This window comes from Triticum aestivum, chromosome 3D (assembly GCF_018294505.1).
Source record: "Triticum aestivum cultivar Chinese Spring chromosome 3D, IWGSC CS RefSeq v2.1, whole genome shotgun sequence".
Classification (NCBI taxonomy): domain Eukaryota; kingdom Viridiplantae; phylum Streptophyta; class Magnoliopsida; order Poales; family Poaceae; genus Triticum; species Triticum aestivum.
The window spans coordinates 412,063,850-412,135,938 of record NC_057802.1 but is presented as its reverse complement, the minus strand read 5'-3'; positions in this window follow the sequence as shown (position 1 = coordinate 412,135,938).

Here is a 72,089-nt window from a genome sequence, read left to right as displayed (position 1 = left end):
ACGTCTCCAACGTATCTATAATTTTTTATTGCTCCATGCTATATTATCTTCTGTTTTGGACATTATTGGGCTTTATTATACACTTTTATATTATTTTTGGGACTAACCTATTAACCGGAGGCCCAGCCCAGAATTGCTGTTTTTGCCTATTTCAGAGTTTCGCAGAAAAAGAATATCAAACGGAGTCCAAACGGAATGAAACCTTCGGGAACGTGATTTTCGGAACGAACGTGATCTAGAGGACTTGGACCCTACGTCAAGAAAGCTACCAAGAAGCCACGAGGTAGGCGGGCGCACCTACCCCCTGGGCGCGCCCTCCACCCTCGTGGGCCCCATGTTGCTCCACCGACGTACTCCTTCCTCCTATATATACCTACGTACCCCCAAACTACCAGATACGGAGCCAAAAACCTAATTCCACCGCCGCAACCTTCTGTACCCGTGAGATCCCATCTTGGGGCCTGTTCCGGAGCTCCACCGGAGGGGGCATCGATCATGGAGGGCTTCTACATCAACACCATAGCCTCTCCGATGAAGTGTGAGTAGTTTACCTCAGACCTTCGGGTCCATAGTTATTAGCTAGATGGCTTCCTCTCTCTTTTTGGATCTCAATACAATGTTCTCCCCCTCTCTTGTGGAGATCTATTCGATGTAATCTTCTTTTGCGGTGTGTTTGTTGAGACCGATGAATTGTGGGTTTATGATCAAGTTTATCTATGAACAATATTTGAATCTTCTCTGAATTCTTTTATGTATGATTGGTTATCTTTGCAAGTCTCTTCGAATTATCAGTTTGGTTTGGCCTACTAGATTGATCTTTCTTGCAATGGGAGAAGTGCTTAGCTTTGGGTTCAATCTTGCGGTGTCCTTTCCCAGTGACAGTAGGGGCAGCAAGGCACGTATTGTATTGTTGCCATCGAGGATAACAAGATGGGGTTTATATCATATTGCATGAGTTTATCCCTCTACATCATGTCATCTTGCTTAAAGCGTTACTCTGTTCTTATGAACTTAATACTCTAGATGCATGCTGGATAGCGGTTGATGTGTGGAGTAATAGTAGTAGATGCAGGCAGGAGTCGGTCTACTTGTTTCGGACGTGATGCCTATATACATGATCATGCCTAGATATTCTCATAACTATGCTCAATTCTGTCAATTGCTCAACAGTAATTTGTTCACCCACTGTAAATACTTATGCTCTCGAGAGAAGCCACTAGTGAAACCTATGGCCCCCGGGTCTATTTTCCATCATATTAATCTTCCAACACTTAGTTATTTTCGTTGCCTTTTATTTTACTTTGCATCTTTATCATAAAAATACCAAAAATATTATCTTATCATATCTATCAGATCTCACTCTCGTAAGTGACCGTGTAGGGATTGACAACCCCTTATCGCGTTGGTTGTGAGGATTTATTTGTTTGTGTAGGTGCGAGGGACTCGTGTGTAGCCTCCTACTGGATTGATACCTTGGTTCACAAAAACTAAGGGAAATACTTACGCTACTTTGTTGCATCACCCTTTTCTCTTCGAGGGAAAACCAACGCAGTGCTCAAGAGGTAGCAAGAAGGATTTCTGGCGCCGTTGCCGGGGAGGTCTACGCAAAAGTCAACATACTAAGTACCCATCACAAACCCTTATCTCCCGCACTACATTATTTGCCATTTGCCTCTCGTTTTCCTCTCCCCCACTTCACCCTTGCCGTTTTATTCACCCTCTCTTTTTTCGTTCGCCTCTTTTTCGCTTGCTTCTTGTTTGCTCGTGTGTTGGATTGCTTGTTTGTCACGATGGCTCTGCCTAAATTTGGTGATCTTCACCTTAAAAGGTTGGAAGAGATCGAAGGCAATGTCAGGAGTTTTATGGTCTTACAATTTGAGCATAATAATTTCTTTAGAAATAAGCTTAAGGAACAAAAAATCTTTATGAGTTATATGAATAAAGAGCTCGATGATATGTCTAAAGAATTTGATGGTTTGAGATCCCAAATTGCTCATCTTGAGAAGTTAATAGCTGAAATATCGGATAAGCAGGCTACCTTAGTTAATAAGATGGCCGCTAAGCCGGAAAACTTTGAAAATAAAGATGAAGATCTAAAAGTTATTGATGTGTCCCCTATTAAATCTTTGTTTTGCAATATGAATCTTGATAATAATGGGACTGAATATGATCCACCTTTACCTAGAAGGCATTCCAGAAATTCGGAGTTTTTAGATCTTGATGCTAAAATTGATAAAAGTGAGATTGAAGAGATCAAAACATTAGATATTAATGAACCCACTATTTTGGATTTCAAGGAATTTAATTATGATAGCTTCTCTTTGATAGATTGTATTTCCTTGTTGCAATCTGTGCTAAATTCTCCTCATGCTTATAGTCAAAATAAAGCCTTTACTAAACATATCGTTGATGCTTTGATGCAATCTTATGAAGAAAAACTTGAGTTGGAAGTTTATATCCCTAGAAAACTTTATGATGAGTGGGAACCTACTATTAAAATTAAAATTAAAGATCATGAATGCTATGCTTTGTGTGATTTGGGTGCTAGTGTTTCCACAATTTCAAAAACTTTGTGTGATTTGCTAGGTTTCCGTGATTTTGATGATTGCTCTTTAAACTTGCACCTTGCGGATTCCACTATTAAGAAACCTATGGGAAGAATTAATGATGTTCTTATTGTTGCAAATAGGAACTATGTGCCCATAGATTTTATCGTTCTTGACATAGATTGCAATCCTTCATGTCCTATTATTCTTGGTAGACCTTTCCTTAGAACGATTGGTGCAATCATTGATATGAAGGAAGGGAATATTAGATTCCAATTTCCATTAAAGAAAGGCATGGAACACTTCCCTAGGAAGAAAATAAAATTACCATATGAATCTATTATGAGAGCCACTTATGGATTGCCTACCAAAGATGGCAATACCTAGATCTATCCTTGCTTTTATGCCTAGGTAGGGGCGTTAAACTATAGCGCTTGTTGGGAGGCAACCCAATTTTATTTTTATTTTTTTGCTTTTTGCTTCTGTTTAGGAATAAATATTTGTTCTAGCCTCTGGTTAGATGTGTTTTTATGTTTTAATTAGTGTTTGTGCCAAGTTAAACCTATAGGATCTTCTTGGATGATAGTTATTTGATCTTGCAGAAAATTCCAGAAACTTTCTGTTCACGAAAATAATTGTTAAAAATCACCAGAACGTGATAAAATATTGATTCCAATTGCTGCTGATCAATAAACAAATTGTCTAGGTCTTCCTATTTTGGCTGATTTTTTGGAGTTCCAGAAGTTTGCGTTAGTTACAGATTACTACAGACTGTTCTGTTTTTGACAGATTCTGTTTTTCGTGTGTTGTTTGCTTATTTTGATGAATCTATGGCTAGTAAAATAGTTTATAAACCATAGAGAAGTTGGAATACAGTAGGTTTAACACCAATATAAATAAATAATGAGTTCATTACAGTACCTTGAAGTGGTCTTTTGTTTTCTTTCGCTAACGGAGCTCACGAGATTTTCTGCTGAGTTTTGTGTTGTGAAGTTTTCAAGTTTTGGGTGAAAGATTTGATGGATTATGGAACAAGGAGTGGCAAGAGCCTAAGCTTGGGGATGCCCATGGCACCCCAAGATAATCTAAGGACACCTAAAAGCCAAAGCTTGGGGATGCCCCGGAAGGCATCCCCTCTTTCGTCTACTTCCATCGGTAACTTTACTTGGAGCTATATTTTTATTCACCACATGATATGTGTTTTGCTTGGAGCGTCTTGTATGATTTGAGTCTTTGCTTTTTAGTTTACCACAATCATCTTTGCTGTACACACCTTTTGAGAGAGACACACATGATTCGGAAATTATTAGAATACTCTATGTGCTTCACTTATATCTTTTGAGTTATATAGTTTTTGCTCTAGTACTTCACTTATATCTTTTAGAGCACGGTGGTGGATTTGTTTTATAGAAACTATTCTCTCATGCTTCACTTAGATTATTTTGAGAGTCTTAAATAGCATGGTAATTTGCTTAAATAATCCTAATATGCTAGGTATTCAAGATTAGTAAAAACTTTCTTATGAGTGTGTTGAATACTAAGAGAAGTTTGATGCTTGATGATTGTTTTGAGACATGGAGGTAGTGATATTAAAGTTGTGCTAGTTGAGTAGTTGTGAATTTGAGAAATACTTGTGTTGAAGTTTGCAAGTCCCGTAGCATGCACGTATGGTAAACGTTATGTAACAAATTTGAAACATGAGGTGTTCTTTGATTGTCCTCCTTATGAGTGGCGGTCGGGGACGAGCGATGGTCTTTTCCTACCAATCTATCCCCCTAGGAGCATGCGCGTAGTGCTTGGTTTTTGATGACTTGTAGATTTTTGCAATAAGTATGTGAGTTCTTTATGACTAATGTTGAGTCCATGGATTATACGCACTCTCACCTTTCCATCATTGCTAGCCTCTTCGGTACCGTGCATTGCCCTTTCTCACATTGAGAGTTGGTGCAAACTTCGCCGGTGCATCCAAACCCCGTGATATGATACGCTCTTTCACACATAAACCTCCTTATATCTTCCTCAAAACAGCCACCATACCTACCTATTATGGCATTTCCATAGCCATTCCGAGATATATTGCCATGCAACTTTCCACCATTCCGTTTATCATGACACGTTCATCATTGTCATATTGCTTTGCATGATCATGTAGTTGACATAGTATTTGTGGCAAAGCCACCGTTCATAATTCTTTCATACATGTCACTCTTGGTTCATTGCATATCCCGGTACACCGCCGGAGGCATTCATATAGAGTCATACTTTGTTCTAGTATCGAGTTGTAATCATTGAGTTGTAAATAAATAGAAGTGTGATGATCATCATTTTCTAGAGCATTGTCCCAAGTGAGGAATAAAAAAAGAGAGAAAGGCCATAAAAAAAGAGAAGGCCCAAAAAATGAGAGAAAAAGAGAGAATGGGACAATGTTACTATCCTTTTACCACACTTGTGCTTCAAAGTAGCACCATGATCTTCATAATAGAGAGTCTCTTGTTTTGTCACTTTCATATACTAGTGGGAATTTTTCATTATAGAACTTGGCTTGTATATTCCAACAATGGGCCTCCTCAAGTGCCCTAGGTCTTCGTGAGCAAGCAAGTTGGATGCACACCCACTTAGTTTCTTTTGTTGAGCTTTCATATATTTATAGCTCTAGTGCATCCGTTGCATGGCAATCCCTACTCCTTGCATTAACATCAATCGATGGGCATCTCCATAGCTCATTGATTAGCCTCGTTGATGTGAGACTTTCTCCTTTTTTGTCTTCTCCACATAACCCCCATCATCATATTCTATTCCACCCATAGTGCTATATCCATGGCTCACGCTCATGTATTGCGTGAAGGTTGAAAAAGTTTGAGATTACTAAAGTATGAAACAATTGCTTGGCTTGTCATCGGGGTTGTGCATGATGAGAGCATTCTTGTGTGACGAAAATGGAGCATGACTAAACTATATGATTTTGTAGGGATGAACTTTCTTTGGCCATGTTATTTTGAGAGGACATAATTGCTTAGTTAGTATGCTTGAAGTATTATTATTTTTATGTCAATATTGAACTTTTATCTTGAATCTTTCGGATCTGAATATTCATACCACAATTAAGAAGAATTACATTGAAATTATGCCAAGTAGCATTCCACATCAAAAATTCTGTTTTTATCATTTACCTACTCGAGGACGAGCAGGAATTAAGCTTGGGGATGCTTGATACGTCTCCAACGTATCTATAATTTTTGATTGCTCCATGCTATATTATCTTCTGTTTTGGACATTATTGGGCTTTATTATACACTTCTATATTATTTTTGGGACTAACCTATTAACCGGAGGCCCAGCCCAGAATTGCTGTTTTTTGCCTATTTCAGAGTTTCGCAGAAAAAGAATATCAAACGGAGTCCAAACGGAATGAAACCTTCGGGAACGTGATTTTCGGAACGAACGTGATCCAGAGGACTTGGACCCTACGTCAAGAAAGCTACCAGGAAGCCACGAGGTAGGGGGCGCGCCTACCCCCCTTGGCGCGCCCTCCACCCTCGTGGGCCCCATGTTGCTCCACCGACGTACTCCTTCGTCCTATATATATACCTACGTACCCCCAAACTACCAGATACGGAGCCAAAAACCTAATTCCACCGCCGCAACCTTCTGTACCCGTGAGATCCCATCTTGGGGCCTGTTCCGGAGCTCCGCCGGAGGGGGCATCGATCACGGAGGGCTTCTACATCAACACCATAGCCTCTCCGATGAAGTGTGAGTAGTTTACCTCAGACCTTCGGGTCCATAGTTATTAGCTAGATGGCTTCCTCTCTCTTTTTGGATCTCAATACAATGTTCTCCCCCTCTCTTGTGGAGATCTATTCGATGTAATCTTCTTTTGCGGTGTGTTTGTTGAGACCGATGAATTGTGGGTTTATGATCAAGTTTATCTATGAACAATATTTGAATCTTCTCTGAATTCTTTTATGTATGATTGGTTATCTTTGCAAGTCTCTTCGAATTATCAGTTTGGTTTGGCCTACTAGATTGATCTTTCTTGCAATGGGAGAAGTGCTTAGCTTTGGGTTCAATCTTGCGGTGTCCTTTCCCAGTGACAGTAGGGGCAGCAAGGCACGTATTGTATTGTTGCCATCGAGGATAACAAGATGGGGTTTATATCATATTGCATGAGTTTATCCCTCTACATCATGTCATCTTGCTTAAAGCGTTACTCTGTTCTTATGAACTTAATACTCTAGATGCATGCTGGATAGCGGTCGATGTGTGGAGTAATAGATGCAGGCAGGAGTCGGTCTACTTGTTTCGGACGTGATGCCTATATACATGATCATGCCTAGATATTCTCATAACTATGCTCAATTCTGTCAATTGCTCAACAGTAATTTGTTCACCCACCGTAAATACTTATGTTCTCGAGAGAAGCCACTAGTGAAACCTATGGCCCCCGGGTCTATTTTCCATCATATTAATCTTCCAACACTTAGTTATTTTCGTTGCCTTTTATTTTACTTTGCATCTTTATCACAAAAATACCAAAAATATTATCTTATCATATCTATCAGATCTCACTCTCGTAAGTGACCGTGTTGGGATTGACAACCCCTTATCGCGTTGGTTGTGAGGATTTATTTGTTTGTGTAGGTGCGAGGGACTCGTGTGTAGCCTCCTACTGGATTGATACCTTGGTTATCAAAAACTGAGGGAAATACTTACGCTACTTTGCTGCATCACCCTTTCCTCTTCAAGGGAAATCCAACGCAGTGCTCAAGAGGTAGCAATACGGATTTCTAGCGCCGTTGCCGGGGAGTTCTACGCAAAAGTCAACATACCAAGTACCCATCACAAACCCTTATCTCCCGCATTACATTATTTGCCATTCGCCTCTCGTTTTCCTCTCCCCCACTTCACCCTTGCCGTTTTATTCGCCCTCTCTTTTTTCGTTCGCCTCTTTTTTGCTTGCTTCTTGTTTGCTCGTGTGTTGGATTGCTTGTTTGTCATGATGGCTCTGCCTAAATTTGGTGATCTTCACCTTAAAAGGTTGGAAGAGATCGATGGCAATGTCAGGAGTTTTATGGTCTTACAACTTGAGCATAATAATTTCTTTAGAAACGAGGTTAAGGAACAAAAAAGCTTTATGAGTTATATGAATAAAGAGCTCGATGATATGTCTAAAGAATTTGATGGTTTGAGATCCCAAATTGCTCATCTTGAGAAGTTAATAGCTGAAATATCGGATAAGTAGGCTACCTTAGTTAATAAGATGGCCGCTAAGCCGGAAAACTTTGAAAATAAAGATGAAGATCTAAAAGTTATTGATGTGTCCCCTATTAAATCTTTGTTTTGCAATAGGAATCTTGATAATAATGGGATTGAATATGATCCACCTTTACCTAGAAAGCGTTCCAAAAATTCGGAGTTTTTAGATCTTGATGCTAAAATTGATAAAAGTGGGATTGAAGAGATCAAAACATTAGATATTAACGAACCCACTATTTTGGATTTCAAGGAATTTGATTATGATAGCTGCTCTTTGATAGATTGTATTTCCTTTTTGCAATCCGTGCTAAATTCTTTTCATGCTTATAGTCAAAATAAAGCCTTTACTAAACATATCGTTGATGCTTTGATGCAATCTTATGAAGAAAAACTTGAGTTGGAAGTTTCTATCCCTATAAAACTTTATGATGAGTGGGTACCTACTATTAAAATTAAAATTAAAGATCATGAATGCTATGCTTTGTGTGATTTGGGTGCTAGTGTTTCCACAATTTCAAAAACTTTGTGTGATTTGCTAGGTTTCCGTGATTTTGATGATTGCTCTTTAAACTTGCACCTTGCGGATTCCACTATTAAGAAACCTATGGGAAGAATTAATGATGTTCTTATTGTTGCAAATAGGAACTATGTGCCCGTAGATTTTATCGTTCTTGACATAGATTGCAATCCATCATGTCCTATTATTCTTGGTAGACCTTTCCTTAGAACGATTGGTGCAATCATTGATATGAAGGAAGGGAATATTAGATTCCAATTTCCATTAAAGAAAGGCATGGAACACTTCCCTAGGAAGAAAATAAAATTACCATATGAATCTATTATGAGAGCCACTTATGGATTGCCTACCAAAGATGCCAACACCTAGATCTATCCTTGCTTTTATGCCTAGCTAGGGGCGTTAAACGATAGCGCTTGTTGGGAGGCAACCTAATTTTATTTTTATTTTTTTATTTTTGCTTCTGTTTAGGAATAAATATTTGTTCTATCCTCTGGTTAGATGAGTTTTTATGTTTTAATTACTGTTCGTGCCAAGTTAAACCTATAGGATCTTCTTGGATGATAGTTATTTGATCTTGCTGAAAATTCCAGAAACTTTCTGTTCACGAAAATAATTATAAAAAATCACCAGAACGTGATAAAATATTTATTCTAATTGCTTCTGATAAACAAACAAATTGTCTAGGTCTTCCTATTTTGGCTGATTTTTTGGAGTTCCAGAAGTTTGCGTTAGTTACAGATTACTACAGACTGTTCTGTTTTTGACAGATTCTGTTTTTCGTGTGTTGTTTGCTTATTTTGATGAATCTATGGCTAGTAAAATAGTTTATAAACCATAGAGAAGTTGGAATACAGTAGGTTTAACACCAATATTAATAAAGAATGAGTTCATTACAGTACCTTGAAGTGGTCTTTTGTTTTCTTTCGCTAACGGAGCTCACGAGATTTTCTGCTGAGTTTTGTGTTGTGAAGTTTTCAAGTTTTGGGTGAAAGATTTGATGGATTATGGAACAAGGAGTGGCAAGAGCCTAAGATTGGGGATGCCCATGGCACCCCAAGATAATCTAAGGACACCTAAAAGCCAAAGCTTGGGGATGCCCCGGAAGGCATCCCCCCTTTCGTCCACTTCCATCTGTAACTGTACTTGGAGCTATATTTTTATTCACCACATGACATGTGTTTCGCTTGGACCGTCTTGTATGATTTGAGTCTTTGCTTTTTAGTTTACCACAATCATCTTTGCTGTACACACCTTTTGAGAGAGACACACATGATTCGGAAATTATTAGAATACTCTATGTGCTTCACTTATATCTTTTGAGTTATATAGTTTTTGCTCTTGTACTTCACTTATATCTTTTAGAGCACGGTGGTGGATTTGTTTTATAGAAACTATTGATCTCTCATGCTTCACTTATATTATTTTGAGAGTCTTAAATAGCATGGTAATTTGCTTAAATAATCCTAATATGCTAGGTATTCAAGATTAGTAAAAACTTTCTTACGAGTGCGTTGAATACTAAGAGAAATTTGATGCTTGATGATTGTTTTGAGACATGGAGGTAGTGATATTAAAGTTGTGCTAGTTGAGTAGTTGTGAATTTGATAAATACTTGTGTTGAAGTTTTCAAGTCCCGTAGCATGCACGTATGGTAAATGTTATGTAACAAATTTGAAACATGAGGTGTTCTTTGATTGTCTTCCTTATGAGTGGCGGTCGGGGACGAGCGATGGTCTTTTCCTACCAATCTATCCCCCTAGGAGCATGTGCGTAGTGCTTGGTTTTTGATGACTTATAGATTTTTGCAATAAGTATGTGAGTTCTTTATGACTAATGTTGAGTCCATGGATTATACGCACTCTCACCTTTCCACCATTGCTAGCCTCTTCGGTACCGTGCATTGCCCTTTCTCACATTGAGAGTTGGTGCAAACTTCGCCGGTGCATCCAAACCCCGTTATATGATACACTCTTTCACACATAAACCTCCTTATATCTTCCTCAAAACAACCACCATACCTACCTATTATGGCATTTCCATAGCCATTCCGAGATATATTGCCATGCAACTTTCCACCATTCCGTTTATCATGACACGTTCATCATTGTCATATTGCTTTGCATGATCATGTAGTTGACATAGTATTTGTGGCAAAGCCACCGTTCATAATTCTTTCATACATGTCACTCTTGGTTCATTGCATATCCCGGTACACCGTCGGAGGCATTCATATAGAGTCATACTTTGTTCTAGTATCGAGTTGTAATCATTGAGTTGTAAATAAATTGAAGTGTGATGATCATCATTTTCTAGAGCATTGTCCCAAGTGAGGAATAAAAAAAAGAGAGAAAGGCCATAAAAAAGAGAAGGCCCAAAAAAAAGAAGAGAAAAAGAGAGAAGGGACAATGTTACTATCCTTTTACCACACTCGTGCTTCAAAGTAGCACCATGATCTTCATAATAGAGAGTCTCTTGTTTTGTCACTTTCATATACTAGTGGGAATTTTTCATTATAGAACTTGGCTTGTATATTCCAACAATGGGCCTCCTCTACTGCCCTAGGTCTTCGTGAGCAAGCAAGTTGGATGCACACCCACTTAGTTTCTTTTGTTGAGCTTTCATATATTTATAGCTCTAGTGCATCCGTTTCATGGCAATCCCTACTCCTTGCATTAACATCAATCGATGGGCATCTCCATAGCTCATTGATTAGCCTTGTTGATGTGAGACTTTCTCCTTTTTTGTCTTCTCCACATAACCCCCATCATCATATTCTATTCCACCCATAGTGCTATGTCCATGGCTCACGCTCATGTATTGCGTGAAGGTTGAAAAAGTTTGAGATTACTAAAGTATGAAACAATTGCTTGGCTTGTCATCGGGGTTGTGCATGATGAGAGCATTCTTGTGTGACGAAAATGGAGCATGAATAAACTATATGATTTTGCAGGGATGAACTTTGTTTGGCCATGTTATTCTGAGAGGACATAATTGCTTAGTTAGTATGCTTGAAGTATTATTATTTTGAAAAAAGTCCATTTTACTACCCTGAAAAAAGTGGGTGGTTCACATTACCCCCTGATCTATTTTTCGGTTCCTTTACCCCCCTAAACAATCTCATACCGGACAAAAAAAACACCCTAAGTGGTTTACCCAGACCGGATGGTGACGTGGACACGGCTAAAGGTGGTATTTGACCTGCAGGTGGGTTGTAACATCCCAAATTTTCAATTTGGAATGTTATACATTAGATCATCATTGCATAGCATATTTTATTGCATTTTGGCAAATCCTCGAAATCCTAAGCAACTCAAGGACCCTCGGAGAGAGTTGGGGATTTTCCCGGTTTTCATGTTTGATTTTTATCAAATAATGAAACGAGGATTTTTGGTTTTAGTTATTTTTCACTCCGAAAAATATTTCATATTAAAATATATGAGAGGAGAAAATATGACTCTCCAAAATAATTGAAATATTGGAGGAAAAATATTAAAATCAAATATTTGATTTTATCGGATTTTTATTTGCAATTTTATTTGCATTAGAAAAATTGCACGTTTTCAAAACTGCATTTTTAGGGCCAAGAAAATGTTCATCTCGTTCTAATTATTTTAATTAGACGGTGAAAATTTTATTCTGGCATTTTTAGATTTTTATTTATTTTTCTAGGATTTTTTTTGTTTTGGTGAAATTATTAAAAAAAAGAGATCCCGCGCCCGAGTGGGCCGAGGCCCAGCCGACATCACTATGGGACGCATTGGAGAAGTCTACCACAGGGAGCTTAAGGATACTATTTATCAGATTTGTGGACGCTGGGATGAGCAATGGGAGATGATCAGCACCAAGAAGGATGGATCAATTGCAGCTTTCATCCAGGAGCAAAACGAACACATTCGTCGCCAGGAGAACCAGATGTGCGCAGACATGATAGATCTGAAGAAGGCATTGACCAAGATCACGGAGTTGGAGGAAGAACTCAGGCTACACGCGAGGATTATATGGAGGAAATCGTCGCACTGGTGGAGAAGAATGACGACCTGATAAAGAAGATCGGAGTATTCATGGGAGACCCAGCACCAGGAGGAGAAGATGATGATTGCGCTTGCCCGGATAACTACATCATCATCTACGACACCAACTCGGACCCCAGTGAAGATGATTTTGTAGATGAAGCTAGAGCAAATATCATGGAGTCTTCGACCGAACAAAATTTCTAGTAGACCACCATAATCAGTAGTAGTATTCCCCCATGTATATATATTATAGTCCGAGCACTTTGTAACGATAGTTAGATCGATTGTATGCCTTGTTTGAATTGATTGAGTGATATTGATTGTGTTTGCCTCATGAGCATATGGGTAGTGTTTTCTCTCTAGACCTCATTCTATTCTAAATTCTCATCTTTTCTAAACCTATCAGATGCCTCCGAGACGCGACACCGGATTTGTTTTCCCACCGGAGATCACTCAGTTGATTTAGCAGCAGAATGCCCTGATGCAAGTGTTAGTACAGAACCAAGGCAACAACAACAACAACCACAACAACCCACCACCACCCCCTGTTGATCACTTAACCCGTTTCTTGAGACTGAACCCGCCGGTGTTTTCCAGCAGCACCGAGCCGATTGTTGCAGATGATTGGCTCCGCAAAGTTGGAAGGGAGTTGACCATTGCAGGATGCACAGATGCGGAGAGAGTGCGTTTTGCCGCACATCAGCTTGATGGACCCGCAGCATCATGGTGGGAGAATTACACAGCCACACACCCTATTGACACTGTCACATGGGACCAGTTTCAGCAAGCTTTCCGTACTGCCCATGTTTCAGCAGGAGCTATGGCTATGAAGAAGCGTGAGTTTCACAACCTACGCCAAGGAGGACGCACCATAGGCCAGTATGTGGAGGACTTTAGTAAGTTAGCACGTTATGCTCCAGATGACGTTGCTACAGATGCAGCCAAGCAGGAGAAGTTTCTGGAAGGACTGAATGATGAGCTGAGTATGCAGTTGATGGTAGCAACCTTCAACAACTACCAGGAGTTGGTAGATAGAGCTCTCATGATTGAAGGGAAGCAACAGCAGATTGAAAGCCGCAAGAGGAAGTATGGACAAGGGAATACAATTCTGGAGCTCATCAGAAGCCACGTTTTACCCCAAATTCGGGAGGACCTTTTCAGCATACCCATGGAGCAGGAGGTTCGCACAACCATAGTGGACCCAAGAATGGTAACTGGAATGGAGGAAGCAACGGCCAGAACCGTACCAACCCATCAACCCCAGCCAAGAGAGATCTGAGCCAAGTCACTTGTTTCAAGTGCCAGAAGACTGGGCATTATGCTAATGAATGTCCCGAAGCTAAAAATGGAAATGGCAATGGAAGCTCCGGGAAGAAGCCGAACCCTTTCAACAAAGGACATGTGAACCATGTTAGCGTGGAGGAGGTTGAAACTCAGCCAGATGCAGTAATAGGTAAGGTTTTGGTTAAGTCATTTACTGCACTCGTTCTTTTTGATACTGGTGCATCACATTCATACATATCAAGGGGATTTGTGGATAAGTATAAACTGCCAACCCAAGCCCTTAGGTCACCCATGTTAGTAACCTCGCCAGGAGCAGAGTATATGGCTAGTTTATGGTGTGATCGGTTACCATTAAGGATTGGTAACTACGTGTTTCCCTCGGACCTAATAGTACTGGAATCGCAAGGATTGGATGTGATATTAGGCATGGATTGGTTATCGAAGTCTGGAGGGAATATTGAGTGCGCCAGTAAGTCGATTTTTTTTACCACCCCAGAAGGAAGAAGGATTAAGTATGTATCCCGGCATGTGCCGAAGAGGACTCAAGTAAATTCCTTATCAGGAGTTGTATAGGAGGAAGTACCAGTGGTGAAGGATTACCCGGATGTATTTCCAGAAGAGTTGCCAGGCATGCCACCGGATAGAGACATTGAGTTTTTGATTGAACTTTTGCCAGGCACAGGGCCAATATCTAAGAGACCGTACAGAATGCCCGCAAAAGATTTGGAGGAGATTAAGAAGCAGATTAAGGAGTTACTGGATAAAGGCTATATTCGCCCAAGTTCTTCACCTTGGGGATCGCCAGTGCTTCTAGTGGAGAAGAAGGATGGATCGTTAAGGATGGTTGTTGATTATCGAGGACTGAATGAAGTGACCATCAAGAACAAGTACCCACTGCCGATGATCAATGATTTGTTTGACCGATTGCAAGGAGCTAAGGTATTTTCCAAGATCGATCTGCGATCGGGATACCATCAGTTGAAGATTCGAGAGCAGGATATACCTAAGACGGCTTTTACCACCAGGTATGGGCTATATGAGTATACCGTTATGTCATTTGGTCTGACTAACGCACCTGCTTATTTCATGAACCTGATGAACAAAGTGTTTATGGAGTTTCTGGATAAGTTCGTCGTAGTATTCATTGATGACATTTTGGTCTACTCAAAGAACGAAGAGGAGCATAAGGAGCATTTGCGTTTGGTACTTGAGAAGATCAGAGAACATCAGTTATACGCCAAGTTCAGCAAATGTGAGTTTTGGCTGAAGGAAGTTGGATTCCTCGGACACGTTATATCCGGAGAAGGAGTAGCAGTAGACCCCACCAAAGTTGACACAGTAACAAGCTGGGAATCACCCCCGTCAGTTGGAGAAATCCGGAGTTTTCTTGGACTCGCAGGATACTACCGGAGATTCATTGAGAATTTCTCGAAGATTGCAAAACCCATGACGGAGCTATTGAAGAAAGACACCAAGTTCAATTGGACGGAGGAATGTAAAGCTAGTTTCAGGAATTGAAGAAACGTTTGGTTACATCACCAGTGTTGATTTTGCCAGATCAGCGCAAGGATTATGAAGTTTACTGCGAAGCTTCACGTCGAGGACTTGGAGCAGTGCTGATGCAGGAAGGAAGAGTTGTTTCATATGCCTCACGACAGCTTAAGCCCCATGAGCTGAATTACGCTACGCATGATTTGGAGTTAGCAGCCGTAGTACATGCGCTAAAGACATGGAGACATTTTCTCATCGGAAACCACTGTGAGGTGTACACGGATCACAAGAGTTTGAAATACATCTTCACGTAGAAGGAGTTGAATCTTAGGCAAAGGAGATGGTTGGAGCTCATAAAGGATTATGATATGAGATTGCATTATCACCCCGGAAAGGCTAACGTAGTAGCAGACGCGTTGAGCCGCAAGAGCCATGTCAACACACTCATGACCGGAGAGTTACCGAAAGAATTAGCCGAGGATCTTCGCGAGCTATGTTTGGAGATAGTTCCGAGAGGCTATGTAGCAGCATTAGAAATTCAGTCTACTCTGATGGATAAGATCAGGGAAGCTCAGAAGACCGACAAGGAGATTGCCAAGATAAAGGAGAACATGAGCAAAGGAAAGGCCAAGGGATTTCGTGAGGACGAGCACGATACATTATGGTTTGAGGACCGCGTTTATGTGCCTAACGACCCCGAGATTAGGAAGTTGATTCTGCAAGAGGCCCATGATTCACCGTATTCGATTCACCCAGGAAATACCAAGATGTATTTGGATTTGAAGGATACTTTCTGGTGGACCGAAAGAAGAAAGATATTGCGGAGTATGTAGCAGTTTGTGATGTATGTCAGAGAGTGAAGGCAGAGCATCAGAAGCCAGCAGGACTATTACAGCCATTGCCGATACCCGAATGGAAGTGGGACAAGTTAGGAATGGATTTTATCACTGGATTGCCAAGGACTCGTTCAGGCTATGACTCAATATGGGTTGTAGTCGATCGTTTAACGAAAGTAGCTCATTTCATCCCAGTGAAGACCACTTACAACAGTGCTAAGTTGGCAAAGATATACATGACCAGGATCGTATGTCTGCATGGAGTTCCGAGGACCATTGTATTAGATAGAGGAACCCAGTTTACTTCAAAGTTTTGGAATCAGTTACATGAAACTTTGGGTACCAGGCTAGAGTTCAGTACAGCCTTTCACCCACAGACGACGGACAGACCGAGAGAGTCAATCAGATTTTGGAAGATATGCTGAGAGCTTGTGCGCTAGATTATGGATCTAGTTGGGATGACAATTTGCCGTATGCAGAGTTTTCTTACAACAACAGTTATCAATCCAGTTTGAAGATGGCCCCTTTCGAAGCTTTATACGGAAGGAGGTGTAGAACACCATTGTTATGGGACGAAGTTGGAGACTGCCAGTTGTTTGGACCAGATTTGATTAAAGAGTCTGAACAGAAAGTGAAGTTGATTCGCGATAGACTCAAGGTAGCCCAATCCAGGCAGAAGAGCTATGCGGATTCTAAACGCAAGGAGACAGTTTACGAAGTCGGAGACAGAGTTTACCTACGAGTATCACCACTTCGAGGAGTTAAGCGCTTTGGAGTTAAGGGAAAGTTAGCGCCACGTTTTGTAGGACCATACAAAGTTTTGGAGCGTATGGGAGAAGTTGCTTACAAGCTGGAATTGCCTGAAGGATTGTCAGGAGTTCATGATGTATTTCACATTTCCCAGTTGAAGAAGTGCCACGCAGAGATGGCTGAGATACCACTGAGAGATACGGTGCCTTTGGAAGCGATTCAGCTGGATAGTGACTTGACCTATGAGGAGAAACCAGTTAAGATTCTTGAGTATGCCAGCCGAGTCACCTGCAGCAAGGTTATCAAGTTTTGCAAAGTTCAGTGGAGTCACCATACCGAGGACGAAGCCACCTGGGAGCGAGAGGAAGATCTACGAAAGGACCACTCTCACCTATTTTCTAGCCAACCCGAATCTCGAGGGCGAGATTCCTCTTAAGGGGGTAGGTTTGTAACATCCCAAATTTTCAATTTGGAATGTTATACATTAGATCATCATTGCATAGCATATTTATTGCATTTTGGCAAATCCTCGAAATCCTAAGCAACTCAAGGACCCTCGGAGAGAGTTGGGGATTTTCCCGGTTTTCATATTTGATTTTTATCAAATAATGAAACGAGGATTTTTGGTTTTAATTATTTTTCACTCCGAAAAATATTTCATATTAAAATATATGAGAGGAGAAAATATGACTTCTCCAAAATAATTGAAATATTGGAGGAAAAATATTAAAATCAAATATTTGATTTTATCGGATTTTTATTTGCATTATTTGCATTAGAAAAATTGCACGTTTTCAAAACTGCATTTTTAGGGCCAAGAAATTGTTCATCTCGTTCTAATTATTTTAATTAGACGGTGAAAATTTTATTCTGGCATTTTTAGATTTTTATTTATTTTTCTAGGATTTTTTTGTTTCGGTGAAATTATTTATAAAAAAAAAGAGATCCCGCGCCCGACTGGGCCGAGGCCTAGCCGAGCCAGGCCAGCCCATGCCCGCGTCGTCGTCTCCCACCTGGAGTCCGCTAGGACGCCGCCGCCGGATGCGAGTCCGACCGGGACTCCTCCCCGAGGTCGCCCCCTCCCCCAAGCCACCTCCCCCACCTATATATACCGCCACCGCCGCCCCGTTCCCCGCCACCCCCGACTGGACCCGCCGCCGCCAAAACCCGCCCCGCCGGAGTCGCCGAACGCCGCCGCCGCGAGGAGCCGCCGCCCCGACGCCGAACATCGCCGCCGTCGCCTCCCGTCGACCCCGCCGCCCCACCCGCAGCCCCGCCGCCCCTCGCTGCCCTCTCCCGAAGCCCGCCGGAGCCCCGCCCGACCCCCCCGGAATCCCGCCGGACCGAGGTAGCCGCCGCGCCGGTTTTCGCCGGAAAACCAATTCGGTTTATTTTGAAACCCTAGGTTAATTTTTTATAGATCGGTTTATTTTATTTTGGTTTAGTTAGTTAGTGAACGTTCGCCGGTCCGTTCGTTTTAACGAACGTGTTCACCGTTTAGTTGCTGTTAACGAACGTCCGTTCGATTAATTGTTCGTCAGTTTTCTTTTTCGTCGGATTTTCCGCGATTTTTCCCGATCGCGATTTCCGATCTGTTTTTCGTTTTAGTTTAACTTTTCGCTCGTGTATCGGAATCAGGCGATTCAAGCGCCTAGAGTTTCGTCTCGAAATTCTCTTTCCGTTTAACCAACTCAAACAAGTTTTTGCTACTGTAAAATTTGACCTAGATCCAGATTAGTAAACGAAGCTTGTTTCTTTCGCCGTTTGACTTTCGTTGCTTCGTTTCATTTGATTCTTTTTGCAAACCGGAGTTCTTAAGTTGAACTTTCTGGTTAGATCTTTTATTTGAGTTTTACTTGTGCATTATTTGAGTGCTTACTGTATGCTTGTTTGTTTGCGATAGAGTACCCGAAGTGCGCCGCTTGCTACTTCGAATCTCTAGGTTTCACGGATCGTCAGCAAGGCAAGTAACACTTTGATCATACTTCTTTTACTACCCAGTTTTATTGCATTAGATCGACCCTCAAACATTGCATGATTAGGATCTAATTAAATTGTGGGTTCTGGGAAGTAGATGAGGTAGTACCTATTGCCCTGTTTATTATCAAACCCTTGGGAGTTACTTCTACGTTGCTTATATCGTTATGCTATGCTAGTAGACGTGGATTGGGTTTGAGTGTTACCATGACAGATGTGAGATTGTTAATTAATGGTTAAACTTAAGGTGGCAACTAAAACACACATCTGGGTGGATTGAGGTACCTGGGTATTTTAGGACTGCCTGTTTTTCTTTGGACCGCCACCCAGGCTCAAAGGGATCATGAGATTATTCATGCTAGAAACTTCCGTGTGCAGCCACAAACTATTATGGGCTCTAGCATAGTTGAGTAGGTCGTGTGAACTCTTACAGTGGTAGACTAGCAGATGTAGGGGATGTAGGTGGTACTGTCTACCCATTCGTAAAGTGCAAACACTTCTGAAAGACTGTGTCTCGGTCATCCGTTTCTCAAACACCATGTAGTGCGAGAAATCTAACAGAGGAGATTGAGTCTTGTGGGGAAAAGTGCACAAACCTCTGCAGAGTGCATAAACTAATCATGGTTAGCCGTGTCCCCGGTTATGGACACCTTGAGTATCTAGTATCTGGATTATCATGTGAATCTCATCATGTTACTTTAATTAATTTTGTTGGGTTTTGATGATGATACTTAATTGGGATTGAGAATGCTGTCAACCATTCTCAATGTTTAACAACCACCATGATAGTTAAATAAAATTTATTCCTTTGCAGTAGGGAAAAATTGGCTTTTCGCAAAACTGTAACCATAGAGCCTTCTACCAGCCATATATGCATGTAGTATAGCATTATTCTGTTCATTACTCTCTATGTGTTACATTGCCAGCATATTCCATGTGCTGACCCGTTTTCGGGCTGCAACGTTTCATGTTGCAGACTTTTCAGACGACGAGTAAGGTGCCTTAGGTCGTGGTCTTATACTCAGTGATGCCGTTGGAGTTGATGGACTCACTTATCTTCCAAGTCTTCCGCTGTTATCGTTCTAGATGGCCTTAAGCCATATTTGTCATACTTATTTCTCTCTTGAGATACTCGATGTAATAAGTGTGTGATTGCTACTCTGTTATAAATCCTCCAAGTACTGTGCGTGTCAGCATTACTGATCCAGGGATGACACTAGTGCACGGTAGATCAGACTGTTTGAGGTCTGGTCGCTACATGGGTCCCACTCATCAGTTTTTAAAAAAAAATCAAAGCAATAGAAGAAAAAAAGGGGCGCCCCCCTACTGCAGTAGCAGCCGGCCAGAGCGGCGGCAGCCGGTGCGCGCGGAGCCGGCAGGCGGCCGGACCGGCGCTGGGGCAGGCGGAGACAGCGCGCCGAGCGGGGGAGGCCGGGCGCGGCCAGGCGCAGCGACGCGGGCGCGGCCAGTGCAGAGCGGCGAGGAGCGGCACAGGGCGCGGACGGGGACGGCGGCGCAAGCTTGGGGAGGAGGCGGGGTGGCGCAGGCGCGTGGCCGGAGCGGCGACGGGGCGGATGGCGGCGGAGCCAACGCCGCGGAGGAGCGAGGCGAGGGCGAGCGGGGTCCGGCGACCGGGGCGTGCAACGCGCGGGGGCGGCCGGGGACGACGGCGCAAGCTCGGGGAGGAGGCGGGGCGGCGCAGGCGCGCGGCCGGAGCGGATGGCGACGGAGTCGACACCGCGGAGAAGTGAGGCGAGGTCGAGCGGGGTGCGGCGACCCGAGAGAGAGAGAGACCTGACAAGGGGGCCCCACCCAGGTCAAAACCGCCGTTGACTAGTGCCACATCAGCAACAGGTGGAGACAAACCAGCCAGGGGGGTGCTTTGTCCGGTTTTGGTTTGTTTGGGGGGTAGAAGAGGCCGAAAAATAGATCAGGGGGTTAAGTGGATGACCCATTTTATTCAGGATAGTAAAATGGACTTTTTTCTATTATTTTTTATGTCAATATTGAACTTTTATCTTGAATCTTTCGGATCTGAATATTCATACCACAATTAAGAAGAATTACATTGAAATTATGCCAAGTAGCATTCCACATAAAAAATTCTATTTTTATCATTTACCTACTCGAGGACGAGCAGGAATTAAGCTTGGGGATGCTTGATACGTCTCCAACGTATCTATAATTTTTGATTGCTCCATGCTATATTATCTTCTATTTTGGACATTATTGGGCTTTATTATACACTTTTATATTATTTGTGGGACTAACCTATTAACCGGAGGCCCAGCCCAGAATTGCTGTTTTTTTGCCAATTTCAGAGTTTCGCAGAAAAAGAATATCAAACGGAGTCCAAACGGAATGAAACCTTCGGGAACGTGATTTTCGGAACGAACGTGATCCAGAGGACTTGGACCCTACTTCAAGAAAGCTACCAGGAAGCCACGAGGTAAGGGGGCGCGCCCTCCACCCTCGTGGGCCCCATGTTGCTCCACCGACGTACTCCTTCCTCCTATATATACCTACGTACCCCCAAATTACCAGATACGGAGCTAAAAACCTAATTCCACCACCGCAACCTTCTATACCCGTGAGATCCCATCTTGGGGCCTGTTCCGGAGCTCCGACGGAGGGGGCATCGATCACGGAGGGCTTCTACATCAACACCATAGCCTCTCCGATGAAGTGTGAGTAGTTTACCTCAAACCTTCGGGTCCATAGTTATTAGCTAGATGGCTTCCTCTCTCTTTTTGGATCTCAATACAATGTTCTCCCCCTCTCTTGTGGAGATCTATTCTATGTAATCTTCTTTTGCGGTGTGTTTGTTGAGATCGATGAATTGTGGGTTTATGATCAAGTTTATCTATGAACAATATTTGAATCTTCTCTGAATTCTTTTATGTATGATTGGTTATCTTTGCAAGTCTCTTCGAATTATCAGTTTGGTTTGGCCTACTAGATTGATCTTTCTTGCAATGGGAGAAGTGCTTAGCTTTGGGTTCAATCTTGCGGTGTCCTTTCCCAGTGACAGTAGGGGCAGCAAGGCACGTATAGTATTGTTGCCATCGAGGATAACAAGATGGGGTTTATATCACATTGCATGAGTTTATCCCTCTACATCATGTCATCTTGCTTAAAGCGCTACTCTGTTCTTATGAACTTAATACTCTAGATGCATGCTGGATAGCGGTCGATGTGTGGAGTAATAGTAGTAGATGCAGGCAGGATTCAGTCTACTTGTTTCGGACGTGATGCCTATATACATGATCATGCCTAGATATTCTCATAACTATGCTCAATTCTGTCAATTGCTCAACAGTAATTTGTTCACCCACCGTAAATACTTATGCTCTCGAGAGAAGCCATTAGTGAAACCTATGGCCCCCGGGTCTATTTTCCATCATATTAATCTTCCAACACTTAGTTATTTTCGTTGCCTTTTATTTTACTTTGCATCTTTATCACAAAAATACCAAAAATATTATCTTATCATATCTATCAGATCTCACTCTCGTAAGTGACCGTGTAGGGATTGACAACCCCTTATCGCGTTGGTTGCGAGGATTTATTTGTTTGTGTAGGTGCGAGGGACTCGTGTGTAGCCTCCTACTGGATTGATACCTTGGTTCTAAAAAACTGAGGGAAATACTTACGCTACTTTGCTGCATCACCCTTTCCTCTTCAAGGGAAAACCAACGCAGTGCTCAAGAGGTAGCACTGATGCACACGAAGAGTAGTTGAATGTACTAACATTGTTGACAAATGTAATACGTAACGAAAAAAAGGATGGCATGATATAATTCACATATAAGATGACTGGCTAAGCAGGATGGCATTGCAAAATTCACATATATGATGCCTGGCTAAACAAGATGGCATTGCATAATTCACATAAACGATGAATAAACTAAACAGATGGCATTCACACAAAGCATGTCTAAACTAAGCAGTTGACATATTTGATGTATAAAGTAAGTAATGCAAGGCACCATATGCATGATATAACCAACATCAGCATGCCAAATTAGAGTGAAGACCTCATGGGGTAAATAGGAGTGGTCTTCTGCTTCTGAATCCCCCTCAGAACAGTTATCTTCCTCTTGATTACGATCCGAAATGGGTGGAGGGGGGGCTGCCTTTGCACCCACCATGGAGCGACGTCTGCATGAAATTTTATTGCCACGCAAGGCTCCTCTCTTTTGCTCTACATGTTCAGTTCCATTGTGTACAATAACTGACATGCATAGGAATAAAACATAGTGAGATTATGTAAGGAGTGCATGCACAAATCCAGAGTGATGGTAGCAAACTGTGGATAGATCCAAAACCAATGATAGCAGGCAGATAATATCTTTAGTTAAAAAATACAGATAATGGCTCTTTTAATGTTTGTTTGCACCCAACATGAAACTCATAGTAGACACCCGAGATTAACCAGATAGTAGATAGATAGTACTGATTGCTGCCCCAATATGTACCCCACAACCATTTAAAAACTCAAGTTTCAGCATAAGTTTGGACCTGACTCGGAGTCTAATAGGTGAACACGACGATAAAGTAGCATGTCATCATATTAAGCGATGCATAACGTAAGCAGACACGGAAGAGTGCGACCTCTCTTGCGGACCCGTGTAGTCCTCAAGGTCATCTGCTCAGTTGATGATGGTAATGTAGTTGTCGTGGCTGCCAGCGGCGGGGAAGAAGATCTGAGGCGGCAAAAGACAGTCTGGAGAGCGGATCCCTGCTGTGGTGATCCCTTCCGTCGTTGGAGCAGCTGAGCTGGGGTGGAACACAGCACTGCAGAAGCAGGACAAACCACACAAGGCTTTCTTTGACACATATCTGTAATAGAAGTAATTGTGTAAGGGCTTGTTTGAATTTGAGGATTCTAACAATGCAGGGATAGGAAATAAACAGGAATAGGATAGGAATGCACGTGCAAAACAGAGAATTTAAAAACACAGGATTTCTGCCAATCTGGGTGTTTGGTTCACAAGAATTGGAAGATCACAGGATGCAAAGAAGCATGGTGAGATTAAGTCAAACCACAAGAAAATGTACGGTTATAATGCTATTATGCTACTATCTCTTAGTCTTGTGCTTCATGAATAGGAATTTGAAAAGGAGGACAAGTGGAAATTAAAATTCCTACGGTTTTTCTTTCAAGGAGACACTAAAGGAACAAATCCTACAGTTTTCCTTTGCTCCATTCCTTTGCACCAAATTCATGAAAAGTAGTACCATACAAAACTTTCCAATTCCTATGTTTTTCATTCACTTTTTCGTTGAAGCACTGGCGATTCCAGTAGGCAGGCTTGAGCAAGGAAAAGCCTACACTAAAAAAAATGTTTTTTTGTGCTACTTCTATTACTTTGGACCCAGGCCACTGCTACTAGCTCAACTCCCAGGGCCGTCGACAAATGCACAGCTCAAACCCGCAGAGATAAATAATGATGGCGTTCAAGAGAGTCCATCACGGATAGCTAAGTTGCCTGGTACCTCACTGCTTGTCATATAGTAGGATAAAATAATCATATTTCCCGTTACTCCGTGTGCTCAGTGGACAATATATATAACATGTAGAGTAAAAAAGATATGCAACAAGTGTACAACCTCTTTGGTGAAGCCATGTCGATCTCAGCGTGATTGGGTTGGCCGGTGAGGATGCTCCGGCTGACTTGGCTGTCAGAGGAGGGGAAGAAGATCTTAGACGTCTGGAGATGGAGCCTAAGGTACTGCTCCACTGTGATGGAGGGTTTCGTCGTTGGAGCAGCTCCGGTGAGTTGTACGACGCCGAGGCTAAAGCAGGACAAGAGAGACAACGTTAACTTGAGTGGAATTCTAATAGCCTCTCCAATAGATGACGTAAAATACATAAACACAAAGTGCTAGATGTATACATCAGCCGTTCATCTCTGAACTTAACTGTCGAAACTGAATTTAACTGTCAAAACAGAACTTAACTGTCGAAACTGAATTTTGCTACCGAAACTGAATTTTACTGTCGGAACTGAACGCACTAGTGGTGAGGCTACACGTTAGTCGACTGACTTTTTCATCTCTGGTCAGTCGATTTTGCAGCCGTTGGATACGAAATCAAGGGCCTGCAGTTCATCTTCAACCTCCACCACCCTGAGCCGCCAGCCACCACCGGCCAAATAGCCGTCCCCGCCGCCCCGCCCGCCCCGAAAACACTCCCCACCGCCGGTCCACCGCCGCCCCGGCCATCCCTGTAGGCCCCCCCCCCCGTGCCGAGCTTTTTCTCCGGCGATCCCCACGCCACCGCCCCACCACCGCCGGCGACCACCGCCCCACCCTGAACCCTAAGATAGATAGTGGGGTACCTCTCCGGCGAGCCCCCCTCCCCGCTGCGGCTGGTTCTTCCTTAACTTCGGTGAGCGCCCCCACCACCTGAAAATCGACTGACCCAAAAGTCGATTCAGTCGACTGAAGTGTAGCTAAATCGGAGCAGCATCGCAAGCAAGAGCAAGAGCGAGAAAGAGCAAGAGCAAGAGCAGACCAGGCAGGGGACCGAGAGCAAGAGCAGAGTAGCAGCGCGAGCGAGAGCTAAAGCAGCAGCAGCTCCTACTGATGTGGACGTCGCCGCCGAGGGAGCGACGCCGTGGAGGAAGTGGCCGGCGATGCCGTCGTGGATGGAGCCGCGCCGTGTCGGCTCGGGACCAAGCACCGGCAGCACCGTGAGATCGAATCAAGAAGAAAATGCGGCGATTAGTGTACAACCTCTTTGGTGGCACCGATTAGGCCGCAGCTTCATCCGAGGAAACGGTGATGATGATGCTCTTCCGGTGGTGCAGGTGAAGACGGCGGTGTGGGAATGTGATGTCTACTACACAACCTTCTTCTTGTAGACGTTGTTGGGCCTCCAAGTGCAGAGGTTTGTAGGACAGCAACAAATTTCCCTCAAGTGATGACCTAAGGTTTATCAATCCGTGGGAGGCGTAGGATGAAGATGGTCTCTCTCAAGCAACCCTGCAACCAAATAACGAAGAGTCTCTTGTGTCCCCAACACACCCGATACAATGGTAAATTGTATAGGTGCACTAGTTCGGCGAAGAGATGGTGATACAAGTGCAATATGGATGGTAGGTATGAGTATTGGTAATCTGAAAATATAAAAACAGCAAGGTAACAAGTGGTAAAAGTGAGCACAAACGGTATTGCAATGCATTGAAACAAGGCCTAGGGTTCATACTTTCACTAGTGCAACTTCTCTCAACAATAATAACATAATTGGATCATATAACTATCCCTCAACATGCAACAAAGAGTCACTCCAAAGACACTAATAGAGGAGAACAAACAAAGAGATTATTGTAGGGTACAACCACCTCAAAGTTATTCTTTCGGATCGATCTATTCAAGAGTTCGTAGTAAAATAACATGAAGCTATTCTTTCCGTTCGATCTATCATAGAGTTCGTACTAGAATAACACCTTAAGATACAAATCAACCAAAACCCTAATGTCACCTAGATACTCCAATGTCACCTCAAGTATCTGTGGGCATGATTATACGATATGCATCACACAATCTCAGATTCATCTATTCAACCAACACAAAGTACTTCAAAGAGTGCCCCAAAGTTTCTACCGGAGAGTCAAGATGAAGACGTGTGCCAACCCCTATGCATAGGTTCATGGGCGGAACACGCAAGTTGATCACCAAAACATACATCAAGTGGATCACGTGATATCCCATTGTCACCACAGATAAGCACGGCAAGACATACATCAAGTGTTCTCAAATCCTTAAAGACTCAATCCGATAAGATAACTTCAAAGGGAAAACTCAATCCATTATAAGAGAGTAGAGGGGGAGAAACATCATAAGATCCAACTATAATAGCAAAGCTCGCGATACATCAAGATCGTATCACCACAAGAACACGAGAGAGAGAGATCAAACACATAGCTACTGGTACATACCCTCAGCCCCGAGGGTGAACTACTCCCTCCTCGTCATGGAGAGCGCCAGGATGATGAAGATGGCCACCGATGAGGGATCCCCCCTCCGGCAGGGTGCCGGAACAAGGTCCCGATTGGTTTTTGGTGGCTACAGAGGCTTGCGGCGGCCGAACTCCCGATCTATTCTATTCCCCGAAGGTTTTAGGGTATATGGATATATATAGGTGAAAGAAGTCGGTCAGGGGAGCCACGAGGGGCCCACGAGGGTGGAGGGCGCGCCCCCTGCCTCGTGCTCTCCTCGTTGCTTCCCTTATGTGCACTCCAAGTCCCCTGGATTGCTTCCGTTCCAAAAACAACTCTCCCGAAGGTTACATTCCGTTTGGACTCCGTTTGATATTCTTTTTCTGCGAAACTCTGAAATAGGCAAAAAAACAGCAGTTTGGGCTGGGCCTCCTGTTAGTAGGCTAGTCCCAAAAATAATATAAAAGTGTATAACAAAGCCCATTAATCACCCAAATTAGAATATAACATAGCATGAAGCAATAAAAATTATAGATACGTTGGAGACGTATCAAGCATCCCCAAGCTTAATTCCTGCTCGTCCTCGAGTAGGTAAATGATAAAAACGGAATTTTTGATGCGGAATGCTACTAGGCATAAATTTATGTAACCCTCTTAATTGTGGTATGAATATTCAGATCCGAAAGATTCAAGATAAAAGTTTAATATTGGCATAAAAGTAATAATACTTCAAGCATATTAACTAAGCAATTATGTCTTCTCAAAATAACATGGCCAAAGAAAGTTCATCCCTACAAAATCATATAGTTTAGTCATGCTCCATTTTCGTCACACAAAAATGCTCTCATCATGCACAACCCCGTTGACAAGCCAAGCAATTGTTTCATAATTTAGTAATCTCAAACTTTTTCAACCTTCACGCAATACATGAGCGTGATCCATGGATATAGCACTATGGGTGGAATAGAATATAATGATGGGGGTTATGTGGAGAAGACAAAAAAGGAGAAAGTCTCACATCAACGCGGCTAATCAACGGGCTATGGAGATGCCCATCGATTGATGTTAATGCAAGGAGTAGGGATTGCCATGCAACGGATGCACTAGAGCTATAAATGCATGAAAGCTCAACAAAAGAAACTAAGTGGGTGTGCATCCAACTTGCTTGCTCACGAAGACCTAGGGCAATTTGAGGAAGCCCATCATTGGAATATACAAGCCAAGTTCTATAATGTAAAATTCCCACTAGTATACGAAAGTGACAACATAAGAGACTCTCTATCATGAAGATCATGGTGCTACTTTAAAGCACAAGTGTGGTAAAAGGATAGTAGCATTGTCCCTTTTTTTTCTCTTTTTTTGGGCCTCCTTTTTTTATTTGGCCTTTCTCTTTTTTTATATTGGGACAATGCTTTATGAATGATGATCATCACACTTCTATTTATTTACAACTCAATGATTACAGCTGGATACTAGAACAAAGTATGACTCTATATGAATACCTCCGGTGGTATACCGGGATGGGTAACGACTCATGAGTGACATGTATGAAAAATTATGAATGGTGGCTTTGCCACAAATACGATGTCAACTACATGATCATGCAAAGCAATATGACAATGATGAACGTGTCATGATAAACGAAACGGTGGAAAGTTGCATGGCAATATATCTCGGAATGGCTATGGAAATGCCATAATAGGTAGGTATGGTGGCTGTTTTGAGGAAGATATAAGGAGGTTTATGTGTGACATAGCGTATCATATCACGGGGTTTGGATGCACCGGCGAAGTTTGCACCAACTCTCAATGTGAGAAAGGGCAATGCACGGTACCGAAGAGGCTAGCAATGGTGGAAAGGTGAGAGTGCGTATAATCCATGGACTCAACATTAGTCATAAAGAACTCACATACTTATTGCAAAAATCTACAAGTCATCAAAAAACAAGCACTACGCGCATGCTCCTAGGGGGATAGATTGGTAGGAAAAGACCATCGCTCGTCCCCGACCGCCACTCATAAGGAAGACAATCAAAGAACACCTCATGTTTCAAATTTGTTACATAACGTTTACCATACGTGCATGCTACGGGACTTGCAAATTTCAACACAAGTATTTCTAAATTTCACAACTACTCAACTAGAACAACTTTAATATCACTACCTCCATATCTCAAAACAATCATCAAGCATCAAACTTCTCTTAGTATTCAACACACTCATAAGAAAGTTTTTTACTAGTCTTGAATACCTAACATATTAGGATTAATTTCCCAATTTAAGAAAATTACCATGCTGTTTACGACTCTCAAAATAATATAAGTGAAGCATGAGAGTTCATCTATTTCTTCAAAATAAAACTACCGTCGTGCTCTAAAAGATATAAGTGAAGCACTAGAGCAAACAACAAACTACTCCGAAAGATATAAGTGAAGATCAATGAGTAGTTGTATAATTATGTAACTATGTGAAGACTCTCCAACATTCAAGAATTTTAGATCTTGGTATTTTATTCAAACAGCAAGCAAAACAAACGAAAAATAAAATGACGCTCCAAGCAAAACACATATCATGTGGTGAATAAAAATATAGCTCCAAGTAAATTTACCGATGGATGAGGATGAAAGAGGGGATGCCTTCTGGGGCATCCCCAAGCTTTGGATTTTTGGTGTCCTTGGATTTACCTTGGGGTGCCTTGGGAATCCCCAAGCTTAGGCTCTTGCCACTCCTTATTCCATAGTCCATCGAATCTTTACCCAAAACTTGAAAACTTCACAACACAAAACTTAACAGAAAATCTCGTGAGCTCCGTTAGCGAAAGAAAACAAAACTCCACTTCATGGTACTGTAATGAACTCATTCTTTATTTATATTGGTGTTAAACTTAATGTATTCCAACTTCTCTATGGTTTATAAACTCTTTTACTAGCCATAGATTAATCAAAATAAGCAAACAACACACTAAAAACAGAATCTGTCAAAAACAGAACAGTCTGTAGTAATCTGTAACTAACGCAAACTTCTGGAACTCTAAAAATTCTTACGAAATATGAAGACCTAAATAATTTGTTTATTGATCTTCTTCAATTGGAATCAGTATCATATCACGTTCTGGTAATTTTTAACAATTGTTTTCGTGAACAGAAAGTTTCTGGAATTTTCAGCAAGATCAAATAACCATTATCCAAGAAGATCCTATAGGTTTAACTTGGCACAAACACTAATTAAAACATAAAACCACATCTAAACAGAGGCTAGATAGATTATTTATTACTAAACATAACAAAAAAGCAAGAGACTAAAATAAAATTGGGTTGCCTCCCAACAAGCGCTATCGTTTAACGCCCCTAGCCAGGCATGATGATTTCAATGATGCTCACATAAAAGATAAGAATTGAAATATAAAGAGAGCATCATGAAGCATATGACTAGCACATTTAAGTCTAACCCACTTACTATGCATAGGGATTTTTTGAGCAAACAACTTATGGGAACAATAATCAACTAGCATAGGAAGGTAAAACAAGCAAATCTTCAAGATTTTCAACACATAGAGAGTAAACTTGATATTATTGCAATATGTAGAAGCATATGATCCTCTCTCATAATAATTTTCAGTAGCATCATGAATGAATTCAACCATATAACCATCACATAAAGCATTCTTTTCATGATCTACTTGCATAGAAATTTTACTACTCTCCACATAAGCAAACTTGTTCTCATGAATAGTAGTGGGAGCAAACTCAACAAAACAACTATCATGTGAAGCATAATCCAATTGAAAATTAAAATTATGATGACAAGTTTCATGGTTATCTTTATTCTTTATAGCATACGTGTCATCACAATAATCATCATAAATAGGAGGCATGCTTTCATCATAATAAATTTGCTCATCAAAACTTGGGGACTAAACATATCATCTTTATCAAACATAGCATCCCCAAGCTTGTGGGTTTGCATATCATTAGCATCATGGGTATTCAAAGAATTCATACTAACAATATTGCAATCATGCTCATCATTCACATATTTTATGCCAAGCATTGTATGTAATTCTTCTTCTAGTACTTGAGCACAATTTTCCTTCCCATCATTTCCACGAAAGACATTAAAAAGATGAAGCATATGAGGCACCCTTAATTCCATATTTTTGTAGTTTTCTTTTATAGACTAAACTAGTGATAAAACAAGAAATAAAAAGATTCGATTGCAAGATCTAAAGATATACCTTCGAGCACTAACCTCCCCGGCAACGGCGCCAGAAAAGAGCTTGATGTCTACTACACAACCTTCTTCTTGTAGACATTGTTGGGCCTCCAAGTGCAGAGGTTTGTAGGACAGCAACAAATTTCCCTCAAGTGGATGACCTATGGTTTATCAATCCGTGGGAGGCGTAGGATGAAGATGGTCTCTCTCAAGCAACCCTGCAACCAAATAACACATAGTCTCTTGTGTCCCCAACACACCCAATACAATGGTAAATTGTATAGGTGCACTAGTTCGGCGAAGAGATGGTGATACAAGTGCAATATGGATGGTAGGTATGAGTATTGGTAATCTGAAAATATAAAAATAGCAAGGTAACAAGTGGTAAAAGTGAGCACAAACGGTATTGCAATGCGTTGAAACAAGGCCTAGGGTTCATACTTTCACTAGTGCAAGTTCTCTCAACAATAATAACATAATTGGATCATATAACTATCCCTCAATATGAAACAAAGAGTCACTCCAAAGACACTAATAGAGGAGAACAAACGAAGAGATTATTGTAGGGTACGAAACCACCTCAAAGTTATTCTTTCGGATCGATCTATTCAAGAGTTCGTAGTAAAATAACATGAAGCTATTCTTTCCGTTCGATCTATCATAGAGTTCGTACTAGAATAACACCTTAAGATACAAATCAACCAAAACCCTAATGTCACCTAGATATTCCAATGTCACCTCAAGTATCCGTGGGCATGATTATACGATATGCATCACACAACCTCAGATTCATCTATTCAACCAACACAAAGTACTTCAAAGAGTGCCCCAAAGTTTCTACCGGAGAGTCAAGACGAAAACGTGTGCCAACCCCTATGCATAGGTTCATGGGCGGAACCCACAAGTTGATCACCAAAACATACATCAAGTGGATCACATGATATCCCATTGTCACCACAGATAAGCACGTCAAGACATACATCAAGTGTTCTCAAATCCTTAAAGACTCAATCCGATAAGATAACTTCAAAGGGAAAACTCAATCCATTACAAGAGAGTAGAGGGGGAGAAACATCATAAGATCCAACTATAATAGCAAAGCTCGCGATACATCAAGATCGTATCACCACAAGAACACGAGAGAGAGAGAGAGATCAAACACATAGCTACTGGTACATACCCTCAGCCCCGAGGGTGAACTACTCCCTCCTCGTCATGGAGAGCGCCGGGATGATGAAGATGGCCACCGATGAGGGATCCCCCCTCCGGCAGGGTGCCGGAACAAGGTCCCGATTGGTTTTTGGTGGCTACAGAGGCTTGCGGCGGCCGAACTCCCGATCTATTCTGTTCCCCGAAGGTTTTAGGGTATATGGATATATATAGGTGAAAGAAGTCGGTCAGGGGAGCCACGAGGGGCCCACGAGGGTGGAGGGCGTGCACAGGGGGGTAGGCGCGCCCCCTACCTCGTGATCTTCTCATTGATCCCCTGACGTGCACTCCAAGTCCCCTGGATTGCTTCCGTTCCAAATATAACTCTCCCGAAGGTTTCATTCTGTTTGGACTCCGTTTGATATTCTTTTTCTGCGAAACTCTGAAATAGGCAAAAAAACAGCAGTTTGGGCTGGGCCTCCGGTTAATAGGCTAGTCACAAAAATAATATAAAAGTGTATAACAAAGCCCATTAATCATCCAAAACAGAATATAATATAGCATGAAGCAATCAAAAATTATAGATACGTTGGAGACGTATCAGAATGGAGGTGGCGTGAAAGACGAGGGGAACAACGGGGCAGCTCCTTGGAGGTGGAGGACGGGGTGGCTGAACCGGCGGGACGACCAGATCGACGACGGATCCTCATCTGGTACGGTGGATGAGGGACGTCGAGGTGTTGCTGTGGACGAGTCGTCGGGGAAGAGGCTCTGGCTAGGTGGCGGACGGAGGAGGGTGTGGGGCTTCACGGGTTTTCCCGGCCTCGGTGTACGAATAGGTGGGCCGATGGGATGGGAGTGGGGAACCATGGCTTAGGGACGCGCTTGTCCGAAATGTGGGGTAAGTTACGAAAGTACCCCCCACCGATTTGAGGCGGTTCTTTCGGTTCAGGGGTATCACGGGCATTTCGCGTGTCGGGATTTCACTGGAGGTGGGAGTTTTCGCGTGCGTTGTAATTTTGGAATAGCAAGGCGCGGGTTGAGATGGAGGGAGTTGTCGGAGCACAACGAGACAAAGATTTATCTTAAATATTTCGGGCTAACAAGGCGCAGGTTGAAGAGGCGGGAGTTTCGCAGCACCATAGACAGAGACGCTAGTTTGAAATTTCGGCATAACAAGGCGCGGCTTGAAATTTCGGGAGAACAAGCATAACGTGTACCCAAAAGAAAAAAAGTACAATTTAGACTAGTATGATATACTACGTACAATGTGTTTAACACGCACAACACACACAGACACCATTTAGACTAGTAAGGTACACGTGCATTGCACGCATGAGATTTGGCAACCAAATTATGAATAAATACCACATTATAGCATGTAAGCTTTGAGTCATATATGCATGATGTAGATGTTCGTTTAATTCTTATAGTTCATTTCATTCAAAATCATCTAGTTTTTATAAGAAAGCTAATCTATTTTAAGATTCATGGAATTGTGCATTGTAAGGCATAAAGTAAAAACAAATCATGTAGAAAAACATTTGGGCAATTCTGATACGGAAGATTCTAGAACAAAGAAGAAGTCCTTGTGTTTTGAGGTTTGTGCATTATGCTTAAGTTCAACCATAGAGTCTTCTAGATTGTACATGTGGCAAAATCTGGTGGAATCTAGATGATATCCAACGGCCAGTAGTGCTCAAATTTGCCAGCTCTGCACCATCGGATTGGCCTCATCCAACGACCATCTTTCAAAGTTAAAGTTATCCGCACACTATATAAAAAATATAAATATAATATATATAGGGGTATAGATATAGATATGTGATGCGAAAGCCACCCATCATCTCCAATTAGAATAGTGTGTCCATGCACGGATGCAATGTGGCCAAACGATGTCTGCCATCGGTATCTCAAATTCAAACCAGTCTGACCTTGTTCAATGTGTATACATTACAACATGCTCATTTCCAAACCACACCGCGCAGATCTCCGTTATATTCATGCATGCATGGGTTTCAAACATCATGATCTCTTATTCAAATATTTGAATTCAACTTTACATTGATTATGACCTCACCTAGTCTTTTACACCCACACATTGGTCTTCTCTTTATAATTGTACCACTAACTTTCTCTCGTGCATGCATGCACACACACTACCAGTCGGCATTATCCATCGCACACATGCAATCTTTTTCTTCAGGTCGGTCTCCCATGAAGGCACACACACACACACATCCCCCTCTCCATCATATCGGGCATTCTTTATCTCTCACGTGCATGCGCAACGATCGATGTTCTATGTGTGTGTGTATATAGCTAGGTCTTTCATAGTTTTCCACATAAACCGATCAATCTATATATCTAGTGAGGTCTCACCCTCTTTCCCACGTCAACATCGATCAATCTATACCTCTCTATATAGGATTACATATATAGCTAATACACCCACATTAATTATATATCCAACGCCCCCTCTCATCATCCATGCCTTCCGCTTCATCTCTCAGACGCGCGCACAATGGCGAAGACAGGGGCAGCAAGGGCCCTGCCCCCCCTAACATCACTATATATCGAGGCTAATATGAATGTGATCATTAGACAATTGCTGGTAAAAATGGTTTAAGTTGATGAATTGGCCCTCCTCGTAAAGGATTAGCAATGCTTGGCCCCCTAGCTCATGGGACATTTTTCATGGCTCCGCCACTGCGCGCAACAGCGCACGTTCTCGCCCCCTCTCTCTAAATATCGATCTCGCAGTTGTGCACTCCTTCATAGTCTCCCTCCACTCGGCCCCTCGCACCATCTTCTAGCCCCCCACCGGATTTTGCCACATGTACAATCTAGCAGACTCCATGGTTGAACTTAAGCATAATGCACAAATCTCAAAACAACAGTGGTTCTCCTTTGTTCTAGAATCTTCCGTATCATAACTGCCCAAACTTTTTTTCTAGTTGAATTGCCATTATTTGTTTTTACTTTATGCTTTACAACGCACAATTCCATGAATCATAAAATAGATTAAGGGCTTCTTTGATTCAAAGGATTCTCGAAGGAATTTTGGAGGATTCTAATCCTTAGGAATTTTTCCTATCTTGGTTGTTTGATTCGTAGGATTGTAAACCATAGGAATTTTTCCATATGATTCATTTGCACTAGATTTCATAGGAAACATCCCATCCACTCAAACCTCTTTGAAAGAATTCTGCGTTTTTTCTATGCACAATCAAACACTCGTACCATCCTGTAGGATTCAAGACGACATTCCACTCTAATCCCATGTTCTTCCTATTCCCGCGTTTTGGAAATCCTACGAATCAAAGAGGCCCTAGGTTTTTTATAAAAACTAATTGATTTTGAATGAGATGAACTATAAGAATTAAACGAAGGTCTACATCAGGCATATATGACTCAGAGCTTACATGCTACAGTGTGGTATTTATTCATAATTTGGTTGCAAAATCTGACGCGTGCAATGCACGTGTACCTTACTAGTACTTCGAGTATGTGCAAAACACAATGGCACGCTACACAGTGTCTCTCTTACAGTTCATGAAGCCACGTGGCACATGTGGAGGCGTTGTCGCGACATCCTTGTGTGGATTGATCACAGTGACGTGCTGCTGGTTCCAGAAGAATGTACTCGTCCTCCCTGAGCCGCACTGGCGGTACATGCACGAAGCGAAGATGTGCACGCACGCCACGCACGCACTCATTCCCTCGCACGCACACGCGGGTACACGGGCGGACGCAATTTTGTACCAAGATCCACCCCATGTGATAATTTGACGCGTGTAAAGTCCTTCACTTCATTGATGGTCAATTAATACAGCGCATGCAAATTGAGTGGACGTGAGGGCGGAAGAAAGACATTACTACTCCACTGCGCGCATGCGAGTAGTTAAATCATGGGTTGCTAGTAGTACTTCCATTGGTCTCCTTCGTATTTTGTGCCAATTTTTGACAGTAACATAATATTTACGCATCTGAGCAGTGTAGTCTACTTGAAATTTATGTTCCACTAAACTCATCGGGGGCCGTTTCGGGCCTCGAAACCAAAAACCATCAATTAATCTTTACCTTGTTCCCATCACATTCGAAAGTACTAGTGCTACAATTAAGTGCAAGCCTGCTCACACCTACCAGTACGTACCAAACCTGAACGTGTTCCCACTATGCAGGTTTTAGTACTAGTGCTAGTACTTAGGTTATAAAAAGGGGAACTACCTAACCGAAAATTACTCTACCTTCCTCCTCATAAGTCCTCCTTCTTCGTCCGTCCTTGCCATGGCCGGTGTGCAGAGCTCTAGGTCGAGAACTACTCGTAACAAGGGAGGGGCAACCAAGGCTGCGGAAAAAAAGAGGGCTCGCCGCCACGCAGAGACCTCGAAAGATCTCTCACGGGCAGGCGATGGCTCCCAGGAGCGCCCTAGACGCGGAGGCGAACATGCCGAGCTGGCGGCGCTGGAGTCGTTATCCCTCGACGGCATGCCCGATCAGCTCAATAAGCACCTCAATAAGCAGAAGGAGTTCATCCACGGCTTGGTGGAGCTGCTGAAGGAGAGCCTCGACGACATGCCCGCTGAGCTCAATGAGCAGGGGGAGTTGACCGCCGGCTTGGTGATGCTGCTGAAGAAGAGCATTGCCTCGGAGAAGAAGGCGACCGGCGAAATCCTGCAACTTCAGGAGGACAAGGCGAAGCTCTGCCACGAGCTCGACCTGCTGAAGGAGGAGAACGCCGGCTGGAAGAAGCTGCATGAGAATAGTAGTTCCTCGATGAAGATGTTGCAGGCCCTCGTCATGGAACAGAAGGAGGAGTTGGCGAAGCTCCGCATCGAGCACCCGGCTGCTGTGAAGGTACGTAATGCGGCCGTGGAACAGATGATGAAGGCTCGCGTCGAGAAATCCCGCGTCATGGACACAATGATGAAGATGGCGGAGGAGACGCGCAAGGAGATGGAGGTCGTGGAGGCGATGAAGAAGCAGTTACGACTCCGCGGCCAGCAACCCTTCATGTAGTGAGAGCAGCGCCCCAGACTTGTGTGTGCGTCTTCCTTCTTTTTTGGGGGTGATAATCCTCCTTCTTCTTTTGCTCCTGTGTTTCTTATTTTGCTTCGGGTGTTTCGCCGCACGTGTCACCTTCTCTGCGAGGCATGAATAGAACAATGCTAAAAATGAGATGACTAGCAAATTAGATCATTCTTTATCGCCAATAGAACAATGCCTCTTGCTAGTAATATATAATAAGAGTAGAGAGTAGAGGATATGGCACTGGGCTGCCGTGTTTCGTGCTCCTCCGTCGTACTCCAGTGGAAAACTTGAGTATACCGCACGGTTCTTTGCTCCTCCTCAGGTCGTCGGCACATTTATACGAGCAGTCAAATCACAAGGCCCCGCCTTCCAGCAGTAATGAGCCGTCAAATCACAAAGGCCCTCGCCTCTCGTGAAAAGGACCAAGCTAGACTGCCCCGCCCTCTAGCCTTTTAAAAAATGTATACATTTGTACAGTAGTAGTATCGATGGATTGCGCCATGGAGCAAAACTAACAAGATGTAATTAAAGAAAAAAGGTGGTACATATAGAGAGCGCTCGTCGCCAAATTATGCATATACTATATGACACTACCCACTATGAAGGTACTAGTAACATAGACTAGTAACTAGTCTATGCTACTCTCCACTATGACCAGCCAAAGTCGAGGCGCGGATACCAACGAGGGCCTGGTTGTGTCTATACTTGGACAACTCACCCGACTGCATGCGCACCAGGCAGACGAAGCTCGTGTCGTGTTGGTGCCGTGTGCGGCCCGCACATTAACCAAAACCTCGCGCCTCCATCTTAGCCTCCGCGTTTTAAACTTCTCAATCTCAAGGCCAAGGAGCAACGTGAAACCTATGATAGAGCCAATCGGATGGTTGAGAACACTACAATTCGTAGCTACAGATGCGTGTGTGAGAGAGGACGAGTGCGTGCGTGCACCTCTTCTCAGAGTACAAGTGTATGTGGGTGGCATCGACCTAGGGAGCAGTGATGGTGCGTGCGAGAAGTCCCGAGAGATAGGTGTAATGCGTCTGAAAAAAAAGACTAGTCTATAGCTCGCCACGAGGCTATTCCTGTCGAACGCCAAGCGTAAGATATGTATCCGACGGTGCCAGTTTTTGCACGTACACAGCAGTAGAAAAAGAACTAGTACCATGGCATATGCTACACCACGGCCGAGAAAACGTGCCGACGTTACGCCATCCGGGAATAGTGCCGCACTTCGAAACTAGAACCGTCAATAAATTTTGAGCGCGTCTCGTCACATTCCAAATTACTACTACTACCACGCTATATTTAATTGCAAACCTGTTCACACCGATCACAACCTAAATGGTTTCCCACTTAGGAGCGTACTAGTAGTACTCGGTTATAAATACTACTATGCTAAGATGACTGCACATTCCTCCTCAACTCATCCACAAAAAACAATCAAGTCAATCAAGCCATGGCTAGCGTGAGTTCTGGGTCGAGAGATTTCCACCAGGGAGAGGTGAGCATGGAAGAGGAAGCACGAGAGATGTCCCGCCTCGCCGCGAAAGCAGCCGACATGTCCAGTCGCGCAGCAGTAGCAGCACAGAGGTCCCGCCGCGCCGCCGAAGCAGCACGGAGGTCCCGCCGCGCCGTCGATGTAGCAGACTGGTCCGGCCACGCCGCGGAAGCAGCAGAGATGTCCCGCCGCGCCGCCGAAGCAGCACGGAGGTCCCGCCGCGCCGCGGCGGCCTGGGAAAATTTCTCGCGGGCAGGCGAGGACTCTTATAGGGCATGCGTGCGATGGTCCATAGCCAGATGGATCAGATCTCCGGCTGGGCGAGGTTGCAGGATGAGGCTACCGGCATCATCCGGCAACTAGGGGAGGGCAATGCGAAGCTCCGGGGCGAGCGCGACCTGCTGAGGGCGAAGATCGCCGGAAGGGCGAAGCAGGCGGAGGAGACCGCTGCCTTATTGCAGAGGACAGGCATCATCGTCAAGAAACTTATGGACGAGAATGTCATGCTCCGCATCGAGCACAACAGGCTGGTGGAGGAATCCGTGGATGCTGCCAAGCAGCGTATTAAGGACATGAAACTGATGAAAGAGATCATCACTTTTTGCGAGAACTAGTCTCCGCGACCTGCAGCGCATAAAGAAAGTAGAGATCAGCGAGCCAGATCGTTGTATGCGTCTTCCTTCTTCTTTTGCCCTTGTGTATTTCGGGCGTAGCCGCATGTGGCTTTTTAATTATGTTCCTAATTATGTAAGACAATTATTATCCACTCTCGTCGTCCTTATATATATTCATCAGTCTTGCTATAAGTCGCAGTAGATGCTATATAGGTCCATCGGATCTTACATCAAGATCCGTGCAAAATTTTCTTTTCAGATTTTCTTTTTTCTCTCTTAAATCTCAGTCGAGTGAGACATTGCCACGCCATTAAACAGAGGCTCGGGCGCCATTAATGGAGACCTTGGGAGAGAGGTGGACGGCAGATGGAGGTCAAAGGGCTCTCCTCCCGATAAGCACGCGCAGGGGTCTGATCGCACGCCTCCCGTACTCAAATAGCTACCCTGCACGGCGCCTCCTAGCTAATAAAAAAAGGGGACGCGTGGCGGCACGTAAATGGTAAATAGAACGCCCACGGTTTCAATAATACTTGTGTTTCCGATTGTAACGTGACAACACTTGTTCCAAAATGACTTTGTTGATTGTTAATGTGTGCGCCTTCGCAAATCGGACAGCAAAATTACCACAGCATGTTGGTGCCATGTCATGACACCAAGCCAAGTTTCATGATTTTCATGCGTGTTTCGGATTTACAGGAATTAAAAAACCAAGTTCCAGCCGAGCCATGACGCCCAGATGTTTGAATTTCATTCCCATTTCTGGCATGGGACCTAGAAATTTACCCGAGGACACACATGTGATTTTTCAACCAGCTTTGGTGCACTAGAGCATGTGCTTGTATTTAAAATTTGAATTATGCACACAAAGGTGACACGTTCCCTCTCAGAACCACGAGCCTTCTTGAGACAAGCTCCGGTTTGCAAAAATCTTATACCAAAACTTGTTCCTATTCTGCAATTTTTTTACCACAGCATGGTAGTACCATGACATGACACCATGCCAAGTTTCATGATTTTCAGGCGTGTTTTGGATTTACAAGAATTTTAAAACCAAGCTTCTCAATGTTCTCGGCCGAACCACGATGCCCAGATGTTTGAATTTCATTCCCATTTCTTGCATGGGACCTAGAAATTCACCCGAGGACACACATGTGATTTTTGAGTCAACTTTGGTGCACGGGAGCATGTGCTTGTAGTTCAAATTTGAATTATGCACATTAAATGACCAGAAACTCAATTAATGTATAAAAAAGGCCAAACGAACCCGGAATAATTCCAAAATTTAACAGGGCACTCATATAGTTCTATGTTGCCTCTGTAAAGAAAATCTGGGGGGAGGCAGCGTATATTGTTTCGCACACAAAGGTATAAAGAAATAAAGAAATTAGCATACCTATTTAATTCTTGGGTTCTTATTATTTATGCCACTAGTTGTGTATCACTACTCAGTTTTGCCATTAGAAGTTACAACTACTCAAAAAATGCCATCGATCCGTGAGATGCCTGCTCAAAAATGCAATTAGATATCTAAAAAATGCCATCGTTAAGTTAGATGTTTGCTCAGAAATGCCATTAGACATTGTTATTTTCACGTCAAACCCGTTGACCATGTTACATGACAAAAATAAGCCGATTCTCACAATGATAAGTTAATGGTGTCCAGCACAACACACCCCTCAAATAAAACTAAGCACCCTGGAATTCTTTGACAAAACTAAGCACCCTGAAATTCTTTGACAACTAAACTGCTGGCTATATGATGTTGGCCATATATATTGTACGTATATAATGTCAAGAAACGAGTGGTAGTACTATACCAACTAAAAGATGAAATGTACGAAATATAACGAGAAGAAACATAACATAGTTCTGCTGGGGGCTCAGCACAACACACCCCTCAAATAAAACTAAGCACACCAGAAATTAAACTAAGCAACTAATCCGGTAGACACTGCATTAGAACCACCATGAGCAACGACACTGCCACCTTACTCGGAGTCCTCGTCCACGTCCTCGACTTCGTCCTTGTCCCTCTTCCTCTTGGGCGATACTTCTTTGCTTGAACCGCACACTTGGCTCTTGCTCTTCATCCAACCCTTGTAGATATTGAAACAAAGGTAGCCATCCATTGCAGCGTAGTGGATGTGGTCTATATCTAGTACATTCCACTGCCATGCATGACGATGAAACGTGTACGGAGGTTTCTCTAGTTTACCGTACGAAGGATGAACCATGGCTCCTGCCAGGGTCAGCATTGAAGGCTGATCAAGGGAGGACACCAGGCCTGCCTTCTGGAGATCGAAGGGCTGGCCTACAACGAGGCCTATCCGACCCAGGATTTCCTTGTCGTTCCTAAAGTCTACAGTAACGAATTTGACTCGGCCGCCCTTGAGGAACTTCTTAAATTCCTCGCACTCAACGTCGGCATGGCATATGTGGTAGACCAAGCATAAGTCATGCACGCAAACCTGGATCACGGCGGGCTTCTTCTTCTTTGCCTCCTTTAGTTTCTTCTCGCTTCCCAGGACTGTGGTGTACTCAACATCTAGCCCAGCGACCCACTCATCATTTGAGTTTTCGAACATGCGTTTGAAGCGAGCAAGGCATTCTTTCACCGTTGCAGAAGAACGGGTGTAGATGACGTCGAACTCATCGCCGGTGATGGTTCTAACCTTGTACTCACCGCCGATCATGGAGATTTGGGACGCCATGGATTTGGGAGGAGGGTTAGGATTAGTGGAACTGCCGTAATGTGAAAGGACGGGACGACTAGGAGCGGTTTATCGATTGTAAAAATGTCGAGTGGGGGGGGGCGTGCGAATGGCAGGGTAGTGGCTTGCCTGGTGGATAAATGGATTCATGCACAGTACTATGGGGGCCATATTAGATGTCATGTCTACTCGACACCCAATTAAATGGCTTTCGATGTCATGTCAAGCGTCGGGAAAATTACAGGTGATATGAAGCTTTCCATTCTCCCATGATACGGGCTTCCGAGAGCCCTTGGATCTGAGATCGAACGGTTGCATGGCGTGATTCTAGACCTATGGGTGAATATCCTATCCTGGAGGGTTATTCTGCAAATTTTCAGCAACTTAGCATGCGACCGTTCGATCTCAGATCCAAGGGCTGCCAGCAGCCCGTATCATGGTCGCGCCTACCACGACCGTCGCCTCGCTCGCGCGGTCGCGCCCTTGGAGATTTAACACGGTGCGTTAGGCTATCTGATGTTGGCATGTCATACATAGTCATCACTTAGTCACTCATACAACAAGGTTAGCTATAAGGTTGGCTATAAGAGTATTTTTTGTTTACTTCTCTCTATCTCTTTCTTCGTAGTATTTATTGTATTTGCCAAGGAGTGACCTCTTCCAATGAAATGGTGCTTAGATGAGGTGCTATGGGCATTAAATGGCTTAGCAACTCAAGTCCCCAATGCATAGGTGCTTAGTTTTTTGTTGCTAAGTTTGCTTCATCTAGGTACACGCGCTTATCACCGTTTCTTCCTGGGGTCACCAAACTAGTCTCTCTCTTCTTAATTAACTTGCCACATCAGACTTTATGCCTATGTGGCAGGCTTAGCACCTGTAGGATCAAGTACAATAGTGGGCTATAAGCCCGCTTTACATGGCATTTTTGCATATGTGGGGGAAAGAGGCAAGGAAAAAGTGGAGGAGTGGGCTCTCAAGCAAGAGCCAGCCTCTACATGGTGGAGCATCGGGAGAGGCACCTGTATGGAGGTGGTCAGGAATCGGGAGACTCACGCCGGTCGTAGCGCCGCAGTTAAAATGATAATGGCAAGTCAAATCACCGGGCCCCACCTGTCCAGAAGTAACTCGCTGTCAAATCACACAGCCCTACGTTTGCAGCAGCCTACTCCCTCATCTTCTCGCGTCTCTGTCGAACCGACTAGGCGGAACTGCCCCGCCTACCGCGCGGGAAAAGCCCCGCCCTCGACTTTTAAATAGTACAGTATACTAATTTTGTATCCATGGATTGCGCCATGGAGCAAAGCCTCAAGAAAACGGCGGTACACATGTACGGAGTATACAGCACGCCCGTCGCGTTCGCGTCGCACCCCAGACGGTCGGTCGGTCTGGCACGCCGCTCTCCGAATGGAACGCGCGTCATATTGCGTTTGCACACACATGTGGGACCGCAATTGAGAACCGACCATAGGCACACTCCCCGGCCCCGCAAGTCGGGTGAGTTAATAGAAGAGAGAGACGAGCGATAGTACTACTAGAGAAGTGTTGTAGGAGTACATACGTTGGTACCTGGACGATCCCTGCAAGACACGGAAGATCAGTTCGTCCATGCATGTGACCAGACTCCAGCAGACACGCCTGGATTGGCTATCGTCTACATATCGTGCAGGCTGTGTTGTACAGGGCTGTAGTTCTGGTGAGAAATCTAAAAAAAGGTTTCTTGTCATCTCGCAAAATTAGGTGTCATGTGCTTCGGATCACTGCGAGGGTTAAACAGCGACAACTGAGTTGGGCTAGTCATTGGGGGCACATGCACGAAGACTACTCGGCTGCCATCTAGGTCAAGCCGGCTATGTTAATTAGGACATCTATCGACGGACCCCTTTTCTATGAGTTTATCTTTAATTTGATCTTTGATCCTCGTCTAGTTTGTCTGTCGGGATTCATCTTGTCTCCTTTGGGCAGTGAGGTTATGATTTCTTGTCATGTGGCATTTTTTCGTGTTATATGTTATAATCCGGTGCTTCAGATCAAAATGACGACAACCACGCCTCCGGGGCACGTGCATGAAGACTTCTCGACAGTCATTGCCGAGGTCAAGCCGGCTCCGGCCGGTAGACAAAAGAAAACTAGTACTCCACTATAAAGGCAGGAGCCTCCGCGCTTGCTTGCTAGTGTTTCTCTCTTCACACTGCCTCGTCCTCTCCATATCTAAACACAATAGCGGTGGCCAGACACTCTCTCTCTACTCACCGCTGGTCACAGATCCAGCAGGATCCTCTCCGCCGGGGAAGGTGAGAAGGTGTAACGTTCACGCGGTCGTCCTCGGCGACGGCTCATACCCACAGCCGGCGCGTCCCAATCAGCGTGCCTTGCCGTTCTCTCCCAAGCATCGCTGGCGAGGGAGGGCCTCCCACCCCTTCTTCCTCGCCGCCGTAGTGTGGGCAGATCCGGCCTCCCGCCGCCCACCTAGCGACATCCCGGCGACCCTCAGGGATAACTTCCTTCTAAACTAGCCTTGCTCTACTTCCCGAGCTCCTGACGTCGCTGCATTTGTATCTTTTACTATTTCTTAGGCCCCCTCGTGTAGATAGGATCGATCGGCTGTTCGAAAACCACCTAATTTTTTACTGTTAAGAGGTAAAACTAGTTCATGCACTCGAATCTAGTAGTACTTGGTTCAAACAAGGAAGAAAGGGGGTGGGGGTGGGGGAAGATTTGTTACCTGAATCTAGGACTTGGTCGAAAGAGGAAATAATGGGGGCGAAAAGTAGCAGAGACTGGCTATCCAACTGGTCTCTAGGTCTAATAGGGAAATAAAGGGAACGCAGTACAAACTCAATATAAACCCGATCTATTGGTTGAAAAAGGAAAGAAAGTGGGGACTGGGGGACAAGTCAACAGAGTAAGTCCAGCACTAGATTTGCTAGCCTCACACAGTATAAGGTGGCTATATACCGAACAAAAATGGGACCAACCCAGATATCCTCTTCTGATGTTTGTTGCCCCGAGCCGCTCTTATGTAATGCCACTGGTAAAATGTAGCAGTCGCACTGTTAAAAGTAAGGACACGTTAAACCAATGTTGTTTTCAATGTAATGCCTCCAGTAATATGAATCAATGGCACTTTTTTTCATGTCCTGCTAAATTTCCCATTAAGATAAGTTGCTTCTTTTCGTTAGAGATGCAACTGTCCTGGTCCGCCTACTCTCCAGGAGCTTCACGACCAACCTTGATGTTGCTCAATTTTATTGCAACTAATGAAGAAGAAGCTCTGTGGGTTTCGTTTTCTGATGGAAATGGAACCGGGGCTGGAGCCCTTTTCTTAAAAAAGAAGAAGAAGCTGCTAGCTCATGGGACATTGCTTCATTTTAGGTGAACTGCACCAAAAGGTCCCATGAATTGAATCATCCATGTTGGTGACTGGTGTCATCCCTTCTACGATGGCGTTGACTACAGATATGGTTCCCATCACGAGGTATGTTCCTTTTTGGTCTGACCGTTTGCCAAAGATCCTGCATGTTGATCCTGCTCTTGTGCTACTGTTTTGGCACTGCCATGATAAAGCAGTAATGTTATTATTTTGCACCTTAATCTAGTGGCACTATTAATTTGAGGCAATGTTTTGGCACCGCTAGTGCCACTGTTTTTTTATATATCGAAAGAGGGGGTTCCCTCCGATTTCATTAAAGAAACCCAACCATAGAGAACCATTATCCGACAACATCTCAGTGTAAACGGGCAGTTATGCAACTACTACTAGAACGGACTGAGTACTAGTAGGAGACAAGTTCGCCACATAAGCTAGGCAGGTAGGGGGACGCAGCACCAGCTCGACCAAGTTTGGATTACAACCCAAATGCTACCACAGAAACATCAGGGGGAAGATAGGGACTGAAAGAGCCAGCTTCAGCATCCCAGTCTAAGCACCACCGGCCTTCATCCTTGCGACGCACGGTACACCTCGTTTGCCACCTGCTCGACCCTAGTGTCACTGATAAAATGAAGTAATAATACAGTTAAAATAGAGCGAGTGTCCTCTCTATCATTTCATTTCCAATGTAGATAAATAAAGTGCTTCTCTTTGTTAATGTATGTTTCATCAACTAGTCCCATTGTTAATGTTTAAGCGTTTATGCAAACTGGGGTGCTTAATTTTAGTTGATCTGCAAAAAAATAGAGATTTGAATGTCTGAAGGCCCCTCCTTGTACTACCGTTGTACACTGATGTTCATCACTGGCAGAAGGTGTATCGGGGAGACTTCGGTCGATTTCCAGTATGATGTAATATTTTCTTCTGTTTATTAGTGTATGTTTCATCAACTAGTGCCCCTATAATGTAATCACGCCTTTTCATTATCTGTGCAAACAGTGTTATTCAGCTGCATTTTGGTGGAACTGCACAAATGTACGGATGGAACCGGCATATATGCAGAGTGCGAGGTGTCAAGTAAAAATTACCGACACCAACCCTGCTCCATCTAAGCATTGGCATCCACCACCATCAGTGGGATGTGTGGCGCTCACTGTGGATGGATCTTTCTCGGCAGCAAATCCTCTAACCAAATACTAGTAGCTTAGACTCAAAAAAAATACTAGTAGCTTATATTGGCAGTTTTCTAGGGGTGTACTCTTTTCTGAAAGAAGCACCAATCTATTTTTCTTTATTTGTACACAGTGTCACAACTTTGACCCAACGGTCCAGAGCTATTTTAGGGTGATTGGCGTAGTACTCGGAGACTGATTGTAAGCATGATTTTTATTAGTTGTCACACTGATTGTAAGCATGAGAAGATGGAAGATTAGGTTAGTGCGAAGCTTACCTTAAACCCTACCGACGCCGTTGAAACGAGGCGAGCCTCAAGGGAACCGTGGAGAACGGCGAGGAAGCAACGCCGTGCCATCTGGCCTCCTCTTGCGGTGGGAGAACGAATACTCCTGTGGCTCCGGCTGGCTCTGCACCCTCACGAACGGCACACCGTACTCGATCGATTCGTTATCCTCTGGGTGCTCGACCTTCGATCTGCACGCCCACCACCTCCGCTTGACTTTCGCCTCGGGTGAATCTGTCTGCTCCATCGCCCAGAGGAGATACTAGATGAACTCGAAGGACTGCGGCGTGACTGCCACCGAGGAGTACATCGTCGCCCTCATCGCTGTCGTCTCGCTCTTTCGCATACATTGCCAGATGGCCCTCACCGTCCTCGAAATCTCCCACTCATTGTCAAACCAAGTAAGGATCTCCTTTAACCTGGTTAACTTTGCCTGGTCGCCGCCGGTGATCTGCCTGATTCGCTGCTGCATCCCCTCCATAGATGTCCTTCTGAGTGGTTCGGTGCTAGCTTTGGAAGATGGGAGGAGAGACGGTGGTCTTTCAATAGAGAAGAGGGAGAGGCGAGACGGTGGTTTTGGAATGGAGATGATGGAGAGGAGAGGGGGAGGTTTTGAAATGGAGAAGAGGGAGAGGTGAGACGGTGGTTTTGGAATGGAGATGATGGAGAGGAGAGGTTCCCCTGCCTTTCGATCGCTGACAGGTGGGCCCCGCACTTGGTGGGACCCATGTGTCAGTGTCTCAATGGCAGGATGGGCTACGTCAGGGGATCCTCCTCTGAGGAGAGAGGAGGTGGTTTTGCAATGGAGAAGAGGGAGAGGCGAGACGGTGGTTTTGGAATGGAGATGATGGAGAGGAGAGGAGGTGGTTTTGCAATGGAGAAGAGGGAGAGGAGTGTGCGGCAGCGATTTAGGATTGGACGAGAGGGCCAGCGCCTGTGACGGGATCAAAATCAAAATCAATTTACCCTTCAATTAAGAAAGCGACCCCACATTAACTAGTCTCCCTTTTATTCTGGGTCATAATTGACCATGATTTTCACAAATAAAATATATGTTATACGTTGCAAAAATAATATAATTTGAAAGTACATTCAGATACGAACCAAATGGTACAATTTTTGGTGACATGCATTCACATTTTGCTTGTCAAATACAGTACGTGGTCAAACTTTGACCCAAAATACGCAAAATAAAAAAATACTTCCAAGACCAGCACCGCTCTTCCGCTCTTCTCCTCTTAAACCACCGCTGCTCCTCTCTTGTTCCAATCTAAATCCAGCGTCGCTCCTCTCCTCTTCCATTTCAAAACCACCGCCCCTCCTCTCCTGTTCCAATCCAAAACCAGTGTCGCTCCTCTTCCATTAAAAAACCACCGCCGGCGAGTGAAGGTGCTGTGGAGAAGTAGATCGATGGAGGAGTACAACCGATACGTGAGGATCGCAGACGGCGACCCTGTGAAGCTAGCTAGGATGTTGGAGATACAGTCTTGGTTTGACAACAAGGACCAACTAGCGGCGATGGCGACATCCATGGCCAAATATCTGCAACAGAGCGAAAAGGCGGCGATACTCCCGGAGGGAGTCGCGCGGGAGTACATAGAGCTGCTCCTCTGGGCCATGGAGCAAACAGATTCACCGAATCCGATCGTGAGGGAGCGGTGGTGGGAGTATCGATCCCAGATGGAGCATCCACCAGAGATTGAAGGATCGAGCATCTACAGGGTGCCGTTTGTGAGGTTGTCGTGCCAGAGCGAGCCGGTGGAGTCTTCGTCGACCGAAACCAACTCCAAGAGGAGAAAAACAGTTGGCCCGACGACGCTTCCCCGCCATCCTCTCCCTCGCTGTTCACATCGTCTCGGGGCGGCTGTGTTGGATCTGGGGTTCCAGCAAAACCCTTAAGGTTCGAACTCTGGGGTGCGCGCGAAGTTCTTTCCCTCCTACCAATCTACGCCCCAGCTTGCTAAGATCTCGCGGGCGAACTCGACGAACTAGCAACACAAAGACACAAGATTTATACTGGTTTGGGCCACCGTTGTGGTGTAATACCCTACTCCAGTGTGTGGTGGTGGATTGCCTCTTGGGCTGATGTAGAACAGTACAAGGGGAAGAACAGCCTCCTGAGGTTGAGTTGTTCTTGTGTTCGGTGTGGCTAAGGGTTGGCTCTCGATCAGATGAGATCAAGTTGCCCCCTTTGGTGGTGGCTAGTTCTATTTATAGAGGCCCTGGTCCTCTTCCCAAATATTGAGCGGGAAGGGAGCTAGCAACGGCGGCCAATTTGAAGGGTTAATTATCCTTTTGCCCTCAGTGGTGTCCATGTGCTCAGTTTTGCCCTCAGACGCGAATTGTGCTCAGTTTTGCCCCTAGTCCATGCACAGCAACTATGACGAGGCCAAACGGCCATATTTGAGTCCATTCCGTCTGCCGGCGTTAGTGGTTGTGGGTCCGGAGCTTACAGGTCGGACCGCGTGGACGTGGGTCCGGAGCTGACATGTAGGCCCGTGCACCTAAATCCCCAAATCATTCTAGCTCACTCTGCCCATCCGCCGGCCGGCTGTCCTGCGCCGCCGCCGCCACCTGCGCCGCGGCCAGCACCTGCCCCGCCACCAGCTGCACGGCCTGCGCCGCCGCTACCATCCTGGGCCTACGCTCCACGGCTATCTGCGACGCCCGCCACCTTCCTGCGACGCCACGGGTGGGGCGCCCGCCACCTGCTCGACCCGCGGCGCGGCCTCCTTCCGTGCGCCCGGCCAGAGCGCTCAAAGGTGGGGGGCTGCTGGAGCTATTTGAACTAGGAGGAAGAACCCTAGGACGAAATGGCGAGCAACGCCGACCCCGGAGTATTTGGCGAGGCAGTCATCGGGCCGAAGATCCGTCGCGTCCACGACTGGGTTCCCGAGGGGTAAGTCTCGCCTCTTGTTTAGATTGAGCTTAGTTGTGCATTTGAACACTCAATTCGAGTAGGTTTGCCCAATTAGTGTGCTGATTGCGTCTCTGTTTTTCGCCGGTTAGGATGGAGTTGCGGTTTGCTTTCATGGTGCACATTAGAAGGGACCGGTACATATTCGATGCAAAGGATAATGATACGTCTCCAACGTATCTATAATTTTTGATTGCTTCATGCTATATTATATTCTATTTTGGATGATTAATGGGCTTTGTTATAAACTTTTATATTATTTTTGGGACTAACCTATTAACCGGAGGCCCAGCCCAGAATTGCTGTTTTTTGCCTATTTCAGAGTTTCGCAGAAAAAGAATATCAAACGGAGTCCAAACGGAATGAAACCTTCGGGAATGTGATTTTCGGAACGAACGTGATCCAGAGGACTTGGACCCTACGTCAAGACATCAACCAGGAAGGCACGAGGTAGGGGGCGCGCCTACCCCCCTAGGCGTGCCCTCCACCCTCGTGGGGCCCACGTTGCTCCACCGACGTACTTCTTCCTCCTATATATACCTACGTACCCCCAAACCAACAGAAGCATCCACAAAAACCTAATTCCACCGCCGCAACCTTTTGTACCCGTGAGATCCCATCTTGGGGCCTTTTCCGGCGTCCTGCCGGAGGGGGCATTGATCACGGAGGGCTTCTACATCAACACCATAGCCTCTCCGATGATGTGTGAGTAGTTTACCTCAGACCTTCGGGTCCATAGTTATTAGCTAGATGGCTTCTTCTCTCTTTTTGGATCTCAATACAAAGATCTCCACGATTCTCGTGGAGATCTATTCGATGTAATCTTCTTTTGCGGTCTGTTCGTTGAGACCGATGAATTGTGCGTTTATGATCAAGTTTATCTATGAACAATATTTGAATCTTCTCTGAATTCTTTTATGTATGATTGGTTATCTTTGCAAGTCTCTTTGAATTATCAGTTTGGTTTGGCCTACTAGATTGATCTTTCTTGCAATGGGACAAGTTCTTAGCTTTGGGTTCAATCTTGCGGTGTCCTTTCCCAGTGACAGTAGGGGCAGCAAGGCACGTATTGTATTGTTGCCATCGAGGATAACAAGATGGGGTTTATATCATATTGCATGAGTTTATCCCTCTACATCATGTCATCTTACTTAAAGCGTTACTCTGTTCTTTTGAACTTAATACTCTAGATGCATGCTGGATAGCGGTCGATGTGTGGAGTAATAGTAGTCGATGCAGGCAGGAGTCGGTCTACTTGTCGCGGACGTGATGCCTATATACATGATCATACCTATATATTCTCATAACTATGCTCAATTCTATCAATTGCTCAACAGTAGATTGTTTACCCACCGTAATACTTATGCTCATGAGAGAAGCCACTAGTGAAACCTATGGCCCCCAGGTCTATTTCTATCATATTAATCTCCCGTCAGCAAGCTATTTCTTTTGCCGTTTATTTTGCTTTCTTTACTTTGTATCTTTGTCATAAAAATACCAAAAATATTATCTTATCATATCTATCAGATCTCACTTTCGTAAGTGACCGTGAAGGGATTGACAACCCCTTTATTGCGTTGGTTGCGAGGATTTTATTTGTTTGTGTAGGTGCGAGGGACTCGTGCGTGGCCTCCTACTGGATTTATACCTTGGTTCTCAAAAACTGAGGGAAATACTTATGCTACTTTGCTGCATCACCCTTTCCTCTTCAAGGGAAAACCAACGCAGTGCTCAAGAGGTAGCAAGAAGGATTTCTGGCGCCGTTGCCGGGGAGTCTACGCAAAAGTCAACATACCAAGTACCCATCACAAACCCTTATCTCCCGCATTACATTATTTGCCATTTGCCTCTCGTTTTCCTCTCCCCCACTTCACCCTTGCCGTTTTATTCGCCCTCTCTTTTCCGTTCGCCTCTTTTTCACGTGCTTCTTGTTTGCTCGTGTGTTGGATTGCTTGCTTGTCGTTATGGCTAGTCCCCTATCTTCTCCGTTGTCTCCCAAAAATGAAGTTCTTAATTTTAAGCAAAGGGAAGGAGAAAATCTAAAAGACGCTTGGTATAGAATTTGCAATGCTCAAAATAGATCTACCAGGAAGCAATCTACTTCCGTTCTTCTCCGCAATTTTTATGTAGGCGCTACTCCTTGGTACAGATATATCCTTGACACCATTACCGGAGGGAATTTCTTGGGTAGCCATACTTTTGATTCTTATAATGCTTTGATAGATTTGTTTGGCTCACCCCCTCTTTTGGTTAATGGAACTATGTTAACTTTGGAGCATGTAATGCAAAGACTTGAAGTTATTGAAAATAAAGTTGCTACCGTAGAGTTAATTGAAAATTTGGATAAAATGATCCACAACCAAATTACCCAATATGGATCTAAAGTAGGAGTCACTTTGAAAAATATTAAGGAGAAGGAACCCATAGTTAATGAAAGAATAAATCAGGATTCCACTAGAATCGATAAACTTGAGGGTATTATTACCAACTTGGGAACCGCTTTTTCTTCCGTAAATAATACTCCAAGTCCTCCAACTAAAATTGCCAAGCATATGTATGTTACTAAAAATAAGGGTGAATCCTCTAGCAAGGAAACTGCGGATCTCAAATCTATAAGTATTCATCCCAATCTTTTTGCTATCATTAAGGAACCATTTGCTACAAATGAATTTTTCGATTTTGTGCCTAGAAGTTTGATAATTAATAAAAATAAAGAAACTCCTAAGGGTGATAGATGTCTCATTAAAGAAATGCCAACCAAAGATGGCAATACCTAGATCTATCCTTGCTATTATGCCTAGCTAGGGGCGTTAAACGATAGTGCTTGTTGGGAGGCAACCCAATTTTATTTTTATTTTTTTGCTTTTTTGCTTCTGTTTAGGAATAAGTCTTTGATCTAACCTCTGGTTAGATGTGTTTTTATGTTTTAATTAGTGTTTGTGCCAAGTTAAACCTATAGGATCTTCTTGGATGATAGTTATTTGATCTTGCTGAAAATTCCAGAAACTTTCTGTTCACAAAAATAATTGTTAAAAATCACCAGAACGTGATAAAATATTGATTCCAATTGCTGCTGATCAATAAACAAATTTTCTAGGTCTTCCTATTTTGTCTGAATTTTTGGAGTTCCAGAAGTTTGCATTAGTTACAGATTACTACAGACTGTTCTGTTTTTGACAGATTCTGTTTTTCGTGTGTTGTTTGCTTATTTTGATGAATCTATGGCTGGTAAAATAGTTTATAAACAATAGAGAAGTTGGAGTACAGTAGGTTTAACACCAATATAAATAAAGAATGAGTTCGTTACAGTACCGTGGTGTTTTGATTTCTTTCGCTAACGGAGCTCACGAGATTGTTAAGTTTTGTGTTGTGAAGTTTTCAAGTTTTGGGTAAAAGATTTGATGGATTATGGAACAAGGAGTGGCAAGAGACTAAGATTGGGGATGCCCATGGCACCCCAAGATAATCTTAGGACACCAAAAATCCAAAGCTTGGGGATGCCCCGGAAGGCATCCCCTCTTTCGTCTACTTCCATCGGTAACTTTACTTGGAGCTATATGTTTATTCACCACATGATAAGTGTTTTGCTTGGAGCGTCTTGTATGATTTGAGTCTTTGCTTTTTAGTTTACCACAATCATCTTTGCTGTACACACCTTTTGAGAGAAACACACATGATTCGGAATTTATTAGAATACTCTATGCGCTTCACTTATATCCTTTGAGCTATATAGTTTTTGCTTTAGTGCTTGACTTATATCTTTTAGAGCACGGCGGTGGATTTGTTTTATAGAAACTATTATTCTCTCACGCTTCACTTATATTATTTTTAGAGTCTTAAACAACATGGTAATTTGCTTAAATTGGGAAATTAATCCTAATATGCTAAGTATTCGAGACTAGTAAAAAAACTTTCTTATGAGTGTGCTGAATACTAAGAGAAGTTTGATGAATGATGATTGTTTTGAGATATGGAGGTAGTGATATTAAAGTTGTGCTAGTTGAGTAGTTGTGAAATTGATAAATACTTGTGTTGAAGTTTGCAAGTCCCGTAGCATGCACGTATGGTAAACGTTATGTAACAAATTTGAAACATGAGGTGTTCTTTGATTGTCTTCCTTATGAGTGGTGGTCGGGGACGAGCGATGGTCTTTTCCTACCAATCTATCCCCCTAGGAGCATGCGTGTAGTGCTTGGTTTTTGATGACTTGTAGATTTTTGCAATAAATATATGAGTTCTTTATGACTAATGTTGAGTCCATGGATTATACGCACTCTTACCCTTCCATCATTGCTAGCCTCTTCGGTACCGTGCATTGCCCTTTCTCACATTGAGAGTTGGTGCAAACTTCGCCGGTGCATCCAAACCCCGTGATATGATACGCTCTTTCACACATAAACCTCCTTATATCTTCCTCAAAACAGCCACCATATCTACCTATTATGGCATTTCCATAGCCATTCCAAGATATATTGCCATGCAACTTTCCATCGTTCCGTTTATCATGACACGTTCATCATTGTCATATTGCTTTGCATAATCATGTATTTGACATCGTATTTGTGGCAAAGCCACCATTCATAATTTTTTATACATGTCACTCTTGATTCATTGCTATCCCGGTATACCGCCGGAGGCATTCATATAGAGTCATACTTTGTTCTAGTATCGAGTTGTAATCATTGAGTTGTAAATAAATAGAAGTGTGATGATCATCATTCATAGAGTATTGTCACAAAAAAAGAGAAAGGCCAAAAAAAAGAGAAAGGCCAAAAAAAGGAAGGCCCAAAAAAAAGAAAAAAAGGGACAATGCTACTATCCTTTTTTCCACACTTGTGCTTCAAAGTAGCACCATGATTTTAATGATAGAGAGTCTCTTGTTTTGTCACTTTCATATACTAGTGGGAATTTTTCATTATAGAACTTGGCTCGTATATTCCAACAATGGGCTTCCCCAAATGCCCTAGGTCTTCGTGAGCAAGCAAGTTGGATGCACACCCACTTAGTTTCTTTTGGTGAGCTTTCATGCATTTATAGCTCTAGTGCATCCGTTGCATGGCAATCCCTACTCCTTTAATTAACATCAATCGATGGACATCTCCATAGCCCGTTGATTAGCCGCGTTGATGTGAGACTTTCTCCTTTTTTGTCTTCTCCACATAACCCCCATCATTATATTCTATTCCACCCATAGTGCTATATCCATGGCTCACGCTCATGTATTGCGTGAAGGTTGAAAAAGTTTGAGATTACTAAAGTATGAAACAATTGCTTGGCTTGTCATCGGGGTTGTGCATGATAAGAGCATTCTTGTGTGAGGAAAATGGAGCATGACTAAACTATATGATTTTGTAGGGATGAACTTTCTCTGGCCATGTTATTTTGAGAAGACATAATTGCTTAGTTAGTATGCTTGAAGTATTATTGCTTTTATGTCAATATTAAACTTTTATCTTGAATCTTTCGGATCTGAATATTCATACCACAATTAAGAGGGTTACAAAAAAATTATACTAACTAGCATTCCTCATAAAAAATTCTGTTTTTATCATTTACCTACTCGAGGACGAGCAGGAATTAAGCTTGGGGATGCTTGATACGTCTCCAACGTATCTATAATTTTTGATTGCTTCATGCTATATTATATTCTGTTTTGGATGATTAATGGGATTTGTTATACACTTTTATATTATTTTTGGGACTAACCCATTAACCGGAGGCCCAACCCAGAATTGCTGTTTTTTGCCTATTTCAGAGTTTCGCAGAAAAAGAATATCAAACAGAGTCCAAACGGAATGAAACATTCGGGAATGTGATTTTCGGAACGAACGTGATCCAGAGGACTTGGACCCTACGTCAAGACATCAACCAGGAAGGCACGAGGTAGGGGGGCGCGCCTACCCCCCTGGGCGCGCCCTCCACCCTCGTAGGGCCCACGTTGCTCCACCAACAGAAGCATCCACGAAAACCTAATTCCACCACCGCAACCTTTTGTACCCGTGAGATCCCATCTTGGGGCCTTTTCCGGCGTCCTATCGGAGGGGGCATTGATCACAGAGGGCTTCTACATCAACACCATAGCCTCTCCGATGATGTGTGAGTAGTTTACCTCAGACCTTCGGGTCCATAGTTATTAGCTAGATGGCTTCTTCTCTCTTTTTGGATCTCAATACAAAGATCTCCACGATTCTCGTGGAGATCTATTCGATGTAATCTTCTATTGCGGTGTGTTTGTTGAGACCGATGAATTGTGGGTTTATGATCAAGTTTATCTATGAACAATATTTGAATCTTCTCTGAATTCTTTTATGTACGATTGGTTATCTTTGCAAGTCTCTTCGAATTATCAGTTTGGTTTGGCCTACTAGATTGATCTTTCTTGCAATGGGAGAAGTGCTTAGCTTTGGGTTCAATCTTGCGGTGTCCTTTCCTAGTGACAGTAGGGGCAGCAAGGCACGTATTGTATTGTTGCCATCGAGGATAACAAGATGGGGTTTATATCATATTGCATGAGTTTATCCCTCTACATCATGTCATCTTACTTAAAGCGTTACTCTGTTCTTTTGAACTTAATATTCTAGATGCATGCTGGATAGCGGTCGATGTGTGGAGTAATAGTAGTAGATGCAGGCAGGAGTCGGTCTACTTGTCGCGGACGTGATGCCTATATACAGGATCATACCTAGATATTCTCATAACTATGCTCAATTCTATCAATTGCTCAACGGTAATTTGTTTACCCACCGTAATACTTATGCTCATGAGAGAAGCCACTAGTGAAACCTATGGCCCCCGAGTCTATTTTCTATCATATTAATCTCCCGTCAACAAGCTATTTATTTTGCCGTTTATTTTGCTTTCTTTACTTTGCATCTTTATCATAAAAGTACCAAAAATATTATCTTATCATATCTATCAGATCTCACTTTCGTAAGTGACCATGAAGGGATTGACAACCTCTTTATTGCGTTGGTTGCGAGGATTTTATTTGTTTGTGTAGGTGCGAGGGACTCGTGCGTGGCCTCCTATTGGATTGATACCTTGGTTCTCAAAATCTGAGGGAAATACTTACGCTACTTTGCTGCATCACCCTTTCCTCTTCAAGGGAAAACCAACGCAGTGCTCAAGAGGTATCAGATAAGAAGAAATACCAAGGAGGTTTTAATTATCGGTTGCCAATGGCTAGTAATTGGAGTTTCAGACTATTTGGGGAGGTAATTTGTAGCCAATATCCTTGGGGTTTGCTTGATGAAGTGGTATACAAATACTATGATGGGGAAAAGAATTGGGTGACAGTTAGTAATGATGAAGAGCTAGCTACCATGTTTGTTAGGCATAAAGAGAAAGATAATTTTCTTGTGAGGCTGCAAGTTGATGTGCTTGAGCAGGCATTTGGACCTAGGATGACGGGTGCAACATCTCGGGGAGAACCAAGTCGTCGTAATGGCATCTCTAGCCAGAACAGTTCAGTTGGTGCACGACGACGTCGTGGCTCGACAAGTGTGGGCAACAGCAGTAGGGTCCCCCTTGAAGTGGAGCCTGATGACTACAATTCTGGGGTTGATGAAGATAAGCTATATTCTGATGTTATTCAGAATTTACGATGGGCACCTCGGACTGAAAACCAAGATGAGGCTCACAATGCAGTCTGTGTGGATGATGACGCGGTGGGTGAGGACGAAGACCTTGCCGCTGTTGAATGGGACCCTTTGAACCCTCATATGGAAGAAGGTACAGTTTTTGCATCCATGAATGAGTGTAGAAATGCACTTGTGACATACTGCATCAAGGTAGAACGTACTTTCAAAGTTGACAAGAGCGGTCAAGTACGTTACAGTGTGCACTGTCCGAATGAGGGTTGTCCATGGAGGCTGCTCGCATCTAAAATGCGAAATAACACTAATGTTCAGGTCAAAGTGAACCCTTTTAAGCACACATGCCAGGAATCAACCCTTAGGAAGGATACAATCAGTAGAGCCAAGTCAAGATGGGTGGCAGAAGAAGTAAAGAAGTGGGTGAAAGAAAACCAGCAAGTGGGTCCAAAGGAATTGCAGAAGAACATCAAAGATAAGTTCAAGATAGATTTACCATACATGAGGTTGTTCAATGGTAAACAACATGCTATGGATTCTATTTCTGGTAACTGGCAGGAAAGTTTTCAATTGTTGTATTCATTAAAAGGTGAAGTGGAGAGGACAAGCCCAGGTAGTATTGTAGATATTGATCACCACACCGTGGAGTACACATTCAGGGGAGTAACAAAGACCAAGGAATGCTTTAGGAGGGTTTTTGTCTGCTTTGAGGCTTGTCGCCGGGTTTTTTTGGCAGGCTGTAGGCCTTATTTGGCTATTGATGCCACTTTTCTCATAGGGAGGTTTAAAGGGCAGTTAGTAGCAGCTTGTGCAGTTGATGCACACAGTTTTGTATTTCCAGTTGCCTACAGTGTGCTGGAGACAGAGTCTGAGGAGAGCTGGACTTGGTTTTTGCATAATCTGCGCCGGGCTATTGCACATCCCAATGGGTTGGTCATTCATACAGATGCCTGCAAAGGTTTAGAAGTGGTCGTGGACAATGTGTTCCCTGGAGTAGAGCATAGGGAATGCATGCGTCACCTTGCTGCAAATTTCATGAAGAAATTCAAAGGAAAGGTGTATACCGACAATTTATGGCCAGCATCTTTGACTTGCAGTGTGAAGAAGCACAACTACCACTTGAGGCAGTTATACATGAATCCCAAAGTGAAAGAATACTTGGAAACACACCACTCCAAGTTATGGGCCAGAAGCCAATTAAGTGAAGTGAGCAAAGTTGACTATGTGCACAATAATCTAGCAGAGTCTTTCAACTCAACGATCCGGAAACTAAAGGGTCATTATGTGGTGGATTTGCTTGACAGGATAAGGATAGAATACATGCAGAAATTTCATTATCGTGCAGGAATAGCCGAGGCAAAATTCATGGGCCACATTATCATCCCTGCCGTGATGAATGAACTGAAGAAGAAGACAACAGGCTTGGAAATGAACATGACTCTTTGCTCGGGTACCACAGCAGAGATATCATATTTGGATAAAGAGAAGAGGGAATGGAGATATCCAGTGGATTTAGAAGCTAGAACTTGCAGTTGTAGGCAATGGCAGATAACTGGGTTGCCATGCATTCATGCCTTGTTTTTCATCACTTCTCTCCCAGGTCCAGCAGGGAACATACAACAGTATGTGCATGATTACTACTCTGTTGCAAGGTTCAAAGCCACATATGCTTATGCCTTGCCTGCTATGGAGGGAAAACAACAATGGGACATGGTGGACCCTGGATTCAAGCTTTGCGCTCCAGTTCTGAAGAGAGCAGCAGGTAGACCAAGGAAGAGTCGAATCAGACCTCGCAGCGAAGGAGTTGGACTTGGAGCGAGGAAGCGTAAGTGCAGAAGGTGTGGTGGGTCTGGTCATTTCGGTAAGTATTGTGATAACACAGTAGATCCAGCGTTCGGAGAGAGTTCCGATGAATGCTTCGATGAAAATGTTGGTCAGCAGCCGGTTGCCTCAACAGATGATGAAAATGATGGTCAACAGCCGGTTGCATCATATGAGGATTTTGACGAGGTTCCAAATGATGATGGTCAAATGATTTTGACGATGATCCAAAATATCCTCCAAATAATGATTCAAGTGAGGCTCCAAATGGTGATCCAAGTGAGGCTCCAAATAGTGATCATGGTGATCCAAGTGAGGCTCCAAATGGTGATTATGGTGATCCAAGTGAGGCTCCAAATGATGATCCATGTGAGGCTCCAAATGGTGACCAACCTTCTGTTCTTGTGAGTTCTGCTAGGTATGTAAATCTTGCAAGGGTCAAATACTACTGTACATTTATCACTTGACATGATCTCATTACCCTTTATGTTTTGCACAGCTCTATGATAGGTTTGAAGAAGACGCGCAAGGTACCGACAACCAAGAGGAGAAGAGAATAAGCAATGAGCACAAGGTGCACGAGGAGCAAAGTGATGGCAAGAAGCTCAAGGAACAGACAGAAGCCCCAACGCTATATATGAATAATTATGAAACATTACGAATAAGGGATGATGTTGTATTATGAAACATTTATCATTTGACATGTTGTATTTCTGTTGGATGATGTTGAACCTATGTTTGAAGTATGTTTGACATGATGTTTAATCTGTTGGATGATGTTTGAATGAGCACATGGTTTTTCCTTTTTTGATTTTTTTGAATTTTGTTTTGCTCATTTGAATTCTGGTCAAACCTAACTTTGACCAAGATTTAAACGAGTCTAAAACATCAAAATGAAAAACTAAGCCTGGATCCTTCTTAGTCAATCCAAAATGAAGCTGTGGTGAGGTTTTTGAATTTTTCATGAAAAATGTGCTAAAAAGAGGGGTCCAAAGGTAGGGTAAACGGCCTCATTTGTAAGCAAGGTTTTTTTCGACCTTGTCTAAATCAGCCAAATAACTTTCCTACACATATATTCTATATATACACACTATGTGAGCAGGTTTTTCCATTTTTTAATTTTTAAATTTGTTTTGCTCATTTGAATTCTGGTCAAACTTAACTTTGACCAAGATTTAAACAAGTGTAAAACATCAAAATGAAAAACTAAGCCTGGATCCTTCTTAGTCACTCCAAAATGAAGCTGTGGTGAGTTTTTTGAAAATTTCATGTTCATTTCCCCAAAACACTTCTCTTCACTTCATACAAGAGAGTTTGAGATACTCGAGATATCACACAATACACATGAACTTATCGTTTAAATGTATGTAAACCTTGTTTATCAACTTAAATCGTATATGACATAAGAAGACTATGTGCGCAGGTTTTTTATTTTTCTGATTTTTATTTAATTTATTATGCTCATTTGAAATCTGGTCAAACATAGCTTTGACTGCTCCAAACCCCTCCCAAACCCCGCTAACCCTAGCGCTGAACAAGGACCGTTCATCTAACCCTAGCGGCGCTCAAGGGCCGTCGATCTAACCCTTCTAGAAGGAATCTGCGGGGAGGAGGGGGGCGATCCGCGAGATGCAATCTGATTGGCTGGGAGATTGTTTTTTTAAACAAATACCGGGCGCGCTGGATGGAACGTTGGGCCCTCTCGTTGTCTGGGCGTGAGACCGCAGTAAATAGCCCATCTCAGCCTTTCCAGGCCTTGCATGCATGGGAGGCGGCGACGTGGGTTTGCATGCGCGGGAGGCGGCGAGGTGCATGCATGCGAGCGAGGCGAGCGAGGCGAGCTAGGCTAGCGAGGCGAGCTAGGTGGTTTAGGGCAGTGGTTCAGGGCAGCGAGTCAGATGCACCGCCCGGTCAAAGAGCTATGCAGTGATTCAGATGCACGCACGCGCCCCATGCATCGTTTTCGTGCAAAAATTGAAGAGTGCAAAACGTAACGGATACACACACGCGTCTGGATTCACACACGCACCATTCTCATCCTTTCTCTCTTCCTCTCCCACCCACAGGCCTATAAATGGGGTGCCTCTCTTCCTCTCCCACCCACAAGCCAGATCCGATCCATTCTCTCCAACTTCAAACACCCAAGCGACCGAGCCCTCCCCAAGCGAGACCAAGTGAAGATGCAGTTCAACGGGCCGACCTTCAACCGTCCGCCTGTCGTGCCGGAGCTGCGCTACCCACCGGGCGTGTTCGTGGAGAGGGAGCTCCGTGTGTGGGCTATTTCAAGGTGGAGGGGTTCCGTCGAACTCACCCGCGCCCTCCTCAGAGCCGGCTATGCCCACCTCCCACGGGGCTCGCCGAGGATGTTCACCCTCAATGAGGTTCGTGACCGCGGCGGCATCCTCCTACTGCTCACGGTCACCTTCACCAACCCGTTTGACGCGCGTGAGCTCCTCGGCCAAGTCTCTTGGTGTGGCAGCGAGGCCATCTTCTTCACCGTCTACAACATCTACACCAACTACGAGAGCATCTTTCCCACTCCAGGCCAGATGCACTCCCTTCCCTACGAGGAGGAGGAGGAGGTGTGAAGATGAAGACGGTGTTGAAGGGGTGCGCGCGGCCAAGGTGGAAGAAGGAGGTCAAGAAGAAGATGTTCAAGCCCGGAGTCAAGCTCGTCATGTTTCGCTTTCTATTTTGTTACTTTTCTATGTCGTGTCATGTCATGTTTCGTCATGTGTCCGTGAACTGTCCGTGAACTTATTATTGTAATGGTACGGTGTGTTGCATCTTATCTAAGTTATTAGGGTTTATTATGTGTGTTAAAAAATGTCCGTGCCCAAACATATCATTTCTTCCCCAAACCAAGTCATGAAGTTCGAGAACTTGTGGTTTTCATTAATGAAAATTGGAGGGGGTGAGAAGCCCTCTGTTTCATTCAAAACAAAATAAGTCATGAATTAACATGCAAATTTATTCCCTTTAAATCCTAAACCAAGTGCCACTCTAACCAAAATCATGTGGCAGTGCAAACATACGTTTTCAACCTTCCAACCCTCCAAAATTTCAGTGCAAAACAAAGGAAAACCACTCTCACGCGTGTGCAAACATTCACGGTCTCAGTATTTTTTTTGACAAATTTCACAGTCTCACTATGTATACCTTCCTTCCCTACCCATGTCAAAGTCTTGCCATCTGTCCTAGTGGTTACCAACGCAGCCCTAAACACCACAAACCCACGCGGTCCTGGGTTCGAGTCCCCAGCCGCACCAATTTTTTGTGCATTTTCCACCCTTCATTTTTTTAGACAAATTATTTTTTTCTCAATGTAATGCCCTTAAAAAAATGTTCATTTATTTTGGCACCAGGTGTAAACCTCTACCAGAGCTGAGGCACATTTTCCATGGCATTTTGGTCTTTAATTTAAATCACGGTGTATTTGAATTGGATTAATTAACAGCTCCAAAAAATTTCTAACCTTAATTGTTTGGCTCTGGAATAATTCAATTAGCTTCCACAAAAAGTTTCAGCATTATGATTTACTGCCTAAATTAAATCAGAATAGAAAACAGAAAAATACGCAAGAGAACCCCCGAATGGGCCTAATTGGATGTAGTTGGCCCATTAGTCTAGCCTGCACTTGGATCTATGCTCTGAATTTGGCCCAAGAGCAACCTTTTTTTTGACAGAAAGGCAGAGCAGAGAGCTACATTTCATTGATCAAAAGTTTCCGAATTCCTCATTTCTTCTCCTTTTTTTCAACATATTTAAATGTTGGTCACTTCTTCTCTTTTTTTCAACATTTAAACAACTTTGACCAACATTTAAACTAGGTGAATTGCTCATACAATTTCAAGATTACAAATTCCTCCATAATGCATGCCTTTCCATACATTTTCAACATTACAACCAGTGCGATTACCATACCTACAAATGCCCAAAAGTATTTGCAAATTGGTATTGGTAGTGCTTGATCTTCAAGCTTCCTAACCTTCTTCTTCAACATCCTAAGCTCAACGGCTAGCTCGCTGTCAGTGCGTGCTTCGCCCTCCATTTGTTCTTCCGGAGCTCGTGCTACGACCACTGCCATTCGTGGCAGCATGCGCAACCACTCTTCATGCTCTTCTTGCAGTTCATTCATCAGAGTCTTGGCCAGAGCAACGACCCAAAGAAAGAAGCATGTCACCTACATGAACACCAAACAGATCAACCCATTGCTCAAAGATCCCGACCACGAAATGGTGCAATTGCCCCAATTCTTACCCCATTCTCGCTGCACACGTAGAACAGACGATTCTGGTTCCTTGGTGTGTGAGAAACCCTCCGATCAACGCCCGCCTGGCACCACGGACAGACGAAGACAGGCATGTCCACACGCGCCCGGCTCTGCATCCGCGAGGTGGCGCGGGAGCTTGAGGAAGACATGGGGCTCGGAGCCGAAGGGGATCTCAACGCCGCCGCGCCCTCCACAGCTAGCTTCCCACCGCCGCGCCCTCCACAGCTAGCTTCCCACCGCCATGATCTCTCTCTCTCGCCGTGGTCACCGCCGTGCTCTCTGTCGTCGTGGTCACCGCTGCTGTCGCCCGCTTATATAGCACACTTGCAACGGCTCTCCGCTCAACGGCTCTCTGCTGGGTCCCACAAGCCATGCATGCAACGGTCTGAATAAAATTGGCCGTCCCTGCCGCCTGGTCCCACCTATAAGGGCCGAGTCAAAAGGTTGACCTGACGGAGACGGCTGAGTTCACGGAACGAGTCGGTGCGCCCAGACTAGGGGCAAAACTGAGCACAATTCGCATCTGAGGGTAAAACTGAGCACATGTACACCATTGAGGGCAAAATGATAATTAACCCCAATTTGAAAGGGGACATCTAGTACAAGCTATCCTGACAAAAGCGGGCTTCGCCTACAAAAGGGCTCTGGTGCTGACGCCGTCTTGGGCTCCACGGTGACCTCCGTCCTGCTGGCCTGCTGGTCTTGGTCTCGTTGCACCGATATGGAAACCTTTGCCCGATGCCTCGGTACTCCGCGCCTGTGCTGGCCTCCTTAGCACCAAAGAGGAAACAAGACGCTGCGTGCGCTGGCGCCCGCCTGGTGTCAATCGTCATGGCTCACGTCACGAGAGCCTCGCGAGGTTTGCCCCGCCTTGATATCTCCGCTCCTCGTGAGGCAGCCTGGTGAGGCCGCTCCTGAGGAGGTCTTGCGTCGTCCGCCTCACGAGGGTCTTGAATGCCTTGTTGATGAAGATGGGCCATATAGGCCCGCTAGCATAGCCACGCCGTGGGCCGCAGGCAGGCAAGTCTGGGGACCCCCGTTCCCAGAACACCGACAGTAGCCCCCGGGTCCAAGGTGCGCTCGGGCTTGGCTTCGAGGCGAAGCCAAAGGTCAAGTACGGAGCACCGTGGGCCCCAAAAGCCTGCGGCCTTGGTCGACGCATGGCGGTTGATTGGACGTGGGTGTCTCCGCTTCCCCACGCTACCTTTGAATCCGCCTGGCTATGCAGCCCCCGCAGCCTACATAGTTATTCTTCCTTCGCCCACGCCTGGCTCCCCCAATCTCTCTGCTTTCTCGAGACTCTACTCCTCCCCTCCAATCTAATCTGCGCCCTGCTTGCCTCGTCACTATGATGCCGGGACGAGCAGACAAGGGGAAGAAGCCCCTGCCTTCACCAAGCGCGCCTCTGCCCTTCGAGCCTGCGCTCGGTCGACCCCTGGTGCTCAACGACGAGGCCATGGACAAGGTGCGCACCATGCTTGCTTCCAGTTTCAACGAGTGGGGAGAGACAGTGGCTTGGCCCGCAGCTCGCACTCGCATTGCCCGGGCAGCCACTGAGGTCCCAATCTTCATAGACGCCCTTTGGGCTGGCCTGATTCCTCCCTTCTCCGCCTTCTTCAACGCGGTGCTCAAGCATTATCAGATCCACATGCTACATCTCGACCCTCAATCTGTGACTCTTCTCGCCGTGTTCGCCTTTGTGTGCGAAGCTATGGTGGGCATCGCTCCTTCGGTGGCCCTCTTCCGCCATTTCTTCTCATTGCATCTGACTGACCCTCGGCAGAGCTTGGGGTGCGTGAGCTTCCAGGCCGTGGCCGCGACAACGGGCGCGGGGATCGACTTTGAGCTTCCCCCATCCACGAGCGAGTTTCGGACACAATGGGTGTTTGTCGATGCCGGTGTGCTCAGCCCTCTGCTCCATGCTCCGCCAGGGCCTGCTGTTCCCAACTCCAATTGGGGCCACCAGAGGCTCGCGAGCCCCTGTCTCGTCCCCGTCTAGCTCAGGCTGAGGAGGTTGAAGGACCGCGGCGTGACTGCGCCTATGGTGGTGAAGGAGTTCGTCAAGCGCCGAGTCGCTCCGCTTCAGTGCCATTCCCGCCCGATGTGGGCCTTGCACAGCAGTCAGGACCATATGAGGTTTCAGCAGGAGGGGCTTCCTCTTAAGACGCGGCAAACGGTGAATGCGGTCCTGAAGGGTGCCCCTCTGCCGGACGACATGCCCAGGAAGAGCTATCTGCTGTACCGCTGCGAGAACAAAGCCGAATTTGCCGAGAGCATGCCCTCCTTTGATGAGTGGGGGCTGTGCCCGATCGGCCTGGTGGGGCCCTGCGAGAACCCCGTCGACGTGGTTCCCTTCCTCGCCGCCGGTGCCGAGCTCGCCCCAAGTGAGGGTGCAGGAGGGCGAGCTCCGACGGAGGCCGGTGGCCCAAGTGCTGAGGAGCACGTGCCGCGTGGTGATCCCGGGGCGTCGTCCTCGGGAGCTTGCGATCCCTCCCCTGGGGCGTTGGTTATTGAGGCGACGCAGCATGCGGTTCCTGAGGTCAAAGCCCTGGAAGCCTCGGGAGGTCGTGGTGAGACGGCGCCCGACTGCTCACCGTAGCCGGGCACCCCTGAAGTTGTCCCTCCAAGTTCTTCCTCGGCCTTGCCCCGAGCTGGCTGCCACGTCCAGCGCTTTGGCCGACTTTGCGTGGACTTCGAGGAGCTCCGCAAGAGGAAAGGATCCCCGAGCGGCAATAGCATCTTCGGGCCGCTGAAGCGACGAAAGTACTTCGCTGTCGACGAGTAAGTACTACACCTTGCGATTTCTTGATTGCTGCTTTCCTTCCTGACGCTAGCTATTCAGGACCCCTTCTGCCAGGGCCGTTGGGTCCCTCGTGAAGCAATCCCCGCCTTCCTCGGCACCCCCGTCGGCCTTGAGTAGCCCGAGCTTGCACGTCGTGCCCGGAGTAGGGCCGGCCGAGGGGGTGCGCTCGCCTTCTTGGTGCCTTGAATCTGCGGCCCCGTGGTCCTTCCTTCACGGTCTAGCTTGGAGCTTGGCGGGCATCCCCCGGACCCCTCATCTGGTCATGGATGGTAGCTGGTTGGCTTCGTCCTGTAGCTCTTCTTCAACCGGCGGGCCCCGGCCTCGCGAGGTCGGGCCGGCGCCTGGAGCGGCACCAGCCCCCAGCCCCTTGCCAAAAGGGGGGCGCCACCGCACGCCCCGCCCGCAGCCCCAGTGGCGGAGGACGAGGTGGGGCGTGCGCTGGGGTCCGAGCACGGGCGGAGCGTCGTTTGTCATGAGCTCTTCCATGAGGCGATGGGCGCGATGAGTCGGCTGGGCGAAGAGCTTGCGGGTGTCGACTCGCGTCTTGAGGCTGAAGGTCTTCGGCTGGCGGAGAAGTGGCGCAAGCTGAGGGTGGCCGTCAACCTGGGCCGCTACCAGCGTGATCTTGACAATGCGAAGGCCGAGGCGTCCCTCAAGGTTTCCCGTGAAGCTTGCTCTCGAGCCTTGGAGGAGGCTCGCGAGGCTGACCGCCATCGCGAGGCTGCGGAGAAGCGCGCGTGGGAGCTCCAGGCCTGGAGTGTGTCCCTCGAGCAGCAGGTGGAGGCGCGCAGAGCCGCCCTTGCGTCGCTGAGGGGGACGCCCGCCATGGAAGAAGAGGTCCGGAAGCGCGAGGAGGCGTTGGCTCTGGAGGCCGTGGAGCGCAGCCTTGAGCTTGAGCAGCTGGAGACGAGGGAGCGCCAAGTTGCCCAAGCAGAAGATGCCGTCGGCGCACGCGAGGCTAGGGCTCAGGAGGAGGTTGATCGTCGGGTGGCCGAAGCTCGCGCAGATCTGGAGGGTAGGTATGACTTGAAGTTGAAGCTCGCGGGAACGGAGGATGCGGGCATGGCCGCTGCCCTCAGGCCCAGGCTCGCTGATGCAGAGAGGCGCGCGAAGGCCACGGCCGTCGCCCTGGCCGTGACGCAGGCGGAGCTGGCCTCCGCCCACGCCGAATTGCTCTCTCTCCGGAGGCGGGTTGATGACACCGAGTCCGTTGCGCGGCAGAGTCGGGAGGAGGTGCTGGAGAGGCGGACGCTGGAGCGCATTCACGCTCCCATGCTCCAGGATCTTCGGAACAGGGCCAACACTGCCCTGGGCCATGTCTGTGACGCGAACGCCCCCCATCCTCAGGTGAATGACTATGCCAGTGACCTCCGATTCTTCACCGATGTGGTGACATGCCTGGAGGCCCGATCTGACGAAGCTCGCAGGCTCGTGGAAGAGAGAAGTCGCGGCCTGCTCGAGCGCGCTTCTCCCGTGTCTTGAGCTATCTCCTGAACGCCAACCCCGACTTCGATTTCGACGCCGCCATCGCCCCCGTACCTACGGTCGTCCGGGATGACCTAGCGCGGTGGGTAGAGGACAACGTGGACGCGTTGGTCAGGGCCTTCACTTCAGAGGACGACGCGGTGGTGGTCGTCGCGGACGGAGGCGACGTGGTCGATGATGGGGACGTCGGCGCTGGCGACGGTGGCGGTGGCGCCGACGATGGTGACAGCGATGCGAGCGGCGCGTTCGAAGACGACGCGGAGGACGCGGCGAGCGACATATTTGGCTAATTCCTGGTCCCCTTACTGCTTCACCCTGTATGCAAAAACTCGGGCGTGACCCCTAAAGACTGTGAGAGCATTTTGGGAGGGGGAGCCCCTCATGTGAGCTAATCATGATTTCTACTCCTTTATGCCGAACCGAGGGTGCGTTTTGGTCGGTCATGAGTCTGACGACAAGTTTTGCCGCTACGGCTTACCTTAGCTGGAGCGGGCCCTGAATCGGGTTGTAAGGTCGAGAGTCACCACGGGGCTCCTGAAGGGTCTGCTGACCCGCCCGAGAGGGCCTCGCGAGGTTCCTGCGCTGATCGGCGCGAGTGGCGCGAGTGCTGTGCCCAGCCCTGCTCGCGAGGGGCCCGCGAGGGGGAGGTGGCGAGCGTGAGCTCTAGAACAAGGCAAGAACCAGATGGCAAGAAATCGCTTTGAACGAGAAAATACACCCCCCGCACGCATCGACAAAAGCTCGACTTCAACTTAAATCCAAATCCAGAAAGCAAGACTACAGAAGAAGAGATCCAAAGCAAATGGCCGCGTCCGGCGCCTAGTCTAGTCTTCTGGTCTTCGAGTCTTCTCACCAGCGCGGAGCTAAGTGCTGCCACTAGGCGTGGGAGGGAGCCCCAGGGCCTGAGGCCGGCACCCCTGAGACTCCGGGGCGTGTACAGCCCCACTCATTATTACGTGAGAGTGTCATGGGCGGCAAGCTTCATAGGCACTGGGCCTTCTTCACAGGAACCGGCCTTGCTTCATATCGCCAGACGAGGGCCCCGCCTTGCGCCACCCTCGACCACCTTTGAGCCGACCGGCAATCTGGACGACACAAAAGGGGGGAAAGGGGACGCCAGCAGTGCCCTCGGCGACCACAGGTTCTCTGCCAGGGGAAGGCTCCCCGGCACCTCCCCGGTAGAGGGCCTACCTCCGGGCGTTGCCTGGCTTCGCGCGAAGTGGGGAGGGGCCTTGCTCCTGGCTCCCTCCTCGTGGCCCCCAGGGTGCTTCCCCCGGCGAAAGGGATGCTGCTGCGCCGGGGTCGTCGACCGACGCTGTGACCTGATTCACTTGTAGCCCACGGTTAGCGTAAGCCTGCTCCTGAGAGATTATTGGTACCCTGTAGTTGTTGTTGCTGGCGCGATCGTTGCGGTTCTCCGTCGGTTCTTGGAAGGCTTTGACTTCTAGCGTTCCTTCTTCCCAATCTTCTCCGAGGAACGAGCCAAGGTCGTCCTCCGGCGCGTACTCCTGGTCCATCATGCGGGGCACGTAGGCTTCCGGGGCCGTTACCCCGAACACCTCGCCGTAGTGCCCCACACTCCATGTTGCCCGGCCCAGCGTGGCATCCTGAGGATGGTAGCGCGGCATCTCACTGGGACCATGGGAGGCGACGCTCGTGCCCATGCTTGTCGCGGGCGGCATGGGGGCGGTGGAGCCCCCGGCGCTGCCGGCCGTGCTGGTGTTGACGAAGCCCCCAGGCACACCCGATGGCGCGTGGTTGCGGCGAGGCCCGCCGTGAGACCCCATAGTGGCCTGAGAAGGAAGCTGATAGCAGAAGGGCGGCGCTCCCGATGCCGCCGCATCCAGCAGCTCGACGACGCATTCTAGTAGTGCATCCCGGCCGCTCTCCATCAGCCGGCACCGCAGCAGCTCTCGCGCCACCATGAGCGCTGCCCGCATGTTCGCCTGCTCCCGCCGTGTGTGCGGCGCCGTCGCTGCGGCGTGGCTTGCTGCACTTGCAGCGGCTTGCTGCACTTGCAGCGGCTTGCACTTGTCGTGGAGTGAGGGTGGACGACGCCTGGCCGTGCCGCTCGCGCCCCGCAGCGTTGGACGGTGCTCGCGCCGACTGGAGCGCGGGGTCGAGGTCTTCATGGGCAGGTGATACCGCTCAGGCTGGCCAAGCTGCCCAGCGGTCGGAGTCTGGCCTTGGATTGCCGGACATCGGGGCGCGGGGTGTCGGTGGATCGATCGGCGGGGAAGAGGTTCCGGCGCACCCCTACCTGGCGCGCCAAATGTCGGATCTGGGGTTCTAGCAAAACCCTTAAGGTTCAAACTCTGGGGTGCGCGCGAAGTTCTTTCCCTCCTACCGATCTACGCCCTAGCTCGCTAAGATCTCGCGGGCGAACTCGACGAACTAGCAACACAAAGACACAAGATTTATACTGGTTCGGGCCACCGTTGTGGTGTAATACCCTACTCCAGTGTGTGGTGGTGGATTGTCTCTTGGGCTGATGAAGAATAGTACAAGGGGAAGAACAACCTCCTGAGGTTGAGGTGTTCTTGTGTTTGGTGTGGCTAAGGGTTGGCTCTTGATCAGATGAGATCAAGTTGCCCCCTTTGGTGGTGGCTAGTTCTATTTATAGAGGCCCTGGTCCTCTTCCCAAATATTGAGCGGGAAGGGACCAAACAACGGCGGCCAATTTGAAAGGGGACAGCTAGTACAAGCTATCCTGACAAAAGCGGTCTTCGCTTGCGAAAGGGCTCTGGTGATAACGCCGTCTTGGGCTCCACAGTGACCTCTGTCCCGCTGGCCTGCTGGTCTTGGTCTCGTTGCACCGATATGGAAACCTTTGCCTGATGCCTCGGTACTCCACGCCTGCGCTGGCCTCCTTAGCACCAAAGAGGAAACAAGGACGCTGCGCGCGCTGGCGCCCGCCTGGTGTCGATCGTCATGGCTCACGTCACGAGAGCCTCGCGAGGTTTGCCCCGCCTTGATATCTCCGCTCCTCGTGAGGCAGCCTGGTGAGGCCGTTCCTGAGGAGGTCTTGCATCGTCCGCCTCGCGAGGCTTGGCCCCTCGCGAGGGTCTTGAATGCCTTGTTGATGAAGATGGGCCATAAAGGCCCGCTAGCATAGCCACGCCGTGGGCCGCAGGTAGGCAAGTCTGGGGACCCCCGTTCCCAGAACGCCGACAGGCTGTCTGCCGCCGAGGAATAGGAGGGATTGCCCCCCCAGACCAATAGTCGGGTAGGTTGTGAATTGTCAGGAGGAGCTTAGGGTTGTTAGAATTTGCAGGTTGTGAATTGTGTTTTGTGTTGTGTATTTTGAGAGTACTTTCAGATATGAATGTCTTTTGAATTTCAGATTTGCAGTATTGAGCATATGAAGTATTTTATGAATTCTAGAGATCTATTTTTAGTACTTCAAAAAATGTAGTTTCATAGGAGTATAAAAGTGCAGACAATGTGATTCTTAGAGAAGAAACTGCAAGTTTCAGTTTCAGATAAGAAACACCAAGTTCAGTTTCAGATAAGAAACTGCAACTTTCAGAGGCAGAGCATTTATATTAACACGGCCTTTTCTAAAAGAGTTTTACATCATGCTGGAAGTTTTATTCATGGTCGAAACTAGAACTACTAGCCAGTTAACATCATGCTGATCAACATTCATGCATAGCACATCTTCATATGATGCACAGTCAAAAAGATATGCTATTTTCAAGATGCCCACACAATGTTGAGTGTGCGAAAAACAGAGAAAACGAGGGACGAAGTTTTGACAAGTGTTGGACATGGTGTGCGTAGATGACAATTGGGACCCACATGTCAATAAAGGCAGAGGCAAAAAATTTGGAGATATTTTCTCTGCACAGGTGGAATCGAACCCGGGCGGAACAGCTGTCGGGCAGTGTCACTCGGCCACTAGGCTAGTTCAGTTGTTTCGTTACTAATAAGGCACTTCCTCAGGTGGTCCGATCTCCTCCTGCGCCTTTGTGCGCTCGCCGCAATGCCGCCGTCTGCCGTTGTGAACATGTTGAACAAACGAGAGGAATCTGGAGAGGACTGTACGTGGAGAGGCGGATAGTCGGGACCCACCAGGTCTATGGCCGTACGCAAGCAAGTGCCTCATCGAAAAAATACCTCCTCCTAATGCTATACTGACGTTGGGGCCCACGGGTTTGTCAACATAGTTACATTTTTTTAGATGCTTCAACGTAGTTACTATAGGAGATAAATTCACAACGAAGTCGGGGAGCTAGCAGGTATCATTTATTATCACTGGGGCAACAAGTATCAGCTGGGTTTTGGGCTGCCCCGTCTAGGATTTCTTTTTTAACATGCGCAGCCCACGACCTCGGATGGGAGGTCCATAGGCCTGTTTGTATTTTCTTGAGGGCCGTCATGTATCGACCGGCCTATGGACCTCCCATCCGAGGTTTTATTTTTCCTGAAACATCGGTAGCCCAATTTATGTATTTTTTTGAAGAAAACGCAGAGGTCTGTTCTATTTTTCTATATAAGAATAGGAACGCCTGGTCCAACTTATGTTTCCCT